General features: G+C 34.0%; 6 protein-coding genes across 6 annotated transcripts; 1 reads left to right on the top strand and 5 right to left on the bottom strand.

Annotated features, from left to right (window-relative positions):
- Positions 1-28176: 28176 nt before the first annotated feature.
- Positions 28177-28757, bottom strand: LOC108661966 (uncharacterized). The gene is made up of 2 exons (XM_018120962.2): positions 28372-28757; positions 28177-28285 (listed from the first exon to the last, which is right to left on the bottom strand). Exons 1-2 carry the CDS (start codon positions 28755-28757, stop codon positions 28177-28179), a joined length of 495 nt encoding a protein of 164 aa, XP_017976451.2.
- Positions 28758-35389: 6632 nt separating this feature from the next.
- LOC18598806 (SEC14 cytosolic factor family protein / phosphoglyceride transfer family protein) lies at positions 35390-38001 on the bottom strand. The gene is made up of 3 exons (XM_018122368.2): positions 37651-38001; positions 36089-36353; positions 35390-35808 (listed from the first exon to the last, which is right to left on the bottom strand). Exons 1-3 carry the CDS (start codon positions 37892-37894, stop codon positions 35574-35576), a joined length of 744 nt encoding a protein of 247 aa, XP_017977857.2. The 5' UTR covers positions 37895-38001; the 3' UTR covers positions 35390-35573.
- A 6179-nt stretch (positions 38002-44180) lies between these two features.
- On the top strand, positions 44181-46191 carry LYC (lycopene cyclase). Its single transcript, XM_007028495.3, has one exon. It carries the CDS (start codon positions 44580-44582, stop codon positions 46095-46097), a length of 1518 nt encoding a protein of 505 aa, XP_007028557.3. The 5' UTR covers positions 44181-44579; the 3' UTR covers positions 46098-46191.
- Positions 46192-47408: 1217 nt separating this feature from the next.
- Positions 47409-49062, bottom strand: LOC18598804 (UPF0481 protein At3g47200-like). Its single transcript, XM_007028494.3, has one exon. The coding sequence runs from the start codon at positions 48995-48997 to the stop codon at positions 47489-47491; it is 1509 nt and encodes a 502-aa protein (XP_007028556.3). The 5' UTR covers positions 48998-49062; the 3' UTR covers positions 47409-47488.
- Positions 49063-51611: 2549 nt separating this feature from the next.
- Positions 51612-53280, bottom strand: LOC18598803 (UPF0481 protein At3g47200-like). Its single transcript, XM_007028493.3, has one exon. It carries the CDS (start codon positions 53196-53198, stop codon positions 51804-51806), a length of 1395 nt encoding a protein of 464 aa, XP_007028555.3. The 5' UTR covers positions 53199-53280; the 3' UTR covers positions 51612-51803.
- A 3923-nt stretch (positions 53281-57203) lies between these two features.
- Positions 57204-64104, bottom strand: P5CR (pyrroline-5- carboxylate (P5C) reductase). The gene is made up of 7 exons (XM_007028491.3): positions 63781-64104; positions 63543-63591; positions 62894-62985; positions 60249-60321; positions 58852-58972; positions 58455-58560; positions 57204-57627 (listed from the first exon to the last, which is right to left on the bottom strand). Exons 1-7 carry the CDS (start codon positions 63979-63981, stop codon positions 57439-57441), a joined length of 831 nt encoding a protein of 276 aa, XP_007028553.1. The 5' UTR covers positions 63982-64104; the 3' UTR covers positions 57204-57438.
- Positions 64105-70882: the final 6778 nt, after the last annotated feature.

Below are 70882 nucleotides of genomic sequence, written 5' to 3'. Positions count from 1 at the left end.
CACCTATTAACCCGATTCTAATCGACGGAGTCCTAAATTAATTTTAGATCCATCGAAAGAACGAGAACTGATCCACGTTTTTTAGAGATGAGTTCGGGAGTGCGGTTACGCACGAAGAAGGGTTAGCACCTCTGTGACGCCCGTTTCGCGAACGATACCATTTAATCTTAAGTTATCCTATTATAGCCTACTTTTGATTTAATCCCTACTTATTAACTAAATTTTTTATTAAATTGATCGATTGGGTCTTTTATCTGATTTTACGTATACACATGATGCAAGCGTAAAATGATGTCATGACTTGTTTATTTTAAATAATGGGGTTGACAGTTTTTATTAAAAAATTATTCGAAAACCATCCCAACGCTTTGGTGAAGTTTCGAAATTTTCCTCACCTAGAGATATCCTCGAAAAAACTCGTCTCTACAAGTTTTTTAGGAAAATCTCATCATCGGAACTCCCGCACCATTTGCAAAATAAATGAGGCATGTTGTGACAGAATAAAATGATAATATCTACATGCACACGTTTATTAACTTAAGTGGTTCATAATTCACCCAATTATGTGTTTAATAATTTTTTTTATGGATTATTTATTTTTATTTTTTTATTTTTTCTTCTTTTATAATTTTTGTTTTCTATTTAAATCCATATCCTTTAATTAACGTTGTTGATTAATATTTTACTTGATTATATAGCTTATCGAATAAACAATTAATTAATTTTTTTAAAATGATTAAATTAACTTTATTTAGTAATATTTATTTAAGCTAATTAACTAATTATATTAATTTAAGTTCAAATGCAACATTATGTAAATTTATTTATTTTTAATATATATTATTTTTTAACAACGATTATTTGACTTAACAAGTATTGGAGTTTAGAGTTCGAAGTTATCCCGATGCTTCGGTGAAAATCCGTCTCGAACTTCACTCCCAAAAAACATCCACTCGAAAAAGGCAACTCTTTGCCCTTTTTAGATAGTAGTACTCAAATAACCGTTCCATTATATTATTATTATTTTTTATAATTTTTATATTTGTATAATGAGTTATTATTTTTATATTTGTATAATGAGTTATTATTTTTTTTTATTTTTTTATTTTGATTAAAATAAACATTCATATTATATATATAATTATATATAAATAACCTTTCCTAATATGGTTTAAATTATAACAAAAAATGTATTTATTTAACAAAATGGGTTAGACCCAAAATCAATTGAAACAAGCCCATATCAAAGAGAAAGATTATACCTTTTTGGGCTCAGTTTAGCCCAGCTCAATGGCCCACAGAAGCCCAAATCTGCTACACCCGATCTACTTCTTGAGGCCCACAAGGCAGAATTCAAAATGCACCGTTTGGTGCCTGTGACACTACTCTATACGGTGCCGTTTAGGCCTTAACCCTTGCAGATCTCCACTCCCCTAAAACGGTGCCGTGTGGTTCTCTTATACCTGGGTATAAAAACCCCTTTTTCCCTTTCTTTCACCATTTTCCTTTCTCATTTTCTCTCTCTAGCGTCGTTCCTCCCATTTCTCTCTAAAACTGTCCTTTTTTTCTCTCTTCACCAGCGCCGGCATCTTCCACTCTCTCCTCCTAAATCCTTCGCAGGCTTCCTCACACTCTCTCTAACCTCAAAACCTCCATATCACTCTCCAAACCCCACCAATCGACTCTAGATCTACTCCCCTAAATTACCTCAGATTGATTTCTCTTCACCGCTTCCTTCCCTGCGCCAACCCCACCCCTGTAACCGGACCTTTCTCTCTCTATTCAACGATGATCGGCTTTCTCTCTCTCCCTGTGCCTTTCTCCGATCGGGATACCCACAGCCCAAAACATCTCCCATAACAACCGCCCTAGAAACCCTCTCAATCTCCCTAAAAATCAGCTAAAAGTTCCCTCAAAACAAAAATCAACTACTCTCCTCCACCATTGCGCATTTTTGATGATTTTTTTTATTTTTTTGGTTGAGGATTTGTGGTTGTTTCTAGCTAGTAGACTAGTTTTTTTGGTTTTTTGATGTTGCTAGGTTTTTTAAGTTCCTAGGGATTCTGGTTGCTGAATGCTACCAAGGGGTTTTTTATTTTGTGGGTTGCTAGGGATTTTCTTAGGTTTTTTTTTTGCTGATTGTTGCCCCCCTAGATTGGTTTGAAACCCCCCTTTTAAGAACTGGATTGTCCAAAAATTTGGACAATCCAGAGGTGAAATCATGCTCTTCTGAGCATGATTTCACAAGGCTCTGGTAAACAAGAGGAGTTGGTAGCCGGAGGTGACCTCTCCTCCCCAAATCCCGCTACCTTTCAAGGGCATTAATGCCCTATAATGCTGAACTGGATGAGGGGCTGAGCACACGCTCAGTCCTTTCCTGTTCATCCATCATTTTTTTAATTTTTTTATTTATTTATTTTTTATTAATTTTTATTTTTAAGCCTTTTTTTTTAAAATAGGTGTCTATAATAAGTTCGAATAGTGAAATCACTACCTGAATCGGGTTTGAGTTGCATTCAGGTATCATTCTTTGGGTACCTGAAGTCTATACCATCTTGATAAACAATTTCTTTTGTTGAATGTTGACAAAAATATTAAAAATATAATTACTCAAATTATTAATATGATGACATTAATATATATAAATTAAAAAATTATTAGATTATTAATTATGTTTAAATAATATGAATATCATATCATATTACAAAGAAATATAATTACTATTATATACATTTTTAATATAAATGTATTTACTTTTTATTTTGTGTTAAGATTACAAAAATTATAACTTATAATATATATACTTAAAGAGAGTCTTTGAGTTTAGAATAGTTTTGGAATCTAACTATTTTTTTTAATTTCATGTAATTAAAGACAAACTTGTATAGTTAATTAAATTAATTCATTAAACTATGATTATTAATTAACTTGTAATGTTTTTAAATATATATATACATTATATATATTGAGTTCATTTATAAGAAATATAATTACTATATTATATATATACTAATACTTTTAGTATATCTATACTTCAAATATAAATATATTTATTTTTTATTTTGTGTTAACATTATAAAAATTATAACTTATAAAATTATTAATTGTAATATATATATACACACACACACTTTATAGTATGTAACTTGTAATGTCTTTTAACACATACTTTTTATATTATGTCTTTTAACACATACACTTTATATTATAACTAGTTGTTTGGATATTTATTTTAGTTATTTAAGTTTATATTGTTGTTGTTAGGATATAGGTGTTTGATTATTTAAGTTTATGTTATTTGTTTAGATCTTTGTGTTTAGTTATTTAAGTTTATGTTGTTATTTGGATATTTATGTATAGTTATTTAAGTTTATATCGTTGTATGGATATTTGTTTTTAGTTATCTACGTTTATGTTTAAGATCTTTGTTTTTTATTATTTAAATTTAAATTTTATTATTTTTATTTTTATTAATTTAATTAGTAGTTAATTTTATGAAATACGTAGAGAAATATTATTATATATGTATACGGGTTCGAGTAATTGGGTACCCATGAAGAAAATTTTAATAATTTTTTAATCTAATCGGGTTTTTAAACGAGTTAGGGTAATTATAGGATAATAAAAATGTAATAGGGTTAGAGTTCGGGTAGTAATTTTTAAAATTATTCGGGTAGTTAATAGGGTTAGGGTAGTTGATTTTTTATAGGGTTAGAGTTCGGGTATCTTGAAATTATAGGTTACTCTACCCGTTGACAACCCTATTTGGCAACCTATAATTTTCCACAACCTATGCGAAACCTAAAAACAAAACGAGCAAGTTCACAAGAAAGCTTAACCTATTCACAAGCTACCTACTATTCCAAAAACAGGAAAAACCTCCACAACAAACAAAACACGTGAGGATAGAACCAAGAACAAAAAGTCCAGAGCAATGTCATGAAGGAGGCTCCTAATCCTAGCCATGGTGGAACTTGGAACCCAAGCTCAAAACACCAATCCCTCTGAAAGGCAAAATAACATGACCTTCTCCTTTTCCCCAAAGGAAAGACCCAACGCTTTGGTCCTTAGATAGCAAGAGTCTAAAAAACAAATTCTTATACTCGAGTTAGGGTCGACTATGTTTGTTTAATTTTTCATTTCTTTAGAGCTTTCTATAACAAGGTTGATTATGGCTTTATATTTTTCAACTTTTGCACTCTTTTTACCTTTGGATCGACTTGAGCTTCTCTAAGGTTGACTACTGACTTGTGTCTTGAGATTTTTTTAGCTTTTTGGCTCCTCTCTTCAACTATTTCTTCCTTGCCTTATCTATGCAATCAAATAATAATCCAAGACATGTTTACTCTTTATTTTCTTAGTTGAATACGTATTGTTTGAAAGCTTTTATGATATTTTCTAATGATACATAGCTTTTCAAACAATTATGTGACGTTAGGGGATTAAAAATATATTTGAAACAATTTCAATGCTTCATATTAAGTTCAAGATAACATGTAATTTTTTGTCAAATCAAAACATGATGCAACTCAAGGCTAACAACTTAATCTCAAACCCAAAGCAACAAAAAATGCCCTGAACCTTTTGCAATCAGAACATATAAAATCACCTTTCGCCCCATAACAACCAAATCTTTGGGAACACAACACACAACAGACGTGTGGTTTTAAGGTTGGTACTATTGTCGGATTTACCACATAAGAGCACGTATTGTTAACAAGTAATATAATAAAAAGTAGAGTATCATTTCCCACAAGGAATTGCATCAAAATCTTTTATTAAGTATTAAAATTAACACAATTTAATCTTATTCAAACAATCAATTTAAAAAACTACTAAAAACTAAAGCAACTAAACTTAATAACAAGAGTCGCAATTTAAACTATAAAAATCAATCAAACAAAGTCTAGAACCACAATATCCCCTCAAGACTTCATTTGAATCTTTTCTACTCTCTTTTTACTTATTAGATAACTGAGTTGTTAACTTAGAGTTTTAATATATTTATAAGTCTCTTTCGATGTTCTTATAAAAATATCTCTTTTAACCAATCTACTATTGTGAGATTTGGACCTCTAGAGACCCGTAACTAGAAGTAGACGCGATAACACGGACCAAGGGTAATTTCATCATTTCTCCTGATGAGCCCCTGAAAGTAGTTTTCTAATGTTATTAAGGTCCAAGTAGGCCGAAGGAATGAATGAATGAATGAGGGTAAGATAATGAAGAAGATAGAAATAACGATAATTTTCACGGTAAGGGTAAAACGATCATTTTGCATCTCGAGTTGAAATTTTTAAGTTTTCATGAACTCGAGCATTTCTAGACCCTTATGGACCTTGTCTAAGTATCAAAGAAGTAAAAAGATTGTATAAAGGCAATGGAAAGATAAAATGACCTTGTTAAGGGCATTTTGGTAATTTCATGAGAAAATGGATAAACATAAAGCATAAATATCTAAGTTTCTAGAAGGTTCTTCAAATTTCCAACACTTCTTCTTCTTCTTCTTCTTCTTCTTCCTTTCCCACGTTTTTACACCCCCCATGGAAGCTTGCTTTGAAACTTCTATATATTTCCTCGAGTTAACCCTGATTTTCATGTTTTTGTGCACCATTTCACAAAGTTCTTTGTGCTCTTTTACTTTTTCACCATAAAACCCTCAAAAAACCTTTCCTTATTACACTCTCTCACTAGTTGGACGTTTTAGAGAAAGAGAGAGAGAGAGAGAGAGAGAGAGAGAGAAAGAGACTTTCCATATTTGTTTGGAAGCTATTGGAAAAGAATTCAGCTATAAAGAAACCCTAAGGTGAGTGATGAACTAGACTTGGTTTTAAGTTGTTGATAATGGCTAGTAATTAGGATTATGAGTTGTTTTATTATTAAGGTTGTTTATTCATTTTTAGTGTGATTAGAGTAGTGCAAGGAATAGCCATTTGATATAGTTAGAAGCCAATTAGGAATGACTGGTAGAACTTGAATTAGAAACTAGCTTTTGGAGTGATATTAATGTAAATTGGATTGGTTGTGATGTTTTTGTGCGTGATAGGTTCCAACAAGGCCCCACAACCCCATTTGAACCATTAGTGGAGGTTAGAGTCGATTAAAGGTTCAACAATACTGGGGAGTGAACTTGCATTTCAAAATTGTTTTGGAAAATAGAATTGTGTTAAGATGAATTATTTGTATGATTTTATCCAACTTTTCATTAAAAATAGGTGCTTGGGAGGAAGCCCTTGATAAATGCTTTGATGTTGTAAAAGGTGTGAAATGTGTAAAGATGATGAATTCATGTGCTCCTATATTGTGTTAGTATACATATTTGAATGTATGTTGTGTAATGATAAATAATGTTGAATGATGATAATGAGGTGTGCGAGTAGAGAGTGCACACATGATGACATTGAAATGTGCGAGTAGGGAGTGCACATATGGTGGTATTGCCTTGTGCGTGTAAGGAGTGCACAAAAGCTGAGGAAGGTGGGGTGGTGTAGGTGTTATATATGATTATATCTATAGATATGTGATAGAATGTGTGTGATTGTAAAATGTGATTATATGGCATGTTGAAATCGGCTTGATGAACCATGAGAATTTCTCATTTTCTTGCAAATTGATTTTATTGCAGCACCAAATGGATTTTTAGTGCAAAGGAGGTCTTTTTTACATTTAGGTGCCCTGCTTCTCGCTGCAGCGAGAAACATTCTATTTTGGCCACTAGCAACTCGCTATAGCAAGAATAAATCTCGCTGCAACGAGAAACTCTCGAGTTCTAATGCAGTGCTTTCACTTTGATGAAGATTTTGACCACCTTTCCGTCTGAACTGGGAAAAGTGGTAAAAATAAAAGTTGTAGCCCTGCCTCTTATCTTTCTAATGGTTCAAAAATTAGGACAATTTAACTTTTTTAGTGGGAGATATTCTAGAAAAACTAAAACATATGCAAACTAACACTATTTCTCGCTGCAGCGAGAAACTTGCTACCTTGCTTGATTTTGACATATTTTTCACCCATTTAACTTCATGAATTTATCATGGGTTTTTGCAACACTATGAGGTTATTAATCAAAGTTTGAAAGGAGGGGTTTTTAGTATGAAATTAAATCAATTGCATTGTTTTTGAAACAAGTGCATCATGATTTCCAAATTCTTCCTATCGATTGCTTGTTCCCTTCTTATGTTCACTCATTGAGTTTGTACTTACTGTTTTCAATTTCATGTTTTCAGATCAAGAGGCAGTTGGAACCTAGGTCGAGGTGTCCACGTAGTTTAGTCTCCTTGGTAGGTATTTTGGCATTCAGTAGTTGCACCTTCACTATGGTCACTCCATTGGAAGTCAAGAGTCATTTTGTTTTATGAATACGTTCATGTGATGTAAAGTACTAAGATACGTGTCTTAGACAAAATATGTATATTTTAACTATTAATGCCACCATGAGTTGAAATGTTAACATCATTTTGGGTTTATATTAATGAAATTCTTGATTGCTATAGCCTATTATTAAAGTGATTATAAGTTGGACTTATGAAAGGTGACTTGAGAATAGTTGATGGAATGTTGAGCAAGATTATATAATAGGCTTGCTTGGGCTTGGTGGGCTATGCTCATTAGGCCCATGCGCCGGTCATTGCTTGAAAATTGGGTCGTGACAACTATATTCCCATGCAAATTGCAATTAAGAAAGACTCATTAAGCTTAAACTCTAAATTGGCTACATATGACATGTAAATGTATTCCTCCCCTACTCGCAAATTAAATCAATCATCTCATGCAATTGATATTGAACATATGTTATTTCATTTAAGGCTTACACTAAAATTTCTTTTCCAAGTTTTCATTTAGGTTACCTTATCTATCTAAGTGGTGGTTAGTCAACTAGATGCATTAATTATAGGACTAAAATAAACAACTCAAACACTATCAATCATAAGTAAGAAAAAGTATTAAAAATTTAAACTACATATTGGGTTCAATTACAATTCTAGATAAGAAACTTAGTTCCTCATAACTACTAAAAATATCATCCAAAAATATTTAACCATCAATACAAAACAAGGAATGTATAAAAAAAACTAAAGAATAAAAGAAAACTAAAATTTATTAGGTTTTCAATCTTCAATCTCCAAGAGTTTTTCCTTGCTTTCTTACTTCCTTGACGAAACTTTTTCTTCAGAGAAAATCTATCTTAATTGTTGCCTTCAATTGCTTTAAAAATGCCTTTAAATAAGCTCCAAAAAGACCTAATTTGAGTCAAATCATGAATTAGAGTGCCCAAGATATCATGTTGGTGTTGCAGCCCCACTTTTTTGGCATTACGACACCCAACTATTTGGTTTTTGGGCACTGCGACCTCAATTCTTTGGCACTGTGGTGCCACACTTGCAGTCTCCCAATACTTTCTACTACACTTAATCAACTTGTGATGTAATTTTTCCCTCAATTTGGGTCGAATTGGGCAAAGTGATAAAAATGAAAGTTGTAGCCTTATCTCTTAGCTTTCCAATGGATTAACAATCACGTCAATTAAATTTCTAAAATGAGAGGTATACTCAAAATACTGAAACATATATAAGAGAAGCACATAGCCATTCATGCACTCTTCTACACCAATTGAAGCCATTTTAATTGCACACCTACAAAAGCATAAAACTAAATCAATACCAAACCAAACCTAAAAGCATTTTAAATTAAAACTAAAATAAAACAACTTAAATTAAAACAACTCAGCATAAGTTAAAGTAAACTAAGAAAAACAACTAAAAACACCTAATTGAAAACCTAAATCTCTGTTGGAAAATACCAACAGTTGCGACTATTTGAAACAAACACAAACTGTGCCTGTTGGGAACAAGCATCTAAACCTATAAAAAGACCTTCATTTACCAACAGAACGTACAACAGAAAACAATAACATCTTTCCTTCCTTTCTCAATTATTCTCCAAGTTTTCTTTTATATCATTTTGCTGTAGAAAAATTTCATAGAAGTTTGATAATCTTGTCATACTTCGATGAGTGCTCAGTGGATTGATTTCATTAGTGTAAAATGACATTAATCACTGGCCTTCATTATATTTTTTAGGTTTATAAGTCAATAACCCTTTTACACACTACAAGTGGGGGCGAATAAAACCTTAAGGATAATGGCATTGATATACGTTTTGAAGTTGATTTTTACATTTTCCAGTTCGGTGTTCTAACATACTACTTCTACAATGCTTATCAACTGACCACTTCATCCATCTATAATTAATAAAGCTCTATAATTGTGAAGTAGGTCTTAGCCTTTAAGATTATGAGAGAAAAATATGAAATCTCTATGTGGGAGATGAGTTTTTTTATGAGTATTTCACATATATAGATATGGCAGGTGACCTTGATGTTAGGAAATTTTTGTCTTCTCAACCACAAGGAGAACATATTGTTGCAAATAAAGTTGGCAAGCTGGAAAAGAAATGCACTAGATGAAAAGATTTCTTTAAGAATTGGGGTTGAAACAAGTTGTGTATGTGGTGTATTGTTACAACTAGATTGTTATTGATTTGAGAAAGAACACCAAGTATCACAATCATACAAAGCAGATTCGGGTAAGGTACCATTCAAGGGTAGACCTACATTCATAGAAATGATGTCACATGACACCACTCACTTACAAAAAAATATTTACTTGTTATACTAGGTATCAAAAATTTTGTGTAATTAATATACTAATGAAACTATTAATTTTTTTTTACAATTTTGTAGGGATTAGGGTCAAAAACTCTAAGTCAAAGTAGATTTATCAAAAGGTAATTTATATATTAATATTTAAATACTACATGGAAAGAAAAAAAAATCCTATAATTTCAAATTTTATTGAAAAAGTCAAAACCTAAACCACTCTCCCTCACAAAAAATTCAAGTTCTACCCTTGAGACCATCAATGACACTTCCTTTTCTTAGTGAGACCTGCAGTGACGCTTCCTCTTCTCTGTAATTGGTTATATTTTTTACTCTCTCAAAACAACTCACTTAGACTTCAATTGTAAGTAATTTTCAATCCAAATTAAGTTTTTAAATATTTCATTTCTAAATACTTTTTGATTAATTTGATAATTTGAGTTTATAATTATAATTTAGCTAATAGAAAATAGTATTGCATGTCAAATAATATCTTGAAATTATGAATATTTTTTTATTTATTTTATAGATATATTATTTGATTATTTGATTTTAAATACTACCGGGAAAGACAAAAAAGCTTCCTTTTATAATTTAAGATTTTATTAAAAAAGTCAAAATCTAAACTGCTCTCACTCTCAAAAAATTCAAGTCCTACTATTTAAGGCTTTCTCTTCTCAATTTTTAGCTGCATTTTTCACTCTCTCAAAACAACACATCATTTAGGCTTCAATTGTAAGTAATTTTCAATACAAATTAAGTTGTCAAATACTTCATGTCTAAATTTTTTTTGAATATTTATGACACCACTCAAAAAAAATTCTTAAATTCGCTTCTAGTAAGGGTGGACCTACCTTGAAGGAAGTGGTGTCATCACCTACCAAAAAACTTTAGTTGTTATACTACTTATTTAGAGTTTTATGTAGTTAATATACAAATAAACCCATTAATTTTTTTATAATTTTGTAGAGGGTGGGGTCAAAGACTCCAAGTCAAAGTAAATTTATCAAAAAGTAATTTATATATTAATATGTAAATACTGCATGGAAAAACAAAAAAAATTCTTCTATAATTTAAGAATTTATTAAAAAAGTCAAAACCTAAATTACTCTCCTTGTCCAAAAATTAAAGTCTTACTTTAAGACCTGTAGTGACGCTTCCTCTTCTCGGTCCTTAGCTGTTTTTTTTCACTTTCTGAAAACAACTTATCTAAACTTCAATTGTAAGTAATTTTTAATCAAAATTAAGTTTTTAAATACTTCATGTCTAAATAATTTTTGATTAATTTGCACTCGAGCATTTAGTTCATTAGTTAGTACATGTTCTTCCTCTCAAAAAGAGTAAAGTTCGAATCTTTTTTCTCCAAATATAAAAAATATATATTTTTAATTAATTTGATAGTTTGGGATCCAAACAAAATCTAACTAATAGAAAATAATATTGCATGTCAAATAATATCTTGAAATTATGAGTCTTTTTTTTAATTTATTTTATAGATATATTATTTGATAATTTGATTTTTGTATTTAGCTTTATATGGTTTGTGGATGCTTTTGATTAATGAATAAAAATTTGTCAAATTATTAATTGTTGAACTTGATAATTTGCTATGCAAGATCATATTTTATTTAATTTAATATTTTAGTTTATTCTAATGAGAAATGAGAGTAATTTTTAACAGGTTTTTGAATAAATAAGTTATAAAAAGATATTTTAAAATATAAGAAATTATCTCACAAGATTCAAGTCCAATCAATGACAACATAATTCTATTAATGATGGTACTCAACAATCTTCTAAGCAAAGTGAAGTCGTGTTAAATTTTATCTAAGTACTCACTCAGCAAATCTTGGATTATGAAAAAATTTTGGGCAAAAATTTTTTTAGCCCTCAAATATCAAGTGTTTTTGGAAATAACCATCCCCATAATTTTAACTGTTCTTAACCAAGAGATAAGATTTTCGGATAAAAATGCCCTTAATGAGAACTCCTCATTCACGCGTACTCTCATTCCCATGCATATTGGTGAAAATAAGTCTTTCCAGAATTTGTTCACTCTAATTTTGTTTAAAACATCCTCATGTTGCAAGAGATGTTTTTTTTTTTATTTTTCAAACATTGCAATAAACATAAATGACGTGCATATTACACGACCGGTCTATTATACGATCTTTTAATTCATGGTCAGAGATAGGAAAGTGTTTGAACAAGTTTACAATTATTACACAGTAAGTCAGTGAATGTCGATTTTTTTATTGTATTTTTGAATGGGTTTAGTGATTTGACTGCCATATTGATTGAGAATGTGGTTTAGTGTTTTGTTGTTCAATGATAGTTGGGTTTAGTTTGAAGCTGTTGAAACCTCTATAGCCATTTGGGTGGAATGTTGTTAGAATATGGAGAGAAAATAGGCATGGCATAACGTGTAACAATGTGGGTATTTTTATTCATGTAACAAATAAGTTATTAAACTTAACGTGTAGCAAGTAAGAACATATAGGCATGACATCTAATTAAATAACTAATTATTTTTGTAAATGTTGTGTTGTTTTTTTGGTATAACTGTTCATTGAGTATAGCTAACATATGCATTACTATATTCTATTGAAAATGGATTTCAGATAGTACGAGAAGGTTGATATTAAACCAAAGGAGGAACCGATCATGATGAATCCAAAGCGTCGAGAATGATGTGAAACCAAAAATCCCTGTCACTGTGGTGAATCGAAAGGAGGAAGATGTGAACCCAAAGGAGGAATTGGTCATGCCACAGTAGGTCATTTGTCATTTGTTACGCATGGCATGTAACAACAATATTTGACGGCATGTTTAAAAATGTCCCACATAACACGCCATGGTGAGAATATGTGACATGCCATGATGAGAATATGTGACACGCCATGGAAAAAATATGTGAGATGCCATGGAAGGAACATTTGGCATGCCATGGATGAAATATGTGACACACCATGGAGGGAATATATGACACGGGATGAAGGGAATATGTGAGATGTCATGGTGAAAATATGTGAGACTCCATGGTGAGAATATGCGACACGCCATGGAAGGAATATGTGAAACTCCATGATGAGAATATGTGACATGCCATGGAAGGAATATGTGACACACCATGGTGAGAATATGTGACACGTCATAAATTTAAATAGAAACAAAATTACAGACATAAGGAAACCTTTTTAAATTCCATGATATGCATATTAGAGTGAGGTATTTAAAATAAAACACCATCGCATTTTATTCATTATTCCCAAATGATAGGGTCAAGTAAGAATGGTTGATTCATTCGCCATTTCGAAAGGTACCAAAATGTTTGACTTAGTTCGGAGTAAAGTTTTAGATCATAGCAACAATGTTGGTATTGCCTAAAGAGATCAGTGAGTCAATGGTGAATTTTCTTTTGTTTTGTATTTTATTTGTAGGTTTTTTGTTCACTATGTTTCTTTATGAAACGTTTGGGTTTAGGATTATATAGTGATATATTTTTTCTGTTTTTTTCGTGATTTTGGGATTTTTGCCTAAATTATGGAGTGAATTATAACATTTTAACTTACATGGTTTAGATGCGTAACAACATTTTAGGGGGTTTATATAGCATGTAACAATAATAAATTTCTTCTATCTGGTGTGTTTCTTTAAGTGGGTTAACTATTTTTGGATGTAGCTTAGCATTACCTGTATGGCGTGTAGTGTGTAAAAAGCATACTCGGCATGGTGTATCGTGTAACAACGTGAGTTTAGGATTCATTCATGATGTGTAAAAATAAGTAATTATACATGGCATGTAAGAACATATAGGTATGGCGTGTAACAACATTGTACTTGGTCTGCATAGCGTGTAACAATAATACGTTTCTTTTATCTGGTGTATTGCACATTATGGGTTAACCATTTTTAGGTCTAGCTCAGCATTACATGTATGGTGTGTAGTGTATAAACCGCATACTCGGCATGGCATATCGTGTAACAACGTGGGTTTAGGATTTATTCATGGCGTGTAAGAATATATAGGCATTACGTGTAACAATGTTTTACTTGGTCTGCATAGCATGTAACAACAATAAATTTTTTCTATCTAACGTGATGCATATTATGGGTTAATTGTTTTTAGGTCTAGCTTAGCATTACATGTATGGCGTGTAATGTTAAAATCGCATACTCAACATGGCATATTGTGTAACAACGTTCCGTTTAGGATTCATTCATGGCATGTAACAAATAAGTAATTATACTTGGTGTGTAAGAATATGTATGCATGGCGTGTAACAACATTTTACTTGTTCTATATAGCATGTAAAAATAATAAATTTCACCTATCTAGTGTGTTGCACATTATGGGTTAACTATATTTAGGTTTAGCTCACATGTGCATGGGTGCTATGTTTTGCACTAGAGAATACAATAACCTAGAACATTCGCTTGTTGTGCAGAGGGAAAAGTGGCATTCAAGGTCTCTATTAACACTCATTATAAGTGGTCGCAACTGCAGGACTTAAACAAAACACTCCATCAGAAAAGGGAGTACAAAGCTGTGAGACCCTGTCAAACTCGATTAAAACACGGTATTGTACCGAGAGGTACAATTAAGTTAAATCGAGCCTTGAACTAGTTCAAATAGAAATTCTAAGAGGAAATTGAAAATTTTGAAACCCACAGAATAGCTTAGAACAGTGATTCGGAGTTCAAGGTCCAGTTTGGAGTCCATCAGGAAAATTGACCGATTATGGACAAAACGGTCATTTTACCATTTGATGATTAAATGGAGATTTCTAGCCAAAATTTGATCACATTTGACCAAGAATAATTATTTGAAATATAATATTGATTATTGGAGTATAAAATGATGTTTAGCAATGAAAATTTGTGGTTCTCGGTATTTTTGGAGCACAATGGCAAAATGGTAATTTTGCCACTAGAGGACTAAACGGGAATTTTTATAAAACATTTTTTTGTCCCATTTGGTTAATATTGATCAATATTAGCGTTATTTTAGGTTGAAAAGTAGATATAATGAGATTCCGGTACATTTCGGAGTATAAGGGCAAAATCGTAAATTTTTCATCCCGGGGCCAAATCGGTAAATTTTTCACCCCAGAACTTGTCAAGACCAAGGGATTTTAATGTGGTAGGATTGGATAAATACCAGAATATTTGTAGTGGAAAATTAAGAAGAAAAAAGTCAAAAAGTTAAAAATTGAGCCAATAAGCATGTGACACATGGCATGCTTGATTATTTTATTATTTTCTATAGAAATCAGCCCATTAAATCCCCAATTCCCTCACCATATTCGGCCTAGGCATCCAGCAACAAGAAAAGGAAGAACAAAAGGAAAAATAAGAAAACCTAGGTGAAAATTCAAAGAAAAAGTGAAGAAATCAAGGAAACAAGCTAGGTAAGTTAAAATTTCTTTAATTCTCCTTGATACCTAGCTTACCCATGCTTTTGTTCTTGATTTTCATGGTTGAATATTGAGTTATCATGATGAATTCAATTCTGAAAAATGGGTATGGAAGAATTGTTGTTGGAATAATTTGATTTTAGACTATGTTAGTGTTTAGGGATAGTTAAGCATGGTTATGAACAAAAATACAAAAGAAATATTCAATTTCTCTAGGGTTCCTTGTTGGCCGAACCATAAGGGCTGAATATCAATGGGAGATTGTTTTTATTTCAAGGAAAATGGCATGGAAAATGATAAATTAAGGTGAAATGGTTATGTAGAAAAAAATTCAATGCTAGTGCATCAAATGACCAAATTTTTCTATAAGGAACTGTGAGGATTCTAATGCTGAATTTGGCTTTATTTAAATGTATGTGGTAAATTAAGGTATTAGAGGAGAAATGAATTAATTTGGAGGTGATTTGAACACAATCGCTGATTAATCAGGTGATCGGTCGAATTTAATCGATACCGTGATTAAGCGGTAATCGAACATATTTTTGCATTTACATATCAAGCATTAGTAATTTAAATTAATTTATATCAATTTAGGGACAATATAGTAAATTTCTCGACTTTGTTATTTGTCAAGGTGGTGAGATGTCCGGAAAAGGCAAAGGAATTGCGCTTGAGGACTATTAGTCTGAGTTCACCCGGAATTCGAATTTTCGACACTTGTGAGTGGACTAGCTATCAAAATTGTTTTGGGAATATAACTGTTTTGAACAAAGTGTTTGAATGATTTTATGCAATTTTTCATGAAAATGAATGCCTTGGGAACAAGCTTTTGAGAAAAGGTTTATGTTATGAAATGTTGTTATTATGGATTTCTATGTGGCTGTTTTATGTTGATATACATATATGCTTGAATATAATGTTGTGTAATTATGTTGACTCGGCTATGTGCGAGTAGGGAGCGCGCATAAGCCGAGAATGACCCGGTCATGTGCGAGTAGGGAGTGCGCATGAGCTGGTGATGATGATGATGGGTTGGTGAGATGATGATGATGGGTATATACGTATATATATATATATATATATATATATATATATATATATACATATGTAAATATGTGTGATATAACAAATTGATGGACAATGATTTATGGTTGTAATGTACATGAAAGTTGACACATTGTACTTTGAGAATTTTCATGAATTTTAGGTTGATTTTATTAGTTTAGCAGGATGGCTTTTTGTTAAGTGAGGAAAAATGTTTCTCTTGTTGCTCTGTTTTCACTACAGTGAAATTCATGCTCGCTGTAGCGAAAAACTCTCGGGTTTGGAGGGGTTTTAAATAGGAATGAACTAAATTGCATTGTTTTGAAACAATGAACTATATTGCATAGTTTTGAAACAAGTGCTTCATGATTTTAAATTCTCCCTAATTGTTGCTTGTTCCCTTCCTTGTTCACTCACTGAGTATTGTACTCACATTTTATAAAAATTCATGTTTTCAGATCAGGTGACTGTTAGACCCTAGATCGAGGAGTCCCCGTAGTGCATCTCTTGGGTATGTGTCTGGCATTCGATAGTAATCCCTTTTATTGTAAATGTCTCTGCTGAAAGTCATGGGTTCTTTTGTATTATGAATATAATCTAACAGTGTGAATAAGTGTATGCAATGTAAATTGTTAAATACATGACTGGTATAATGCATGTATATTATTATCGATAATGCCATTGTGTTTTGGCTATGTTCACACTCAAAAAAAAATATATGTGTATGCATGATATGATAAATTTGTTAAGCAAAGGTAAATGGATAGGCTTGCTTGGGCTTAGTGAGTTATTCTCATTGAGCTCATGCGCCGATCATGGCCCGGGAAATTGGGTCGTGACAAATTTGGTATCAGAGCCCTAGGTTGTTTAGGTCCTAGGGTGTTATGGTCAGGTCCAGTGGAGAGTCGGGTTTTTATGTGCGGTTTTTAATTATGAACTATGAGCCGCGGCACATTTCATAATCGAGGAACCGCATAAATTCTCAATCTTAGAAACCACCTTATCTCTTTATCTGTGGTTAATGACAGATGTTTGCTCAGACAGACCGCCAACCTCTCGAGGGTTTTCAAGGTCGCGGAGACTTTAGCAGTGGGATTTCATTTTCTAACTGTCAAGGCCTATATGGGGAATTAAGGTTACCCCAACAAGGGAGTAACGTGATGAGTACCAATGTTGAGTCAAGGTAGGAAGCTTTTGTTGGAAGGAGGCAACAACAAGACTCAAGGCAAATTAGTCAGGCTATTCCTCCCTGTGATAATTGTGGAAGACGACACCGAGGACGATGCTATTTTCCCATGAAAACTTGTTTTGGTTGTGGCCAGCTTAGACATAGGGTGAGGAACTGTTCGATGGCCCAACAATCTCAAGGTTCTGTTCGCAGTCCTAATCAGCCATCTTTGTCTACTCCTTCGGCAACTGTTTCAATTGGCCAAGAGGTTAACAAGATAAGAGATAGAGGCGCTGGTGCTACCTCTCAGGGTAGGCTATCTAGGTCCGGACATCAGAGTTCTGTTGGTAGAGGCCAGACAAGGGTGTTTGCTTTAACACAGTAGGAAGCCCAGACATCTAATGTCGTGGTCTCAAGTATTCTTTCAATTTGTGATATAAATGCTCGGGTACTATTTGATCCTGGTGCTACTCATTCTTTTATCTCTCTATGTTTTGCATCTCGATTGGGTAGAGATCGTGTCAGGAGAGAGGAACAATTAGTAGTGTTTACTCCTTTAAAGGAGATATTTGTGGCCGAATGGGAATATGAGTCTTGTGTAGTACGAGTCAAGGACAAGGACACTTTGGTGAATTTGATGGTGTTAGAGACCTTAGACTTTGATGTGATCTTAGGAATGGATTGGTTATCACCCCGTTATGCTAGTGTGGACTGTTATCATAAATTGGTTAGATTTGATTTCCCCGGTGAATCATCATTTAGTATTCAGGGGGATAGGAGTAATGCTCCAACCAATTTGATATCGGTCATTTCTGCCAGAATGTTAATACGACAGGGTTGTATAGGTTACTTCGTTGTTGTAAGGGATACTCAGGTGAAGGTTGGAAATGTAAGTCAAGTGTCGGTGGTGAAGGAGTTCGTGGATGTACTTTTCGAGGAGCTACCAGGTTTACCTCCCGAGCGGGAGATTGAATTTTGCATAGATTTGATTCCCGACACTAGACCTATATCCATACCCCTATATAGAATGGCACCTGCAGAGCTTAAAGAGCTTAAGGATCAGTTGGAGGATTTGTTGGATAAAGGTTTCATCCGACCTAGTGTATCCCCATGGGGAGCACCAGTATTATTTGTGAAGAAGAAAGATGGGTCACTTAGGCTGTGCATTGATTATCGACAACTTAATAAAGTGACGGTGAAGAATAAGTATCCTCCCCCAAGGATAGATGATTTATTTGATCAACTACAAGGAGCACAATGTTTTTCTAAGATAGATCTGCGATCTAGGTACCATTAGTTGAGAATTCGGAACGAAAATATACCCAAGACCGCATTTCGAACAAGATATGGGCACTATGAGTTCTTAGTGATGTCATTTGGGCTCACGAATGCTCCTGCAGCCTTTATGGATTTGATGAATCGAGTGTTCAAACCTTATTTGGATAAGTTTGTGGTGGTGTTTATTGATGACATTTTGATATATTCAAAGAGTCGAGAGGAGCATGAACAACATCTTAAGATAGTGCTCCAAATTTTGAAAGAACATCAATTGTATGCTAAGTTCTCCAAGTGTGAGTTTTGGCTCGAAAGTGTTGCATTCTTGGGGCATGTGGTATCTAAGGATGGGATACAAGTTGATTCAAAGAAAATTGAAGCAGTGGAAAAATGGCCAAGGCCAACATCAATTACGGAGATTAGAAGCTTTGTGGGTTTAGCTGGCTATTATCGTCGCTTTGTGAAGGACTTCTCCAAAATAGTTTCCCCTTTGACTAAGCTGACACGTAAAGATACAAAATTTGAGTGGTCTGATGCTTGTGAGAATAGTTTTGAGAAGCTTAAGGCATGTCTCACCACAGCTACAGTGTTAAGCCTACCACAAGGCACAGGGGGGTTATACGGTGTTTTGTGATGCATCGGGGGTTGGTTTAGGATGTGTATTAATGCAGCATGGGAAGGTGATTGCGTATGCATCTAGGCAACTTAAAAGGCATGAGCAGAATTACCCCATACACGATTTGAAAATGGCAGTAATCGTGTTTGTCTTAAAGATTTGGAGACATTACTTGTATGGTGAGACTTGCGAGATATACACGGACCACAAAAGTCTGAAGTATATATTTCAGCAAAAGGATCTTATCTTACGGCAACTTAGATGGATGGAGTTGCTAAAGGATTATGATTGTACTATTCTTTATCATCCCAGTAAGGCCAATGTAGTGGCGGATGCCTTGAGTCGAAAATCAATGGGAAGCTTGGCACATATTTCCATTGGTAGGAGATCATAGGGTTAGAGATATCCATAGCTTGGGAGACATAGGTGTGCGTTTGGAAGTTGCGGAGACAAATGCTTTGCTAGCACACTTTAGAGTTAGGCCTATTTTAATGGACATGATTAAAGAAGCACAAAGTAAAGATGAGTTTGTGACTAAGGCCTTAGAGGATCCTCAGGGTAGGAAAGGAAAAATGTTTACTAAAGGCACAGATGGAGTGTTGAGGTATGAAACCAGACTTTATGTGCCTGATGGTGACGGGTTGAGGAGAGAAATATTGGAGGAAGCTCACATGGCAGCTTATGTGGTACATCCAGGGGCTACAAAGATGTATCAAGATTTGAAAGAGGTGTATTGGTGGGAAGGACTTAAGAGAGATGTAGCTGAGTTTGTCTCCAAGTGCTTGGTTTGTCAGCAGGTTAAGGCCGAGCATCAAAAGCCTGCAGGGCTACTATAGCCATTACCAGTACCCGAGTGGAAGTGGGAACATATTGCTATGGACTTTGCAACGGGTTTGCCTCGAACCAGTGGGGGATATGATTCAATTTGGATAGTAGTAGACCGGTTAACAAAGTCAGCTCATTTTCTTCCAGTTAAGACTACTTATGGGGCTACCCAATACGTTCGAGTTTATGTGGATGAGATAGTACGACTGCATGGTATTCCCATTTCTATAGTATCTGACAAAGGAGCTCGGTTTACTAGTAGGTTTTGGGGAAAGTTGTAAGAAGCATTGGGCACTAAGTTGGATTTCAGCACAGCTTTCCACCCTCAGACTGATGGACAGTCTAAATGGACCATACAGACATTGGAGGATATGTTGAGGGCTTGTGTGATAGACCTTGGTGTGAGGTGGGAGCAATATCTACCCTTAGTGGAATTTGCCTACAACAACAGTTTCCAAACTAGCATCCAAATGGCACCATTTGAGGCATTATATGGACGGAGATGTAGGTCACCCATTTGATGGCTAGAGATAGGAGAAAGGAAACTTTTGGGGCCTGAGTTAGTGCAGAATGCCACTGAGAAAATACGCATGATCCATCAGAGGATTTTAACAACACAAAGTAGACAAAAGTCATATGCTGATAACCGACGGAGAGACTTGGAGTTCCAAGTAGGAGATCATGTATTTTGAAAGTTTCACCAACTAAAGGGGTAATGAGGTTTGGCAAGAAAGGGAAGTTAAGTCCTCGGTATATAGGACCCTTTCGAGATCTTAGAAAGGGTTGGAGCAGTGGCATATCGTTTGGCATTACCGCCAGACCTTTCGAATATCCATCCCGTGTTTCATGTGTCTATGCTTAGGAAGTACAACCCAGATCCAACACATGTACTACGGTATGAAACCATTCAGTTGCAAGATGATCTAACCTATGAGGAACAATCGATAGCTATCCTTGATAGGCAAGTTAAAAAGCTTCGTTCAAAGGATGTAGCTTCAATGAAAGTGTTGTGGCGGAATCACACTAGTAAGGAGGTAACGTGGGAAGCTGTGGATGACATGCGGACAAAGCATCCACACCTCTTTGATATGTAAAGGTAACCCACTCTACATTGAGTGTAAATTCGGGGATCGAATTTTTATTAGTGGGGGAGAATGTGAGACCTTGTCAAACTCGATTAAAACACGGTATTGTACCGAGTGGTACAACTAAGTTAAATCGAGCCTTGAACTAGTTCAATAGAAATTCTAAGAGAAAATTGAAAATTTTGAAACCCACAGAATGGCTTAGAATAGTGATTCGGAGTTCAAGGTCCAGTTTGGAGTCCATCAGGAAAATTGACCGATTAGGGACAAAACGATCATTTTACCATTTGATGATTAAATGGAGATTTCTAGCCAAGATTTGATCACATTTGACCAAGAATAATTATATGAATATAATATTGATTATTAGAGTATAAAATGATGTTTAGCAATGAAAATTTGTGATTCTCGTTATTTTTAGAGCACAAGAGCAAAATGATAATTTTGCCACTAGAGGACTAAACGAGAATTTTTATAAAACATTTTTTTGCCCCATTTGGTTAATATTGATCAATATTAGTGTTATTTTAGGTTGAAAAGTAGATATAATGAGATTCCGGTACATTTCAGAGTATAAGGGCAACATCGTAAATTTTTCGTCCCAGGGGCAAATCGGTAAATTTTTACCCCAACACTTGTCAAGACCAAGGAATTTTAATTGTGGTAGGATTGGATAAATACCAGAATATTTGTGGTGGAAAATTAAGAAGAAAAAAGTCAAAAAGTTAAAAATTGGGCCAATAAGCATGTGACACATGGCATGCTTGATTATTTTATTATTTTCTATAGAAATCAGCCCATTAAATCCCCAATTCCCTCACCATATTCGGCCTAGGCATCCAGCAACAAGAAAAAAGGAAGAACAAAAGGAAAAACAAGAAAACCTAGGTGAAAATTCAAAGAAAAAGTGAAGAAATCAAGGAAACAAGTTAGGTAAGTTAAAATTTCTTTAATTCTCCTTGATACCTAGCTTACCCATGCTTTTGTTCTTGATTTCCATGGTTGAATATTGAGTTATCATGATGAATTCAATTCTGAAAAATGGGTATGGAAGAGGAATTGTTGTTGGAATAATTTGATTTTAGACTATGTTAGTGTTTAGGGATAGTTAAACATGGTTATGAACAAAAACACAAAAGAAATATTCAATTTCTCTAGGGTTCCTTGTTGGCCGAACCATGAGGGCTGAATATCAATGGGGGATTGTTTTTATTTCAAGGAAAATGGCATGGAAAATGATGAATTAAGGTGAAACGGTTATGTAGAAAAACATTTGATGCTAGTGCATCAAATGACCAAATTTTTCTATAAGGAACTGTGAGGGTTTTAATGCTAAATTTGGCTTTATTTAAATGCATGTGGTAAATTAAGGTATTAGAAGAGAAATGAATTAATTTGGAGGTGATTTGGACACAATCGCTGATTAATCGGGTGATCGATCGAATTTAATCGATATCGTGATTAAGCGATAATCGGACATATTTTTGCATTTACATATCAAGCATTAGTAATTTAAATTAATTTATATCAATTTAGGGACAATATAGTAAATTCCTCGATTTTGTTATTTGTCAAGGTGGTGAGACGTCCGAAAAAGGCAAAGGAATTGCGCTTGAGGACTATTAGTCTGAGTTCACCCGGAATCTGAATTTTCGACACCTGTGAGTGGACTGCCTATCAAAATTGTTTTGGGAATATAACTGTTTTGAACAAAGTGTTTGAATGATTTTATGCAATTTTTCATGAAAATGAATGCCTTGGGAACAAGCTTTTGAGAAAAGGTTTATGTTATGAAATGTTGTTATTATGGATTTCTATGTGGCTGCTTTATGTTGATATACATATATGCTTGAATATAATGTTGTGTAATTATGTTGACTCGGCTATGTGTGAGTAGGGAGTGCGCATAAGCAGAGAATGACCCGATTATGTGCGAGTAAGGAGTGCACATAACTCGGTGATGACCCAGCATGTGCGAGTAGGGAGTGCGCATGAACTGGTGATGATGATGATGAGCTGGTGATGATGATGATGATGGGTATATACGTATATATATATATATACATATGTAAATATGTGTGATATAACAAATTGATGGACAATGATTTATGGTTGTAATGTACATGAAAGTTGACACATTGTGCTTTGAGAATTTTCATGAATTTTAGGTTGATTTTATTAGTTTAGCAGGATGGTTTTTTGTTGAGTGAGGAAAAATATTTCTCTTGTTGCTCTGTTTTCACTGTAGTGAAATTCATGCTCGCTGTAGCGAAAAACTCTTGGGTTTGGAAGGGTTTTAAATAGGAATGAACTAAATTGCATTGTTTTGAAACAAGTGCTTCATGATTTTAAATTCTCCCTAATTGTTGCTTGTTCCCTTCCTTGTTCATTCACTGAGTATTGTACTCACATTTTATAAAAATTCATGTTTTCAGATCAGGTGACTGTTGGACCCTAGATCGAGGAGTCCCCGTAATGCATCTCCTGGGTATGTGTCTGGCATTCGATAGTAATCCTTTTTATTGTAAATGTCTCCGCTGGAAGTCATGGGTCCTTTTGTATTATGAATACAATCTAACAGTGTGAATATGTGTATGCAATGTAAATTGCTAAATACATGACTGGTATAGTGCATGTATATTATTATCGATAATGCCATTGTGTTTTGGCTATGTTCACACCCGAAAAAAAAAGTATGTGTGTATGCATGATATGATAAATTTGTTAAGCAAAGGTAAATGGATAGGCTTGCTTGGGCTTAGTGAGCTATGCTAATTGAGCTCATGCGCCGGTCATGGCCTGAGAAATTGGGTCGTGACAAAAGCAGTCAAGCGTACATGCTTCGATATGCTGCTAGACGTCTATCCACAAGGCTTTTTGGCGTTGGTCTAGTGTAGAACATCATGGTTCATCGAATCACTGATCCCAAGGCAATGGACCATGAGTTATGGTTTGCCATTGGCAAGAGCAAGGCACGTTTATCAAAGCAAGAGTTCTGCCTTATAACTGGACTGAAGTTTGGCCCATTGTCGAATATATTCCTACAACCATACGAAGTCGTTCTCGACGGAATTCATGCAAGATACTGGAACGAGCAGTAGAATGTTAGGCTACAAGAGTTACTTGATACGTTTCAAGAAGGCAAGTTTTAGCAATTAGGAGACGTAACCAAGATGACACTCGTTTTGATCGTGAATAATATTTTATTTAGACAAGACTATCGAAAACAGGCGACACCTTGGCTCTTGGCATAGTTTGAGGACATCGACGCTTGGAATGTCATCCCTTGGGGTCACTATGTTTAAAGGTTGATCGAGGCTTACCAATTAAAGGGGTTAGAAGTTTCTCCCGCAACCTTGTGAAAGGACAATCTTTTACGCTACAACCTTTACATATATACATGGGTGATATAGGTACTGTTATGTAACATTTTCCAGTTTCCTTTTGACATAAAAATTTATGGTGGTAGTTGTTTATCATTTAGGGTATTACAATTGTTACAATTGACTTGTAGTTCTGGGAATTGGAGGCAATCCCTAATTTTCGAAAATTAATTGCTCTCGTCGTTCTAAAGAACGATGTCTACCCACATATATGAAGATGGTAGTGCAATCAGAAGCCGAAGGAGTTCCATAAGGCAGTTGAAAAGTTTGAGTCCTCTTAGCAAGTAAGGCAACAACTACTAATATTTCCTGTTAATCTGTGAACTATTTATCCAAATAATAGCAATGTATGTATTTTGCAGTTGTGTGCACATGAAACCTTAGAGCCCACACCGGAGGAGGTCACATGGGAATATTTGAGGGACATAAATGTCCCTCTATCCGAGGGCACCAACACATGCCAATAGGGTAGATGGAAGATCGACTAGAATGGGGTATTGATGAAATAATAAAGAAAAGAAACCTGAAGGAGAAAAAAGTGACTGGTCGGGTTAAGCGGAGGTGCACCATTTCTTATTGAAACGAGAAGCACTCAAGCCCTGAGTTGATGGAGGAAGGGAATGACCATGGCAATTTGAGTGAACCGCATTCTTGCCACGTCGATGAGTAAACCATACATTTTCATGTGCTTAACTGTAAATAGGACATGTTGAGATGCACAGTCGTTCCAATCTGCTGATTAGTATGGTTTTATGGTTTAAACACAACAATTGTAGGTTTGACTATCAACTAACACATTAATCTCTGTGATTACAGTTAAGCGAGGTAAGGAAAATCGATAACAGTGTAGTCACAGTCCGTTAGTTGCAACAAGTTATGTAGAAGCATAGATGGGACATGTTGGAGCTGAAGGGTTCCATTCAATTATTAAAAGATGTAATGTAGACATTCAATTATCAAATTACAAGTACGTTATTCTTGCTTTGTTCATATATTGATGGTTAACGTTATGCGAGTTTACGATTACTGTTTATTTTGTGTTTAGGGTTTAACATATGTCATCAGTTAATGGGTGCTTCTGCTCAACATGATGGTTCACAGCATGATTATGCTGATCAGAATGATATGGGCAATATGATGAACCTAGTGTTGACATTCCAAACATTGACCATGACGTGGTTGGTACTGAAGGAGACAATTTACCTCATGCCAATGAGGTTGTTGATGTAGCTGTGGGAGGGGATGGGAACCTTCAAACAGTTGATGCTAAATGAGACAATGTACATCAGAACACTCTTGAAGGCATCGCGTCATGGTCATCGTCATCAGATTTATCTGATGTCTAGCATCGTGAATCGTTACTTTTAGACCTAACTGAATAGGCACGGTCACAATGGCTAGTAAATACATTGCAAGTCCGTACATCAACCCCATTGGTGTATCATCGGGATGTGAAAAACTCAATGGTGGAAGCACACGAAGCATTCAAGAAAGACGAGCGGGTGAGATAAGCTCAAAAATAACATTGCAAATATTATTCATTTTGAAACTTTAATTCACCTAACCTTTTCAATCTGGTATGTTACATGTTTAGGCGTAACGTTGAGATCTTAGAGGATCAAGGGCCTGAGTTTTTCACGTCATTAGAAGATCCTAAAAGTGAGATGACAAGTGAACAAATTGACGCATGACTTTGCGTACTGTGTAAGCACCTTACGGGGTCGAAGTCCAAGTTGTACAACACTCGTGTATGCGTGGTTGATAGATATTCTTCGTAAGTTTATTTCATATAGTTTTCAATTATGAAACTGTGTGTGTTTTGTACTGCCTGACCTGATAGATAATGTAAATATAATTGATAGGACACTATCCGTATGTCATACACTATATATCCAACTGAAGAGGAATGAGCGACTATGAAAATTTCGAATGAGTTGTTGATGTACGTGCAGGGTGATAGGCTAACATATGGAAAAAAATGGCAAGATGTCGATTTCATCTTCGCACCTTGTCATATGGATGGGCATTGGGTTGCTATAAAGACCAACCTGGTGAAGTGAAGGATAAATGTGATGGACTTCACAAGAACGTTAGCCACGAAGGAAGCCGAACTGCGTGTGACTCAGATGAAATCCCTTACTACAATGATGCCCATAATTTGTAACCAATCCAGTTATTTCAAAAAAATGCGCCATAGGAAATGAGATTTGTCGATGCCATTGGAAATTAAGCCACCAAAATCAGTAGTGCATCAACAGAATGATAGTGTCAACTGCAATATGTATACAATAGGTTACATTAATGATATTGTGCAATAAGGACTGATCAAAGTAGAGTAGAAAATGATTGCAAATATGCAGATGCAATACGCTTTTGAAATTTTTACCAATAGTTTAGATAACAAACCTTAATTGCGCTGTGAACATATGGGAAGTTGTATAAACATTTTTGGTTGATGCAAATAACTTTAATATATGTAGATTTAATACATTAATTTTTCATTTCACACATAGTGCCTATCATGATCGCATGTTCGTAAATGAATTGGGTGTTTTACCTTTCAAGTAGTGATTTTTTAGTGTTGGTGTGTTAGTCATTAGCCAAGACGTGTAACAAGAAGATGTAAATGACATCTAACAAGCTGTGGTGTGTAACAGGAAGAGTAAAACTAAATGGTGTGGAACAGGAACATGACGATGGTAACAATGTCTAACAATCCATGGCGTGTAATATTATAAGACGTTTGTGAAATGGCGTGTGACGAGAAGATGTAAACAACATCTAACAAGAATAGCATGTAACAATATACGACTTCTTTGAAATGGCGTGTGACAAGAAGATGTAAATGACATCTACAAGCGCGGTGTGTAACAATATAACAAAATGGCATGTCACAAGATTTAAACGACATCTTACAAGCTTGGCGTGTAATAATATAAGACTTTTTAAATAACGTGTAACAAGAAGATGTTAATGATATCTAACAAGTTGTGGTGTGTAACACCGTAGAGTAAAACAAAATGGCATGTTAGAAGATGTAACACTGTATGAGTAAAACAAAATGGCGCACGTAACTACATGTAAATGACATATAACAAGCCATAGCATGTAATAAAATTACAACGAAATCTACAAAATATGATAAGCAATTGAGAAACAAATATTTTCATTTTAGACCTCGTCATTTCAGACTAAATACAATGATGACATTTCTCTGAATTAACCATTACAAACTAGAATAACAAGATGTTGAAAGATCAACTCAACCAATTATTAGATAACAAACACAAAATATGATTGTAAGAAACTTTAAGAGGAAATTATGAGAAAGGTACTGGACATGGCTCACACAATTAGTTAAGCCGACCCACTTTCCTCATCTACAAGACACCCTATGTTCTCAGACATTGTCTTTTTCATTGGATAAGTGTTGTGTGTGTGACTAGTTTGTTTGCAAGTTGCACATGCCATAGGTCATCGTCCTCATTGAGGCATCGACTGACTTGGAGATGGTGCTAGATTTATGGATGGAACTGCAAATGAAGATAGCCAATTTTGTCTATTATGCCTGTACCTCTTGCATTATGAAAATCCCCATGGTCGACTACCTTCCCCAACTAATGGAATCCTTCTCCTCCTAAGTCTTCTCGCTGGACATCGCCAAGGTGGTGGCAAAACGATGATTTCTTTCAAATTAAGGGGGATGTCCTAGTCACTTGGATGCCTAACCAGTAGTATAGACCCAGCATAACCCTCCACTAAAAAGGTTGTCTTGTTGTATTCAGCGTAAAATTTAACGACTTCACATTTACACTTACTGAAAAATCCAATGAACTCAATGTTGAAGCACAATGTTAAAGTTATGTTAATTACTAATCAAATAACAAATAAAGATATCTATACCTTATTGTCATAATGGCATGGCTGCATAGCAATAGATCTGTCTGGAACTCAAAACATGAACACGTCTTCTTGGACAAGTTTACAAGTCCATCCATTTTCCTGCCTTTAACTTCAAACTCCACTCGATTGATAGGTTTAACTACAAAGTGATGTGCATCATTAAACCGTTTGCTTAACTGCTTAGCAGCCCAAAGGTTGAAGGGCGTGGTCACCATGACGGCCTCCTCGTATCGATCATGGAACCAATGCTGAAACATGTTTCTGATGAACTTGATCAGAACAGTGATTGGCATTTGTCTTGCACGCTTCAAGCAAGAGTTAACACATTCTGCAATGTTGATGTCATGAGTTGGTATCGCCTTACCGATGATCATGCACATACCCATCTCTCAAGGTCTATTCTCATAAAGTCAAAATGAGCTTTCGCGTGAATCTATTTAAGTTGATTCATATGTCTATTGAAATCGAAAACCTTATAGCAGTCTCAAGAAAAAGTGAAGATAACTGAAACATTATTGTGCTTGAACTTGTTTTTAAAGTTTCTCTTCAAGTGGTAACCACATAAATTGTGGTGCGTTTCTGGGTATGCATTTTAGATTGCTTTCTTAATGCCGAGATGCTGATTAAAAATGAACACAGTGTTTTTAGGACAACTAACCGCATGACACAAGTTGCTAAGAAACCACGTCCACGAGTCTTAGTCCTCAACATGGCTTATGCCTAATGCAATTGAATATACACACTCATTCGCATCTTTGCATATAGCGACAAATAGAACACCCTTAAACCTGCTTTTCAGATGCGTTGCATCCATTGCAACTGCAGGACACATTACATCCCTAAACCCGCGGATACAAGCCTTGTATGACCAGAAACAATATTTGAATCGTTGTGCCTCATCAATAGCCACTGTAGTGACTGTACTAGGATTTTCTTGCTCCAACATATAAAAAAACGAGGATAGTAGTTGAAATGACTCCTCCGGTGGACCAAAAACAAGTTTCTTCGCACACTCCTTCGCTTGCCAAGCCTTACCATTCAAGCATTCCAATCCCTATTAAACCTGCATCTCACCAATTATATCCTTAGGTCTTACTGCTACTCCATTAACTTAAAGCTTGTTTGACATAAGTTCACAAATTATCTTTGCACTTGTGGTTTGGAACCGCCTTGCAAACCATCGATAGTACGCGTGTGTACTTTGTGGAATGTCTGAACTTGCCAATATTCTCCTTCAAGTAACTTCATTGCACACACATCGAACTTGCATGCTTTATCCTTACAAGCAACCTAAACGAACTTGACATGACCTTTTGACTTTTATCACGAACTACTCTTTTAATGTCAACATGTTCAAAGCTCGCTCCAATTCAGCCTTGGAGGAAAACATTATTCCTTTGTATAAGCGGTCATCAGCAAATGTCGACTCCTTAGTGGTAATTGTTTGAAAAGTGAACCTTTTTGCACCCGAAATAAGCCATGTACAAGATACCCCTACATTTCCCTTTTCCTAATAACTGTCATCAGGCAACGTCTCAGGCAAACAAATCTCGTTGTTTTCAGCAATGGGGTTATTGTATATGGGGTCATTGCACTAAATATCTCCTACATCAACACCTCCAACATGTTCTGTTTCGAATTCAATATCATTGCAATTTGGAATGTCAATATCATAAAGCCAATTAATGTCTAAACTATCATCATGCCTTTCATCAATCCCGCCATCAAAATCGTCATCAAATTTATCTTCACCAGTAGGGAACCAATTCCCTTCACCCTGATCAGATGCAGTATTATCTTCGAGCATCGTAGTGTCATCCTCGAACATCATAGTGTTGTCCTCAAGTGTCGCTCTGTCATTTGAAAATGGCATTACACCCTCTATAATTTCACCCGATGGTTGCATTGGTTGGCCAGAAGCAAGTAATTGGCTCGATACACATGTTGATCGAAATTGTGCAGCCAACTGTTGTGTGAATGTCATGTGTCTACCAGGCTACACAAACTCATGTGCATACGTCGATTGCCATTATTGTGGGTTAGGGATCGAATGTTGTCGTTAATGTGAAGCACTGTAAATGCCATCGACCTATTGACCACAGTGTCTTATCATAAGTCACACAATTGGCATGCCAATGAAATTTTGAAAAAAAAAAGTCAGTCAATTTACACATTACATGCCATGTTCTAAAATGTTGCTACACGCCCTATTGAAAACATGTTGTCACACACCATGTTGAAAAATTTTTGTTTCACACCGTGTTCAAAAATATTTCTACACGTCATGTTCAATTATTTTGCTACATGCCATATCCAATGATTTTGATACCCACCATGTGCATGACAATTTTGCTACCCGCTATGTTCAAAAATAGTGTGCTACAAGCCATTTTCAAAAGAAATATCTCTACACGCCATCTTGAAAAAAAAATTTCTACATGCCATGTTCAATAATTTTGCTACATGCTATGTACTAAAACTTGCTATTAAAAGCCATGCCCTTTCAATATATTTTTTACATGCTACGTGCATTAGACATGTTACATGCATGGCGTGTAACAACTCTGACCAATGTTCTAATTTACACACAAAGTTTAAGAAATTAATGGAGTGGGTTTTAAATCAACTTTTGTGGTTCTGTGAAAAGCAGCAATGAACCCAATAAAATACCTTGATATCATCTCTGCTCTAGGGCCTATATATCAATGACGATATGGCAAGATGCTGAGAGATAAACCATAACAGGATGACGATGGTGCCTAACAGGCAACTAAATGGCAAGAGAGAGCTAACAAAGCTGAGAGAGTTAAAGGAGTTGAGATAGTTGAGCATTTAATTTTTTTGTGTGGCAGGATGGAGATATTGGGAGATTAATTTGCCAGAAATATATTTAGGAGCATTTTTGTCAACTCATGCTCACAATTGAATAAAAACAGTTTACTTTATATCTTAAGTTATTTTTGAAATCACCTTATTAAAAGGGTTATTTATCACAATTCTTTCAAAAAATTCTAATTATTATTATTATTTTACTTATGACACCACTAAAAAAATTTTCAAGCCGTGCCCCTTATGATTAGCCTCCCATTTCTTAATCCTGTTCAATCTTTCATGTGTAGAATCCATTTTTGCAACTCCTATGGGGAGACAACTGGTTCATTAAACCATTTCACAGCATTCTTAGAGTCAAACTCAATTATAAGCACATGAGTTTTGACCCATTTAAATATTGAGAAAAAAAAAAACCTTCTCTAATTGCTTTGGCTTCGACAAGACTTGTGTCATCTTGCCCAATAGTTTACGAGAAAATAACTTTGACGAGATCATTCTCATCCCTCATAACTCCCTCGTTACGTTAATTAATTGAGGGGAAAAGCCGGAGCTCTACGCTAAGCAAATCAGAGTGGACTCCAAGTGAAGAGTTTAGCAGTTAATCTCCTAGTATTAGAAGGGAAGGTTGTTATATTTATGAGAGTCCAATGGCCCACAAGGGGGCCTATCCCCATTCAACTTGGTTATTGGTTATTAAGGTCATTTGATGGATAAGGGTTTTTTTAAGAAGATAAAAAAAAACACAAGCAGTAGGTAAAGAAAAAAAAAAGTTACCTCAAGTAAGAAAGAATGGCAGGAATCTGTTGGGAGAGAGCAAGAGAGAAATAACCATAGATAACAATTAGTTTTTTTTTTTTTTTTTTTGCTTTGGTGTTTTGATAATTTTTTTTTATTTTTGAATTTAGAGAAAAGAGATTTAAACTCTGCTATTTTCAATAAGAGATTATAGATCAATTAATGAACCAAATACTCGAGTATCGGTGTTTTGACATGGTTAATTATTAGCTTTTCTTTGCATTGGTGTTTTGAGTGTCTTGATCATGAAGAACCACTATGCTTCATGGACACTTGACGAGGTAACCTGCACTAGTAGATTGTATGTTTGAACTCGTTGAAATGGGTGTATGCACCATTACAAATAGAAGGTTAGTGGCAACGATAGAGCGACAGTTGCCTGGTATTGGACTTGTTGTACCCCATATATATTCATACTAAAACAAAGACGTTTAAAAGATAATATTTTATTATTGATGAAATATTGAGAAATCCATTGGGATTTGCTTGGAATAAGGATAAACATTAGCTAGTTGGAGAGGTAGTTGCATTTGATCTATGGTTTAATGTAATAATTCTGTTTAAGAAAATTATTTTGTTAAGAGCACCCCTTCACAAGCTAGGTAGATTCAAAACAAGCCTATATCTTTATATCTTTGTTTGCGGATTTAGCATCGGTTTTTGAAGGGATTGAGAAGTAGGACAAAACTAGACAATGAGCTTGTTGACGGTCCAGGAGTTGATGATGAGTAGCACTAGATTATGTGAATAACTAATTATGTTTTTAACTTTGTCATGCTTTGCTTGTTTATTTTAAATGAAGTTATTTACTTAGGTTTAAGTTGGTTATGTTTAATTGTTGACAACTTATGTTTAATTTTTTATTTGTATGCTATCATGATGAGTACTTATTTATAGTCATTTTATTTCTCTTGGGTTTTTGAATATCGTAGAAAAATTTTATTGTGTAGGCTAGGTATTTATAATAAGCATAATAATTAAAAAATCCTAAATTATTTTGAAAAATTTAAATAAGTTCTTATATTTTTTATTACGTTTAATCAAGTTCTTATATTTTTATTTTGAACAAAATAAACTGATATAACTAATGGTTGATTAGTCAAAATATCACTCATTATTTTATACCATGTCATATTGATGTGATATGCTGACATAACATAATAGATGATGATATAACATGTTAATGTAATATGATAACATAATCATGTAGTATTTTTCACTTTTCACGTTAGCATTATGTTAGTATAAAATGATAAGTCACACCTATTGATCCAAAATAAAAATTTAAAAACTCAATTGAATACAATAGAAGAATAAAAACTTATTTAAATTTTTTTAAATAGTTCAAGAATATTTTCAAGTATTATATCTTTATAATACTTGGAAAGAAGCTAAATTATAAGTCTTGAGGTATCGTGGTGCCCACCATAAGATGTATAAGGATCCAACGGATGTAGGAAATACTTTTCTAGAGTATTGGATCTTAAATGAGACAAAACAACAGTCATCTTCAAAATATTAAAATGATATCATTAACAAATATGCAATTGATTCCTCTCATAATAAAGGACTCATTATGGGATTTGTTATTGGAGATTTTACAATTTTGATAATTTTGTATATTGGAAAATGATTCCTCCCATAACAAAGGACTAATTATGGTTGTTAATTTGCGGAATTTTTCTTGTGTAGAACAAAGCTTTGTTCTGTGTAGTTGGCTTGTTAGTGTCAAAATATGGATACTTAGTTCTTACGAACAAAATTAAGAAATGTTCAAGAATATGTAACAATGAAAGCATGTTATTTACACTACAAATGCCTCTATATATCCCTATACATATATATATATATATATATATATATACTTTGTTAATTATATGTTTTTCAATTTGCTTTATTATAATTCCAATATGTGTAATTTCAAAGAGAATTTTATTTTTAATAGGTTCATTTAATTACTTTAATATTGAAGGGTATTTTACTAAAATAATCAATAGGAATGTTAAATTCTGGGTCCACCAAGCAAGATAATATTATATTCCGAATATGATAACCAAACACAGGCTTGATATATTAGTATCAAATGACTTCAGAATAGAGGGAAGAACTAAACACTACTAGAGAGTTGGGTTCAGATTCTTTTTTTTTTTTTCAAAGCAAAAAAAGTTCTAAGCAGGAAATAACAAAAGAATTGCCTATATCATTTAAAGAATTCAGCAAAAAAGTTGGGGGCTCGAATAAAGAGGGAATGAAGCAAATTTAGAAGTTGCCATCCATGGTTAATGCACCTTAGGATTGTGATTTTCTTTCTGAGGATTAAATTCTTCATCTGCTGAATAAAAAAGGCTCATCCTCTGATTCATGCTCCTCCTCAATTGCTTCAAGCTTTTCTTTCCTTAGGTCAAGCCCATGTCCCTGTCTTTCATTGGTGACTTGCTTGACCATCTCAGCATGGCACATCTCTGTCTTCATTGCAATTTTCTTGTCATCTTTGACAGTACTCTTTCCCCTGGACTTGGTTGCAACATGACTTCCGTGCAAAACTAAATTCCATGTCGAAAAGGGGTCAGAAATACAAGATTCAAAGAGACAGAGAATGAAGTAGACATAACTCGGATGATAAACAAAGAAAACACATTTCATGGTTTAGAGAACTGACCTTGATCCTTGGACTGGCTGCACCCCATATCTCTCTCCCTCTCTCAAACAACCTTGGGAAAAATTAGTAGTACTTTTAAGTATTGGATTGTAATGTGATACTATTCTAAATATATGCTCCATATGGTAGGTTGATTTTGAGCATGATATAGAAGATTCACAGGAGTGCATGTTTAATTCTTAATGACACTGAACGATTATACCACAAAATTAATGCTGGCAGAATATATCTCAATTTGGTACAAACACTTATTGGAGTCTACCTCACAGGATCTTGCCTTTGAAGAGAATAATGTCAATTCCTTATTTTGCCTTTTAAAGTGTGTAAACGTGTGTACCACATTGCAGTTTCATTGGGATTTTGTTAAGCCAGCCTGTCCATGATTACTGCAGAGTTATGAACAGAGGGGTACAACTACCAAAATAGAATTCTAGAGGCAATACGGTTTAATTCAGTTTTCAGCCACTCTTTTTGCTTGGGACTTTGTACTTTATCATCTAACTTCCAGGAAATGCCAGATTTCTAAAGATTTCATCACTAGGCCACCAAAAACCGCTGCTCTTTCTGTAATTGGCAGAAACAATCATGCTGCAAGATGTTAGGTTCTTCCAACAAAATGCTAAAAATATCCATTTGAAAAACTAATTGTCAACTTTCTGGAATCTGTCATAAAAAGTTGTAGAAATTTTGCTATGATTACTAGCATCTAAATCAGAGATGAAACAGAATACATCCATATATAAATGTCTACCATACAACATCAAATTTTTGTAACTTAAAAGTACAGTGCAGTGACTTCTAAGCAAATAAGGCACTCGATATAAGACTATTTATGTACAATTCCGAATTCTTGTTTTTACAGGCAAAGCTTGCTAACCTTTTTGGTGGGTTTTCAGCTATCTATTTAATATCATAGCTAAGACATGAATTCCCTTGAGGCCAATCTCTCTTCATACCTCCCTAATGAGTAGGCTGCACTAGGTACCTCTGTCAAGTGAAGAGGATCTGGTTCAATGCCATAATCTGTTAGGGGTCGGTGCTCGAGAACGTTGTCGTGGTTTTGCACAAATTCAGGAATCTCAACCTCTCCCTTCTTTATGTCATCCCAAAGGTACTGTAGACGGCTTACATACTTGATCTTCCAGTATAAACTGGGGAAGAAAAAAGTAAGCAGTTAATGCAAAAATAAGGCCAAAATAATTGCAAATCTGTAACCTCTGCATTACCAAGTAGGCTGCTTAATCTATTTATTGCTTTTTACTGTTAATCTAATTGATACAATAATTGAGCATATTTTAATGAGCTGCAGGAGCTTTGATGCATAAGTTCAAGGATCAGAACAAGAAAGCATTTGCATCTGACTAAAGGTAAATTACTAGATAACCACACTGGTAAACTAGACATGGTCTAGCAACATTCAAAGCAACTCACCCTCCACTTAAGAAAAGTCGGCCAAGAGTGGCAAAGACAAGCCTTGAACAAAGCCCAGGGTGTATGAAGTAGACAACTTGCAGCCTATCCTTGATCTCAGAAGGAAGTTCTTCATAAATCCACCTCAAGATAGTAACACCAGGGGAGTTATCTTCCTTTTGCACTGTACTGTGCATATAAACTATGCAGAATGGACCTTCAGGCAACTCACTGCATATCTTGTGGAATATATATTTCTTCAGCCGCTCCCCGCTAATAACAGGAGCTGTATATCATCAAAGAAGTAAGTACTTTGTAAAAAGGCAAATTAAAATTTTCTAGATGAACAACTTAAACCTAATGAAACTCTATAAAATTTGTTCAAGATGGAATCATCTCATGTGTACAAATCAAGAAAGCATCAATTAACACAAAATGAAATCATAATCAATATGAAACTCTTCAAAGAACTGAAATGCACAACCGCAGGCACTGATCACTGAGCTGCACAGAAGTAGTGCAACTAATGGAAAGAAGAATTCAGACATTCTAAAATGCAATGCATTTGGAGCACAGTATGATAGAAAGGATAAAATGAGACAAGATAAGCAAAAGTATAGGATTAGATGGTCTTATCCTATCTCATGTTAAGTATATAAACGATTAAAAGTAGAATATCATAAATTTCATCCTAAGCCATGTTTGGTGTAGGATAGGATGATGCTTTTGTCATCAGTCATTATCATCCCTTGCTATACCATTATATACTAAATATTTGAATTTTTTTTAAAGGAAAATGAAACTTTTAGGGCCAAATGGAAAAACATAAACAATATTCATTGCTTAGTATCAAGTTCATAATCTTATGCAATAGTATCAAAACAGTATCATTTTCAACAAGATTAAGTAATTATCTTCTCAGAGGATGAGCCGTCCGATTTCTGATACTATCCTCCTTTCCAAGTAAATATCAAACCTCATATAAGGTCATTTTATCCTATCCTCTCCATCATTTTGTATACCAAACGCAGCCTTAGTTCCATAGTGGGGTTTAGGGTTGCATGATATGAGAAACGTTAGGTGAAGTTGAATAGATTAGTTTCTAGAAAAAGGTTGCAATGGTGACAAGAAAGCTGGGATGATACTTGGTAGAAATTCAAAATCATATGCCAGAAAGTCGTAGAAATTGGTAAGACAACAGGTTTCTCTATTACAACTAAATCATCAACAAGATAAAGGTTGAAGAAGGCCATGGAAATGAGTAGATAGGAAAAGAACATTACGATTAATACTTTACTATTATTGTTATTATTTGATCAAAGAAAGTAAAGAACTTCATCTTTTGACAGCTCAAATCATCGACATCTCTTCACTGTTAACGTACCAGAATCCAACGCATTTACCTAATTCATTTCAACATGTTCCTACCATTACAACCTTTCCAACTAAACTTACTGAAAAAAATGAAAACTCCAAATTCGCAAATCAAACCCAAATTACAAGCTAAAACTTCAAACGTGTAAAACCCAAAATTAAAAATTAAAAATAAAGAAAAATTGTTAATGGTAGGTTGGTGTATTTACCGGGAAAGTACTTTCCGACGATGCGGAAAATGCGATTACCAGATTTATCAGAGCCCTGGAGGCGGAAGAAGTGGAGGACATCGAGGTCGGGGAAATCTTCATCAGAGAAATCCTGAGAACAGTCATGCCAGTTATCTTGGTCTTCGATTTCTCTGTCTTGGTTTGCTAAGAAAGGACGCGCGTCAATACCCAAATCTGAAGCAAGCACCACCACCGAGAAATCATCATTTGATGAACTTCCCATTTCTCCTTCTTCGATTTCTTTTTGCTCCTCGTTACCACTTTCTCGCACTTTCTTTCACAATTATCAAATCCATCAGACCTCAAAAAACACAAAAGAAAATGACAATGATCTTGTCGGGTATCATCTCCAGTTTACAAGTTTTTGGTCCAATTGAGTTGTGGGCTGGGCTACATTTCCATCCAAAGTTTTGTTCAAATAAAGAGATTGGAAATATTCTTGAAAAACACTAAACAGGTATTATTTTTAATTATTAAAGTTAACTTTAAATAAAAATACAAATATTTATTTCTCTTTTTCCCCATTTTATACGAGACGTATTTAACAGCAAAATTATATGATTTAATTAGTTTTAAAATCATCTTTACCTATTATCAAATAAATGTTAATTATTTTATATTTTAATTAAGTTACATAGTAAATTTATTGAAGTTACCTTTAATTCAACTATATATTACTTTTGAGATGAATGTATTAAATTATCTTTAGTTAGTTAAAATAGATTAATTATAAAAAATTTGTAAAAATATGTTTTGATAAACAAATGAATTAAAAAATAAAATGAAAACTGGGGGGAAGAGTAGAGAAAGGAAAATTAAAGAAAATGAGCACAATTATAGTATTTTAAGTAAACTTTGAACAAATATTAGTTCGATTAATGGTATAATAATATACATAATTTTTGAAAAGTGATAAAAAGGGTTTTCCAAACCAATGAGTGAAACTTTATTTTCAATAAAAAAAATATCATGGATGACAATTATTATTCATGATTGAATTATATGTAATCTAATATATTTAATATGTAGTTGAATTACAATATGACCTAATTCAAATTTAATTTGATAGTAATTAAAAACGATTTTAAAACTAATTAAAATTTTCAATTGTATTCATAACTAATGCAATCTCATAATTTTGTAAATAAAAATAAAAAGTTTTGAAACAAAAAAGAAAGTTAAAAGAGAAAGCACAAAAAAAAAAGGAGAAAGAGATAAAATATAGAATGAAGAAATAAATAACAAAGAAATATACTAATCTTTTCCTTTGAAGTTATTTTAATAATTAACACTATTATTTTTTTTGAAAAATAAGTGTATTTCAACCAAACTTTATGAAATAAAATAATGTTTTCCAAATTAATAATCAGTAAATTTATTTTCAATTAAATCTCAAGAATGTCTTTGTTTTGTAACCAAAGGGATATAAACTAGTTTAAGCTTCTACTCAATTAGTATTCGAATTTAAACGACACATACTTTAGTTGACTCCATTAGAGAATCCAATAAATTAACCAATGTTTTATTTTTTTTATAATACCTAAAAAAGCTCTTAAATTATTTAAAAAAATTCAAATAAGTTTTTATATTTTATTGCTTTCAATCAAGTCATTTGATTTTTATTTTGAGTCAAATAAACCTTTATAATTTTATTTTGTGTCAAATAAACCTTTATGATTAATAATTGATTTAGTTAAAATGTCGTTTGTCATTCTATATCACATGGCGTTTATGTGACACTAACGTGGTACTAACGTAACATGTTAACATGTCATAATAGATGATGATGTTGTATACTAATGTGGCATGATAATATGACCATATCATATTTTTCAACCTCCACGTCAGTGCCACAACAACACCATATAGACATAAATTGACGATATACACTATTCAAAAAAAATGACAGTATACATTTTGGTTAATGACAATTAGTTAACCATTGGTCATAAGGACCTATTTGACTTAAAATAAAATTATAAGAGCTTGATTGAACGCAATAAAAGAATAAAGGTATATTTGAAATTTTTTGAATAGTTCAAGAGCTTTTTTGAGCATTATGTCTTTTATTTATTTATGTATTAGTCTTTGGCACATCCAGTATATGGGTGCAGTAATAAATAATTTTATTGTTTAAAGATATTAAAAGAGAAAAACAAGTTATAATTATTGAAAATATATAAAAAAAGGTAAAATACATAGACCTCTTAAGGTTTAATCCAAATTTTGTATGGGTCCATTAGTTTTCGAAATTGGCAACGAATCTCAAAAGTATAAACATTGTTAACAGAAAATATGAAAAGACTAAAATACTCTTTTTTTTTCTCTCAAACAATGTGGCCGACCAACCCCTATTGCATGTGCTCCCTTGATTTTTTTGTTTTGTAAAAAAAATTATATAATAGTAATTTTTAAAATTAATAAATGATAAAATTGTCCTTTCAATATTGTCACATCATCAAACTAACAAATACACTGACTAACAGTTAGACCTATTTATCCAGTGGAAGATTTTTTTGAGACGGAGTGTCTATTTCGAAAACTAATAGATCTACCTAAAATTTCAATTAAAACTTAAAGGGGTGTAGGTATTTTACCAAAAAAAAAAAAAAGACAAGAGAAAGGAGAGTTGATAATTGAGGCTAATTAGCAATTAAGGGAAGATTAGAGAGTGATTAGCGACAAAGTAGACTTGTCAAAGGCTATGGGAAGATAAATTTGTGATTAAAGGCACGGGGAGAAGAGGAAAGAGAGATGTTAGGGGTTTAGGGGTTTAATTTGGGATTTGGGGAAAATAGGAAGAAGCTCGATCGGGCTTCTTATCTTTTTGATTTACTAATGAAATTTTTGTTTAAAAAATCTAACCAATGCATCTGATGGATTGCTCCATTAGCAATTCGATTGAAAAACCAATTTATCGACAGAAAATTACATTGATAATTTTCTTGCCATATGCTATTATTTCATACCAAAAAGCATTCCGACCAATATCTAACTACCTACATTTTGTCGATAATAATGACCTTCTCAATCTATTGACATTTGATCGCAATTCCATCAAGTATTATCAACGAAATACTTTCTGTCAATAAAAACTTTAAGTTTAGCAATGAAAAGGAAAAGAAAAAAATTACAATGGCAAAGCCAAGGCAATGAAGGCAAAATACGGAGAGACCGAGACAAAGTGAAAAATGATTCAAGTCTAGGGTTTTTCTTAAGGAAAAGAGATGATTTTAAAAGAAATAATCGAGGAAAAGAAAAAAGGGAGATGAAAAAAAAATTAAGGTCGATAATAGTTTAAAATCCTAATGTCAATTGCTAGAATTATATTTTTTTTTCAAAGGAAAAAAGAGAAAAAAGGAATAAAAAGAAAAGATTCTAAAAAAAACTAAACCAATTAAAAAGTAAAATAGGTTGAGAAAAAGCACCTGAGCATATAACTCATTGGTTAGTGTATGATTTCCTACCTAAAGAGTACGGTTTGAATCCCCCATTCCCCAATTATAAAAATAAAATAAGTTGAGAAAAAGGAGGAAAACTTATTTTTTATGTGCCAATGGTCGATAGTGGATGACAATCCCATGCCAAATTTTGGGTTTAAAGAGAAGGTGAGGCAACCAAGTCTAGTGAAAGGAGAAGAATGAGAAAATTAGGGAAAAAGTTTATATAGTTAGGATTTAGGAATAATTTGGGTATAATATTAAAAAAAGCTCCTAAACTATTTAGAAAAAATTCAAATAAACTTTTATACTTTTATTATGTTCAATCAACCCTTATATTTTTATTTTGAGTTAAATACGTCTTTTATTTTTTATTTTGAGTCAAATAAGTCTTTATAACTAATAATTGACTTAGTCAAAAAACCATTTGTCATTCAATGTTGAATGATGCTGACATAACATGTTAATATATTATAATTAATGATGATATTGTATATTGACATGTTATAATTGATTATGACATGACATGTTAATTTAACATAACAATATAACCATGTAGTATTTTTCACCTTCTTTATTAATGTTATATCATTGTCATGTGAATATAAAATGACAAATGGTATTTTAACTAATGATAATTAGTCAATTATTAATCAAGGGTTTATTTAATTCAAAATAAAAATATAAGGGGCTTGATTGAATGCAATAAAAGTAAAATAGCTTATTTTAATTTTTTTTGAATAGTTTAGGGGTATATTTGAGTATTGTGCCACTAATTTATATATGTTTTCCAAAACTGCGTCATTTTAACAATAAGAAAGCAAAAGAATGGAATTTCAACAAAAATTTTCATTGGTAATATTTTAATTATTTTAATTAAAATATCATTACCAATAGAAATTTTTATTGATAATAACTCAATTCCAATGAAAAGTTTCGTTGGAATCATTCATATCAAAATCATTATTTCGCGTCAAATCATTAGTGACAGAATTTTGACAGGATAAATTTCATTGAAAATAGTCTCATAATCTATCAAATTTGTTCCATTGGTAATTGACCAAAAATTCATCAAAAATAAGTAGTATTATCAATAAAATTTTTTCAATCAAAATTTTTTTGTAATAAAGACTTCGTTTTTCTTGTATAACGTGTTTGGTTGGGAAATGGAATAGTCATTTCCCCTATTCCTAAACCCCCTTTAATAATTTATTTACTTCACAAGAATTGTCATTGCTTAGAATGATCATTTCTAAAGAAACTTAAATAGCTATTACTAAGGAAACCTCAATAATAGTTATTCTAAAGAAGGGGAAATGAGTCAAAAATTTTGTAAGGGCAAAATTGCCCTTAAATTAACTTAAAAATGACCATCATTATATAGATTTTTAAAATTTTTCCATCTTTTCCTTTCTCTGCCCATCTTCTACCTCTTTCCCTTTCTCTCTAAAGTCCTTCGAGAGTGACGATGGCACCATGCTAGTTGTGAGAAATGTTGATTGGCGTTCCCTCACCATATCCAGTCGTAAGAAGTGTCGAATTAGTACTCTTGGCTAGATCTAGCTGCGAGAACCATCGATCTAGAGCTTTAGTAACTAGATCGACACTCCATTAGGTTAGCCACATCTTTGGTGACCAACCAATGAAAAGAAAGAAAAAAACGAAAATACTAGAATGAAAAAAACAAAAAAAAAAGAAAAGCTAAAAATTAATACTTTTTAAAATTAAATTAAAATTTTAATTATAAAAAATAATGTTTAAAATTTCAATTATAAATTTTTAATATTTTAAAAATAAAAATAAAGATTAAAAATAAAATAATTATATATTATAATAAAAAAATATATTTTTATCATTTATCACTTATTCCTTGATTATTTCTAAAATTATTCCAACCAACCAATTATTAAAAATAAGTTGTAATAACAATGACTATTCTGTTCCATCTTTATGAATCAAACTATATAATAACTATTCTGCTCTTATTCTATTCTCACGCAGCGATTATTCTATTTTCACCTTATTTCATTCTGCAAATCAAACTTACTCGTAATGTTTTAGTACATTGGAAGTTAAAATATGCGAGTGATTATAGGCACTAGCTAAAGACAGTTAAAATATTTCTTTAGAAAAATTAAATGGACACAATTTTCATCAAATTTGAGAGAAAACAATACATTAATTATATATGTTTTTAAATATATATTATCTTAATCATATCAATAAGCACCAATTAATATTTTCTATTAAATAAACAAAAATAATAGACAAAAAGTTCTATTAAAAAATAACAATTAATCATTTACCCTTAGCAATTTATCATTTATCATGAAAAAATATAAGGTAAAATATCCTAACTCCTTAAGTTTTAATTGAAATTAAATTGAGGTTCATTAATTTTTGAAATAGGCACTTCGTCTCAAGATAAGAAACACGGTTAACAGAAATAATAAAAAAATTAAAATATTCTTTTTTTTATTAATTTAAAATTAATATTATATTTAAAAAATAAAAAAGTATGGAACACTGATCACTCCCCAAGAAAGGGGAGCATCGGGCTTCCAATGGGGAGTTTTTTTTTAAATGAATAAATAAATAATAAAATTATATAATTATAATTATAAAAATTATATAAAAATAAAATTATTTTTTTATTTTGACCACGTCAACAAGTTAACGAAAATATTAATAATTGGTTAACGGTTGAATCTAAATATCTAACAAAAAATATTTTTTTGAGATAAAATATTTATTTTAAAAATTAATAAAATTTTTATATAATTTTGATCAAAATTTGAAGGGTTAGATTGTTTTATCAAAAAATATATGATTTTCGAAAATTTTGTTAGTGATCCACTTCCAATTGTTGTCCTTTTCTTTGCCATAATGCGATAATCGTCCCCGAAAGCATGATTATGGGCGGTTGTCTAGGACTGAAGTGGAGACGTGGATAGCCATCCACCCATAAAAGTAAATTACTAAATAGATGTCTTCGTCTACAATTTCAGAAATGATTTATTGTTTGAAAATGAAAAAAAAAAACATAAAAAAGCTAAAAATACGGAATTCCCTCTTCCCTTTGTCGTGGACGACAGACCACACAAGCTTTACCTGTTGCCACATATATCTCTTCGAGACAGCTCCCAAAAAGAGCCACAACCCATTTTTCTCTCCATTTCTCATGTCCATTTCCATGTTTCGGTGAGTCTTTTGTTTCTTTTCTGCTCACTCTTCAATCTCTTTTCAGATTCAGTTAATAGATTCCATGCTTTCGCAACAACTTCTAGTAGTAATGGCGTAGAAGTGTTCATGGCTTGGTTAGTCTCAAAACCTTGTATCCAGTTGATTTTCTGAGTTAGGAATTTATTAAAAGACAAATTTCTTCTTAGAAAGAGTGTTATTTGAAGAATTTTTGGTGACCCAGGTTTGTATTTTGAGTAGATATTAAGAGACCCTTTGTTCCAATCCATGGATACTTTACTTAGAACACATAACAAGCTTGAACTTTTGCCTCAACTCCATGGGTTTTCTGAGAAAGCTTGTAACCTGAGTTCAGTCAGGGTTCAGAACCAGGAGCCTAAGTTTGGTCCCAAGAAGTCATATTTTAAAAGAGGTAGGGGTAATACTTGTGTTAAGGCAAGTAGTACTGCTCTTTTAGAGATGGTACCGGAAACTAAGAAGGAAAATTTAGAGTTTGAGCTTCCTATATATGATCCATCAAAAGGCACTGTGGTGGATTTAGCTGTTGTGGGAGGTGGCCCTGCAGGTCTGGCTGTTGCCCAGCGGGTTTCACAGGCAGGGCTTTCAGTCTGCTCAATTGACCCATCTCCCAAATTGATTTGGCCTAATAATTATGGTGTTTGGGTGGATGAATTTGAGGCTATGGATCTGCTTGATTGCCTTGATACAACCTGGTCTGGTGCTGTTGTGTATATTGATGACCAAAAAAAGAAAGATCTTGGTAGACCGTATGGAAGGGTTAATAGGAAGCAGCTGAAGTCAAAAATGTTGCAAAAGTGCATATCTAATGGTGTCAAATTTCACCAGGCAAAGGTTATAAAGGTTATCCACGAGGAGTCAAAATCTCTACTGATTTGCAATGATGGTGTCACAGTTCAGGCTACTGTCGTTCTTGATGCAACTGGATTTTCTAGGTGCCTTGTTCAGTATGATAAGCCCTATAATCCTGGCTATCAAATGGCCTATGGGATTTTGGCGGAGGTGGAAGAACACCCATTTGATGTAGATAAGATGGTTTTTATGGATTGGAGAGACTCACATCTTATCAACAATAAGGAGTTGAGAGAGAGAAATAGTAAAATCCCCACATTTCTATATGCAATGCCCTTCTCGTCAGACAGAATATTTCTGGAGGAAACTTCTCTAGTTGCTCGACCTGGAGTGCCTATGAATGATATCAAGGAGAGAATGGTGGCCAGGTTAAGGCACCTAGGCATAAAAGTGAAGAGTATCGAAGAGGATGAACATTGTGTTATTCCAATGGGTGGGCCCCTTCCAGTGCTACCCCAAAGAGTTGTGGGAATTGGTGGCACAGCTGGGATGGTGCACCCTTCAACAGGGTATATGGTAGCAAGAACTCTTGCAGCAGCTCCAATTGTTGCAGAGTCCATAGTTCGGTGCCTTGATCCAGGAAAAAGCTTTTTGGGAAACAAATTGTCTGCAGAAGTGTGGAGAGATTTATGGCCCATAGAAAGAAGGAGACAAAGGGAATTCTTCTGTTTTGGCATGGATATTCTGCTTAAGCTAGACTTACCAGCTACAAGAAGGTTTTTTGATGCATTTTTTGATCTGGAACCCCATTATTGGCATGGATTCTTGTCATCTCGGTTGTTTCTTCCCGAGCTCATAGTTTTTGGGCTTTCTCTGTTCTCTCATGCCTCTACTACTTCTAGGTTAGAGATTATGGCTAAGGGAACTCTGCCTTTGGTCAACATGATTAATAATTTAGTGCAGGATAGAGAATAAGATGATCAGGATATCCATATGTCATGTGCTTAAGTCTATTGATGCGTTGCATTCTACTCATTTTTCCCCATAAATGTTGATAATATTCTATGAATTTGTTGTTTTATAGTCATGTTAGTACAGTTTTCGCACAGAACACTCAATTTCTTGTAGAGCAGAATATTCCTTTGATTCAATGATTTCTTCATTCATGTAGCAAGCATGTTCTATCAGGCCACTTGTGGACATCCTGCATTTTACTATTAGTCTCATCCAATTTGTTGGCAATGGCTGTTCGTTAATTTAGGATTTCTCTCTCGGTGATTAGCTAGTAGCTGCAAGAAGCAAAAAGGATAGGCGAATGATGTGTCATATGTTGTGATTGGAGTTGTTAGATGCATCAGTATAGGGTTGATACTGTCAATAGCTTACATGGTTAATCAGTATTATCACTGCCCAACTTTGAGAAAGATACGAAGGCATGGTGTATGATAACTAAGTAATGCTGTTGTTGGAAACTACAGCCTGGAAATAGGGGAAATTACTTGTTGAATTGCCTTGCTTTCATTTAGAATAGGTAGTTGTGATAATTGCAGTTAAGTTCGCTTGTCCTGTCTTCAACACAGATGTGCAAAGTTTAAAGCTTGTTAAATACGAAACAAGGATTGATGTACTATGAATATGCTGATGTCTTCAGTGATTGTGTTTGATAGATTGTGAGATATTTTACTATGATGGCAAATAATTGACAGAGTGCGGTGTTGTATATGGTTGCTCATAAGGTCATTTGAAAATATACTTAGGGGACAAACAGTGATAGGAAATCTGGTTTTGGTGCTATCTCTTAAGTGATATTAGTAGGTTTTCTGGCATTCTGCAACTGCATGGGAAAGCAGTTTTTCTGCTCTCTGCTTAGTCGTGATCTTGCTCTGGGAAAGGGGAAGAATATACGAATGCTTTAGATATAGACTGAAATGGAATAAGCATAAGTCTCCAGATCCAAGGGCTGGGACCCTTGCATTGTACGTTGTCAAGCAGCCTTCGTGTTTTGAGCATAGCTCATTATTTTCTGCCACAAACGTAGTACAAAATTATAAAACAAAGCTAGGGCACCTGTAAATTTACAATTCTGGAAACGTTACAGAAGAACTAAGAAACATAAGAAACAAGAAGCTTCAGCAACACGTTCATTAGTCAATGCTAAGTGGAACTGACACATCGGTATTCCCTGCCCATGGCAGGAGAGAAATTTGTGTATTCAATTGTTGAAATTGATGCTTTTGCCCATGGATAAGAACCAGCCAAAATTTTATGGCTTTTCTGTATATATGTATAGGGGAAATGAAAATCACAAGGTTGCAAGCAAGTAATTAAGCTTATTAAATTAAAATAAATAGGCAGATAATTATGTCTCAATTTTTTGGATGGATGGTGTAGTAAGTCTGAAGAGCACTAAGACAAAGTGCTGCGATGGCGCCCACAAATGCTAGGAAAGTCCAAGGGCTTCTAAAATGGGTATGATAGGCTTGAGCTGCATAGGTGATCCACATGTTTCTGCAATGATTCTGGATTTGTGTCTTCAGTTTAGAATAAATTTCTGGACTGGGCACCAAGTCCGTGTTCATCTTGTTGAAAAGCTTAGCCACCTCTTCATCACTTCCCAGCCCATTGTAGAGTATGCCTGCGTCTCTCAACGCCTTAACATCTTCTGCTTCATCAATCAGAGAATCAAGAAAGCATATGTAAGAGGTGACAGCGAAGTCATTGTCGAAATCTGGGCACATTTCATAAGCTATCAAGTTCATGAACTTGGGCCCTGTTGAGTCGTCCACTGTGATAGGTGGGAGCATTAGTTTCCCCACACAGCATACGCGATTGAAACTAATGTCCTTGAGGCAGCTGGTTTCACTAGGTCTCAACCAAATCCCCGCTTCTCTAAGCTCCTTGACGTTACGAAATGTATGCGAATGATGACTTGTCTTACCTTTTTGGTAAGATGATTCTATATGTTTGAACAGCCGATTGCACCAATTGCTTAGGACTGGGCTTTCCTTCTCTTCTGTTTTGGCTAGCAGTCTTGCTCGCAGAAGCTCCAGAAGATGAGCAGGCTCTCGTTCCTGTTGTTGTTTCTGCTGCTTTCCTTGCTTTTGTTGTTGCTGCTGCCGCTGCTGCTCTTTCTTCATCTCTGCTGTAGTCATAACATTATCGTCAATGAAGCTTTTGATTGATTCCTTAAACCTTTGGCCATTGTTGCTTGAGCTTGTCAACAATTCAAGAACGCGGTAAGGTAGCTGGTTTTCCAACAAGAACAAATCTAGGTACACAAATGTCAGCAAATCATTTTTAATATTCAATTCATTCGAGGCACCCTTTTCGTCCTTCTGTTGAGGATCATGGCGTAGATAAATTGCTTGTAGAACTGCACAACCATCCAGAACGAACATCCAAGTGAGCTTCTCATCATCATCGTAATATTGCTCTATTTCCTTGGGATCGTAGGATTTCTTCAAGTTGGCTATGTCCATCTTAATCTTGCTGTATAAGATTTCCTTTCGGGAAACATGATTCTTGAGGAAATGTGCTGCCAGTTTAAGCTTGAGCTTCTCTGCTCCCCGGAGACTGGGATCATCGTGGTGGAGGGGACCGATGGCAATCACCCTTGGCTTGAAATACTTGAGGAATTGTTTGTTCCCGCTTAGCATGGATGGAACCCTTTGTATTAAAGGTGGGGCAGGTGTTTCAATTTGAGCAGCTTTGAAGGCTTCATCTAATGACCTGAGATTCTCTAAATCACCAATGCTCAAACGGAAGCCCTGATCTTGTACGGAAATGATTGTCTCCTGGGGATTGCAGTTGTATCTACTTATTTGATCAGTGGAAACTTCCTCTGCGACGACGTCCCTCGTTGAGGGCGACGACATTTTTCAGCTTGACTGAAATTGTTTTGGCAAATTCGGCTATCTACTGTTTAGCTGAGTAATGTTGATAAATCTTGGAACAGTGAGGTGGAAACTGTTACTATGACAAATTAGGGAAATCAAGCTGCAGTTTTAGCTTTAGAAGGCATGACAAGTTTTAGGCAGAAAAAGAATAATCTTTGTACTTGACCAAGTTATCAAGTTTGGTATTTGATCTTTTTTCTTTCTTTTTTTGTTATGACTCTACCGAAGGAATTACTTATCCGACTGGTTGCTTCTAGCTTTAGTTACTTTTAATCTTTGGATCGTCGTCCTTTTTCTTTGGTAAAGGATAAGGATGAATGTTTGGTACTGCCCTTGGAAGCAAACCATAGATGAAATCTTCAGCCAAAATTAACAAATGATGTCTCCTTAGTTATATAACGACTAGAATTTGCCTTTTTGTATGCTTTGCTTTTACTTTTATCCATTAATTTGTTGAGAGCGAAGTTGCATGCTGTTGCATTTAACTACAACTTCATAGGACATTAAGCAAATGAGACAACTACTTTATTAGGGTAATGGCGGCAAAGATTCCAATTAATTAACAAAGATATTTAAGTAGAAAAAACAACAACTCAATTGTGAAGTTTGTAGACAATAGCTCAGGGATTACTTTTTCTTGTCAACTTTATTTAATTTGGCACAAACAAAGATTGTTGTGCTTAAACGAAAATCTCGTGCCCCAACTTCTTGCCCTAAAATTTATATCAAAAGCTTTCCCATTGACAGCCTATTGTACAAGGGGTAGTAAAGAAGGCATCGATTTGCATTCTTCTCACATACGCAAAATTGTTAAGTGCAAAGTTATGTATTCCCTTACCCATACTCATAAATTGATCAAAGTTCCTTATAAAACCTGTACCTACAAATTGGTTGAGGGAAACATAGAAGATAGACATGGTAATTTATGTATATGTGTTTTAACAGTATCGTGTAAATATAAGATATTAACAGTCATACCAATAAACATAAACATGACACGATTAATTAATCATATCAAGATCTTAAACATATATACGACGTGGTTAACACGCTTTTTAAACATGTCGGGGTTAAATTTTGTATGACATGACACGATTAACATAATTAAAATTTATATAATTTATGACTTATTTATGCGATTGATACGATTAACACGATAAAAATTGAAATATGTACAAGTAAAACATGATATTAAAATTTACAATAAAAAATTATAAATATCATAATAGTTTTTAACCGTGTAATAAACGTGTCGACACGTCATGTGAACACGATTAAATAAATTGGTAACAAATAAGTCACAGGTTATACGAGTACATGATAACACGATTAACTAATGGTATCTTAGACATGATTTAGACGGGTTAAACGGGTTTGACATGATTAAGACACGATTTATTTATGTTTTAACCGTGTCTACACGATTAAAACATGAAACATGATTAACTTAAATCCAAATTTATTTAAACTCGTTTTCTGTTCGTATTTTTTTTATTTTTTTCTTTCTTTCTTTTGGGAAGAGAGAATCAGGAAGGGGAAGGAAATTCTAACCTCTTTTTCTCTCTCTATTTTCTGTTTTTGATATCAAACACAAGGAAAGAAAAATAACTTTTTTTGCTCTCCATTTTTTTCTTTCTTCACCTTTTTCCCTTTCCTCTATGTTCCTTCTTTTCTACCAAACATTACGGCGAAGAGAATGCTAAAGATTCCAAAGTACCATATCATGGTATGCTTTTGCAAGGTGAATATAACCCAGAAACCTTGTAATTGTTTCTACTGCAGAAGTAAGAAGGTATATGCAAGAGAAGAGTTTAAGATTGAAAAATACTCAAAAGTGCAAGTGTGTAGTATGATTGATAAAAAGAAATAATAATAATAAATTACTAAATAAATTAAAAATAAATTAGGATAAGATCTAAATTTTACCACCCATTTTTTAAGGAACACAATTTTTAATTTGTACTTTGGATTTGATTAAATAATGCTCAAAACTTTATTGTAAAAAGAATTTTCGTTTAGAGAAGTAAAGGAATATTTTATCGAGTATTTTACGAATAATATATATTCTATTATAAAAGTACAAATATTGAAAAAAATTTAATTGACGAAAAGGAATATTTTTACTCATTATATTTCTAAATTGTCATTATCTATTTTAAATAATTTTTAGAAGTATGCACAGTTATTACATGAAATAAAATCTAAACATATATATAAATTTTCATTTTAAAATTGTTGTTATAAATATTAATAAAAAAATTTATGCGAATTGTAAATATGAATTTTAATTGCATTTAATTACTTCAATTAAAAATGTTTTCTTAAATATAATAGTATTGAATAGTTAATAGATTAATATTACAAAATTTGAATTTACATATACTTTAAATATATTTGTGTGTATATATATAAGAATTATTAAAATAGAGATAAAATGATGTTGGACATGTTTTGTTGGCCTGACGCACCATGCAACGCAAGTGACAACAAATATTAGTATATGTATACTTTTAAATTATAAAGAGCTTATAGATTATAGAGATAAATATATAAAATTTGAAATGCTTTAAAACAAAAAGATGCACACAACACCATCTTTATTCCCTTTGAAAATTTTATTTGTTTCCCACAACTTGAAATCAAATCAGTGAACAAAATGAACAATTAGAGAATCAAAGGCAAGCACCCATCTTCACGCTCACACTCACATAGTATAGCAGGAAAAAAATGAAGGTAAAAAACACACTTGGGCCGCTTGCAAATGGGAAACATGTTCACTTTGGTCCTAACCTTTTCTTCTCATTGAGTAATATGCTTGAATGGCAGTAAAAATAAGACCCAATACGGCTCCCAAAAAGGCCAGGATACTCCAGGGAGTGCTGAAATGAGTGTAATAGGCCTTTGCTATGCAGGTCGTCCATGGATTGTCGCAATACTTACGGATGTCCTCGGTTACTCCTCGGTACATCCCGAGATCAGGCACCAAATCGGTGGTTATGTTATTGAAAAGATGAGCTACTTCTTCATCACTGCCCATGTAATTCAGTAGCATTCCTGCATGTCTCAACTCCTTCACGTCTTGTGCTGTGTCGATGAGGGAATCAAGGAAGCACAAGTAAGAAGTGACCCCAAAGTCATTCTCAAAATCTGGACACATTTCATAAGCTACCAGGTTCATGAACTTGGAACCCGTCGAGTCGTCCGCCACGATGCGAGGAATCGTCAGAGTTCCCAAAAACCCAACGGAGAAATTAACATCTCGGAGGCTGCTTGTCTCGCTGCGACTCACGCGAATCCCTGCTTCTTTCAGCTCATTGATACTCCGAAACGTTTTATCAGCTTCTGTTGGTCCAAGAGACCTAAGTACCTGACCAATCAAGGTATTTTTAGGCTTCTTGGTTTGTTTGGGGTTGGCCAATAGCCTTTCCCGCAAAAGCCCAAGGAGATGAGTGTGTTCTTGGTCGCCTGCCTCTAGTGGCGGTTGCTCCGTCCCTGCTGCCAATGTTTTCTTAATCTTATCATCAATGAACAAGTTGATCGATTCTCTCAAATGCTTTCCATTTTTGACTGAGCTCATCAGTAACTCGAGGACTCGAAAAGGGAGTTGATTCTCCAGCATGAACAAATCTAGTTGGGCAAATGCAAGAAGATCAACTTTGATATTCAAATCTTTCTGTTTTTCTAGCCTAGTGTAGTGCATGGCATGCAACGCTGCACACCCGTCCACAAAGAACATCCAAGCGAGCTCCTCATCGTCATAATCTTCTATATCCTTTGGCCTATAACACTTCTTCAGATCTCTCATCTCCTTCTTAATCTTTTTGTATAACTCTTGTTCCGAAACATCACGTTCGTTTGTGAATTGCACTGCAAGGTCAAGCTTGGCCTTCTCTGCTGGCTGGAGCCTGGAGTTCTTATGGTGGAGGGGGCCAATTGCAACCACCCTTGGTTCAAAATATTTCTTGTAATCCTTCCTTTCACTTAAAGTGGATGGAACCCTTTGTATTAATGGTTTGGATTTGGAAGATTGAGCTGGGACGCTCTTGTCTTTCGACGATTCCTTCAAAGCTCTGAAACAACTGAAATTCTCTACCTCACGGCTGCTGAATTGCGATTCCTCTTGATCACATTGATATACTGGAAGTTGGATTTTCCATGATGGCTCTCCCTTTCTGAACATTTTCAGCTTTTGAGTTTAAACAAGGTGATTCCAGGCAAATTAGAAGAGTAAGTTTTGCTAAAGCAGAGGACACAAAAAATCGAGTTTGATAAAATGACAACGGTTGGAAGGTGAAGCATCTTTGCACTTTACTAAGACATCAAGTTTAGCATTCTATATGCATTCTTTTCACGTTGGTCCTTTTTCCAGCTCTTACAGAGGAAAAAAATTTATTGCTATACATATGTTGTCTTTCCTCATTAAGATATCAAGCTTACTGCTTACTTTTTTTCTTGATGAAGCTAAAATCATTTTATCAGCAAACGTAATACACGACATAAGAAAGGAAACACATGGTGCCCAGCCATGGCCCATTCACCGTTTCTGCTTTCCTTTGCTCGCCCAAACAAGGCACTATTTTATGCCAAGTAAAAGTTGAATGCAGCAATGAGTGACCTTAAAGGATATCTGAAATGCAAAAGCCTACCTTAAAGATAGAAAGAACCTGAACATTTGACTCATTAGTTAGTGCATAATCCCTACCTAAAGAGTAGGATTCAAATCTCTTTTTTTCTAATTATAAAAAAAAAACCTTAAAAGATAGAAGAACAAACAAAAATGTTTAAGCAATTTCATCCTCTAATGAAAATTACCCAAAATTACAAAAAGTCAAAAAAATCAAAAAAATACAAAAATACAAAAATTTACTTCTTTAGCCTTTTTCCTATGTACATGGTGTGCAACCATTCTTCTACTTTTGAGAAAATAAACACAAAAAAAATTGTCTCAGTAATAGTTTCCCAAGCCAATCCAAAAACCTCTTGTGCATCTCTCAATATTAGCTCCATTTAAAGTAAAAAACAATACTATAAGATGTTCCCACTCTAGAGCTCTCAAAAGTATTTTTGTCTTCTAAAGATTACAACAGATCCATTTTTATAATACAAAAGTTCAAAGTAAAATGTGTGAAACTAAACGTTTAAAATTCTACAATTACGTCTTAATTTTATGTACAAACTAAAATTTTAGTCAAATAAAATTTTAAATTCTAAGACATTCAAAACTCAACAGATCCATTAATTGAATTTCATATATAACAGAAAAACAATCTTTTTTTGTACCTTTACTTGGCTTCATTTCTTATCTATACACTTGAATCTAAAACCTGACAAGTGAGTCTGTCTATGATGTGACTTTGATCACCGATGGATGAGTCTTTGTAAGTTTAGCACCTTAACTTAGCTTTAAAACCTACCACAATAACATTAAATCAATCCAAACATCAGGTATTTAGTTTAATGGTTAGCACATAGATAGGTTGCCCCAATGTTGGCACAGTGAAGGATTGGTGTAGAGGACAGTGAAATTTTCAGTTCAGACAAGATTTTAGAGCTAAAGTAATTCAGAGATTGTATTGACAATGGCTTTGTATTCAGCCTCTGTTGATGATCTAGAAACAATTCTTTGTTTGGAAGACCTCCAAGATATAGGATTACGAACAAGGTAAATTATGTAGAAAGAGATTGAGCTTTTGCCATCCAAATTTCCTTCCCAATCTGCATCGTTAAACGCTGCCAGTTGAAGAGAGGATGATTTCTTCAGAAATAGACCATGGTATAAGGTGTGTTTAAGATATCTTAGAACTCTTTTTAAGCAGGACCAATGTACTTGGCTGAGGCTTGTTGATTGTGTGTGGTATGTCAAGCTGGTGAGTGAGAGAGATTGTAACGAACTAATGAGCTGACTGTAAAGTGTTCAGTCAGCAAGTCCTAAGCCATCTTTGAGTTGAAGCTTAACAGTGATGCCCATTGGTGTTATAACTGATTTATCATTGGACATGTCAAACTTTTAAGACGTCTTGAATGTATTTCTGTTGAGATAAGAATAATCCTTTAGAAGTTTGAATCGCTTCAACGCCAAGAAAGTTATGGAGGTTGACACGATCCTTCAAGGAAAATCTACTAGCAAGCTGTTAGATGAAGATGGTTAAGGCTACAGTGTTGTTCCCTATAACAAGAAGATCATCTACATATACAAGGAAGTAAATTATGACTTAATCTTTGGCATAAATGAAGAGAGAGGCATCTTATACTGAATTTTGAAAACCATATGAAGTGAGGAAGGACTTCAGTTCTTGATGCCATGCTCTAGGAGCTTCTTTTAATCTATAAATGGCCTTGTTTAGTTTGCAGACGTGAGAAGGCTTTCCTTGTCCACAAATCCAGAGTGTTGAGCCATGAAAACTTTATCAGGTAATGTCCCTTGAAGAAAGGCATTGTTTACATCAAGTTGTTTTATTTGCTAACTGGAATCTAGGGCAATACAAATGACTATCCTCTTAGCTGTAGGCTTGAAAACATCAATTTCAAGCCTCTGATGGAAGCTTTTAGCTACCAGTCGAGCCTTATACTTACCAATGGAACCATCTGACCTCCTTTTTACCATGAAGACCCACTTACAGCCTACTATGTTCCTATTAAGGTAAATGGTACTAGTGTCCACATATTGTTTTTAACAGGAGCATTAAACTCAGTTGTCATTGCACTTCTGCTGTGAACACATCATTCAAGGCCTGTTTGATAGTGTTTGGTTCAAGACAGAGGGTGTTTGATTGCGGATAAAGCTTTGTTGGGTTTGAAGATGTTGTCTAGTGATCCTGTGATCACTGGATGAGTTCTTTAGTCTCAGGTTTTGGTGTGTGGAGGTGAATTGAATTAGGGACAATAGTTTCAAAAGAGTTACTTGATAAAGAATATGAGCAGGTGACGGTAGGTTGAATAGTCTGAGTTGGGCTTGAACATACGAGGACATCGGACGAAGCTTCTGAAGTTGAGCATGATGATGGTTCTGTTGATGAGGCCATTGAGATACGTGTAATCGTGCAAGCTATCAAGCTTTTTGAGGCTGTAACTAATACCATATAAGAGCATGATTAAATTGTTATATGATTGATGAAAACTGATCACTTAGTTCATTTGGTATTGAATCTACATATTTATACAGATTGTATCAGGAAGTAGATAAGCTTATCTACATTTGCAAAATATCCGCTAAGATGCAAATCGACTTAAAATTAACGACTAGATAAGTTTTAATCTTTAATCTTTTGCAACTTGTAGGTTGATCAGGATAGAGTTATTTGATTCGATTTGTAGCTGCTAAAAGGATGTGTTGCTGATTTGCGATGTTGCTTTTGTGCTGTCGTCTTAAGATGACTTGCTTGACTTGTCTTAGGTTTAATACATCATGGTAACCTTGCGCCACCTTGAATCCCATACGCACTGTTCTCATCTCTTCGAGATCTCACTTCCAGATGATATAAACCACCCTTTTAGCCACTCCGAATCATGGTGGAGAGGGCCAATTGCTACCATCCTTGGTTCGAAGAATTTCTTCAAATCCAGGATGGGTGAATGAAACCCTTTGAATTTTGGGTAGGGGAAGTTGAGTTGATACTATCAAGTGATGAGGAATCCCTTAAGGTCGGGAACTTATCTACGTTATCTTCATTTCCAGGATGTTTAATCCCAGCCATTTTCAGGTTTAACTGTGGAAGGAAGATGAAGCTAAAATAGCTCAGGCAGATTTGGTTATCTAGTTTTTGGGTGAGTTGACCAGAACCAGATAAGCACGAGTTGGTGCACTAGCTGCTTAAAATCTATGCCTGAGGCTGCATGGAAAGCGCTCTAAGTTACAGCTAGCATTATATAGGGAATCATTTATGCTTTACTGAAAACTTCAAGCTAACTATAAAATGCATAACTTCGCTGGAATACCAATCTTTTAATGTTATTAGCTTGAGAAGCTCTTCTTTTGCTCTGATTCCATGTGCTAAAAATAATTATCCTTTTATCTTATAATGCATTACTTCTGCACGTGCTACATCATATAGTTATCATTTTTTGGCCTAATATGTCTAGCAAATTGCTTGCAAAGTCTTTAAGCTAGGTTTTTCTATACTAAGGTGGCAATATGACATGCATGCTTATCCGGCATCACCATGAAGGATGCCATGCCAGGTAAAACTAGTGTATAACTCCCCCCGGAACTGCCTCATAAAAATGGAAGTGAATAAAGAAACATGTATAAAAATCTATAATCCTGCAAATAAAGAAAAAAAAGCAAAAAATCTGTAATCCTGCAAACAAAGAAAAAAAAGCAAAGCCAAACCGCTCGCTCGCTCTCTCTTGTTGTTTAGGCAATAAAATGATTGTCCGTCCTTCATCTATACTAAGATTTCAAAATGTAGAACCAGATTGACTTAACTCTTTGAAAGCTCTTGGCTGCGCTTAGTAGCAGCCACAACAGCGTTCATCAACGTCCCCCGAAATCCACTCTTCTCTAACTCATGAATGCCAGCGATTGTAGTCCCACCAGGTGATGTGACTTCGTCTTTGAGCTGACCAGGGTGCTTCCCAGAATTAATGGCCATAGAAGCTGCTCCTAAAACCTACAAAAGAATGAACCTGATTGTCTTTAAAAAGGAAAAAAAAAATGAAAATGAAGAAAAGAGGTATACAGCAGGCAACTAAATGAGCACTGTGAGAAAGATGCCAGCAACTAATTTGAACTATTACATCCCAGCAATTGGTGATTGTTAGTCATGATGAATAATAAATACGTACAGTTAAGGTATTTGAACTATTACACCCTAATTTGGAAAAATTTCAGAATTAAGCTAATGCTAAATATTGGAGAATTGAATAATCACTTCAACTTTCTACATTCATGGGAGAGTACACTATAGTTGCTTGCACCAACTCACCACATTACCTAGACTCCTCTTTTTCCCCTTTCTTCTTTCCCCTATGAATCTAGAACTACAACTTTCGTAAAACTGAAATTGTACAGGAACATAGTGTTATGCTTTCAAAGCAAAGCAATTCAAGACTACAACATGCACAATGCACTTAAATCATGTATCAATTAAAAATCTGTTTCAGCTAAGCCCACACAATGGATGTTTTTTTCCCTGCTTCTTCTTAGTGATTGTCTGTGTTGGAAGGGGAGGGACATCACAAGCAAGATGCATGACACAAGTAAATATAAATCTTGAAACCATGTTAAACACCACCAAAGTAATGAATCAGCAACTTTTTATTTTTGTAGCCAAATGGAAAATTCACACCTTTTAGCCTCAGGAGGAAATTCAGGGCTAAAATCATGCCAAGAGTTATGAGGAGGCCAAGGATTATTCTAAGGCTATAAGAAAAGCACTAGTTACATATTTAATTTGTAGTAAACATGACATGATGAAATAGAGTATAACTGACTTACAGTCTGAGAAGCTAGTCCCAATGCTAGTTCTCGTGGAAGACCTGCAGCCACTCCTCCATCAGCCAAAGCTTCAATAGCTAAATATATGTATGCTGGACCACTGCCACTGAGTATTTTCAAGAACATATATCTTGTTAATCAAACTTTTGTTCAATAATTGAAAAAATACATACTACTGCATTTTCATCCTCATTCAATGGATCAGAAAACTTTTAAAAGAGAATGAACTCAATCCAGCCAAACCCGTATGCCCACCCCTGGTGCAAAGAAAAAAAAAGGAAGGAAAAGAAGCAAAAGCAGAAGGCAATAGAAAGTAAGTTCCCATTCAGCCGATAGGGTGCACGGTCCATACTGCAGTAATCAGTCTGTTTAAGCTACTATTACAACAGCATGATACCTGAGGCCAGTGATTGCATCAAACAATTTCTCATCAGCTCGCCATATCTTGCCAACTGATCCAAATAATTTAGCAACTAATTCCCCATCCTCTTCTGTTGCAGCTCCTCCCATGCTCATAACTATTCATAAGGAACTAGATTAAAGATTTGCATAGCCATGCATTACTCACAAACATGATATTACAAATCAGAGATTGCGAAATGAGCTTAAGGGACCTGAAGAATCAAATTTTTCATAAAATGTGAGCAACAGATGAAGGTTTCTTTGATGTATATTTTGAATTGTAATATTACATTAATTCTCTGCTACATATTTTAGAGATGATTATGATGCATAACGTTAAGATCTTCATTGCTGAGACCATTTGTCAACCCAACATGATTTAGAATCCAAAGATTATAGAATATCCCAGTTGTCACACCACAATTCTCCAAAAACTACATACAACTTTTATTACTATCTTGCACAATAACAAGCTAATATGAAAATGCCCACAAGATCAATCTCCAGGAGAATGAGGAAAGAGCAAGAGAAGGAAGGAATAGAAGTTAAGATGAGAATATTTTGGAATACAAATGAAAATAAATTACAAAAGCATGAAAAGCACAGAAGAAGAAAAGAGAATGGATGAAGAGGATGGTGGAAGGGCAGTGTTACTCTAAATGATGTTTGATATATAAATCTAGATTTTACAACTTTGATTTACCACAAAGGTAGAATATAAGTGCTTTTATAAAACAATAAAAATAAGACCATAGATTTCATTGCCATCCATCTTCTAGACCAAACCTAAAGTAAACATCCACTACAACCTCTATAGTAGATGCTAAATCTGACATTATTTTGGATTACAGATCAACTGCCAAAAAATCCTGACCACATTCATTTATCACTCCAGAGTATGGCTACCTCATCAGCTTATCAAAAGCACACACTATATACTCTGTTATCCCAGAAAAAGTCAAAGTCAAACAAATGATTGTGTTCCTGAAGGATAACAGCTTAATGAAAAGCTCTCAAACTGAACACCAAGAAATCCTTTCGTATAAAGTCAGATTGCCCTTTTATATAAGCTTGATAAATAAATCAGCCGAAAGTAGAAACAAAAACCAGCACATAAGCTGTTCATGTCCATATCATGCTGCAAATGCCATGTTAAATACATAATTTCTGCAATGTGGCTTTGCTTGTTCCACAAAAATGTGCTTCTCGAAAATAATTTCTAAAAATTTTGATATTTTAGAAGTCAGCAAAATGCTACATCAAACATGATAACTTTAGAAGTCAACAACAATAGATGAGACGTCAGCAAAATGCTACATTGAACATGATAACTTTAAATATTGCCTCATGCGTGAGGAAGTATATCTACATTGAATGGGGAAAATAGTATACCTGATGCTGCCTCACCAACAGCAGATGGTGTGTTTGGCATCACCCGGATAAATCGACCATGGCCTGCCCATTCCTAAACAGAACAAAACTATTACTTTTACGAAACAAATACTAAACCAGAAACTACAATTGCACATTAAGACAATAAGTATCTCAAACCAATGATAGAGGAACAGATGATCAGAAAAAGGTTGCCAGTCATAGCAGTTGGTTGTGACATATGAATAAGGTTGGTTATGTATACAATGTGGTCTAGTTTGGCCCTTTGGTTAAATCTTATTGCTAAACATAAGAAAAAGGAGATAAGGTCTTACACAGTTATTTAGGCAGTTCTTTCATCGTCCAGCAAGGAGTAACTCATAGAGCTTCTATTTTGCATCCGTTTTGCTTTAAGAAAGAAAATACAAGATTGGCTAAAAAGAATTCACTGATGCTTAATCTGGAAACTTTAGTTTGGGATAGTAAATTTGGATTTTGTTTGTTGTACAAATTGTGAGGATGAATGGACACACTGTATAAATTAGAAAAGATTTAATATACCCGGGTACTTGAGAAAGCATGAGGGATGAATTTAAATTTCACTTTGTCATCCAAGTATTATAATTCACTAATTTATTGAGATGTAAGAAATTCATGGATTTAAGTGTAATCATGAATATATATTTTCATGAGTCCTATTTCAGAATTTTATACTGAATTTAAATCCAAATCTTTTATTTCAAATTTAAGTTCCCAACAAAACCTGAGGTTTTAATCTGGTCAGGGATGGCACTAGAATTTGTTCTAAGTTAAACTCCCAGTAGGCCTTAGCAAGATATTAGGGCTTTCTATCATTTAATCCCTTCGTTCCTCAATTTTCTTTGTGGAAACACTCTGCATACTATTCAGCCACAACCATCCTGCTCTTTTCAGACGGATCCTATCCATAGGGATGTCAACAGGTACCCAACCCGGTTAAACCGGATTAGGGTACCCAATAAACCGGTTCGGGTAGGGTTCGGGTATCACTCTTAGGGTACCCGTTACCCGAACCCGATTATGTTATATTCGGGTTTGGTGGGTACCCACCCCGAACCCGTTTACAACTCTCCATTTATATATTTTTTTATTATTTAAATAATTGAATAAAACTGATGCTGATTGGATTCGAACCCAAGTAAGGAAAGAAGACAACTAAAGTCTATACCATCTTGACCAACAATTTCTTTTGTTAAATGTTAACGAAAATATTAAAAATATAGTTAGTTAAATTATTAATGTGATGACATTAATATATATAAATAAAAAAAATTATTAGATTACCCAGGAAGAAGATTTTAACAATTTTTTAATTTAATCGGGTTTTTAAACGGATTAGAGTAATTATAGGGTAGTAAAAATGTAATAGGGTTAGGGTTAGGGTAGTAATTTTAAAATTATTCGAGTAATTAATAGGGTTAGGGTAGTTGATTTTTTATAAGATTAGGGTTCGAGTACCTCAAACTTATAGGGTACCTGACCCGTTGACATACCTACCCATCCATAAATCTTAAAGACTTGAACAAATATCCTCATCATAAAACCAATGTTTTAAACCCTTACTCCAGAATCAACAATCATGAAACCTGAATGCTTAACTTTCCAAGAATATATGATAACAGGTAAGTTTATACTTTGAAAAAAGGTTTTCAGCTTGAACTGCATGACAATGGATGCACCAAACTGCTAGACAGAAATAGCTCCATACGGAAATCAGCTACTATTACCGATTCACTAGGAACAAAAAGCTATAACAACTTTATGTTTTTCTTTTTCTCTCTACTTACTTTTAATTAAGAACCTTAAAAGTTTAGAAACTAAACGTACTCAAGAAAAAAAATTAAGATGAATAAATTAATAACTATGAACCACCAATATTATTAATAGAGAGAATAAGAAAAAAAATGATTATGTTTTTGTGTTTATTACCACCTTCAAAACAGCATCTTTTATTTTGAAACCAACTAAGACAGCCTAATCATCTTCCCTTATCCAATAAAACACTAAAGTCAAAAACTTTTGTCCACCATATCCCCAGATTTTTCTAATTTTGAGCCAACACCACTTCTTGTTAAACATCAACTTCAAGGAGCTTAATATCTTATAGGGATGTCAACTGAATAACTCTTTGTAAATCCTTAGGTTCTTGAAAGAACTTGCAAAACTAAATGTAATTTATCAATAATCAGACTCTAGAAGTCTATTACAATTTTCTCATGCATGCTATTATATGTATAAAACCCTTAAAATAAGAAGAAAAATTCTACTTATAATTAGATCCTAGCCCATAAAGAGTTAATCTAATCTCTCAACAATTCAAAGGAACATTACGAGGGAAAAGAGAAAGAACTCAAAAGACATACGCTCCAAATTGGCATTCTGCTACAGTGAAATCTGCAATACTCTAAACTTGGTACTGTATTGGGTAACTTGCATCTCTCTTTTTTTTTTTTTTTTTCTTTTTTACTTCCAACTTACAATGCCCTAAAACTATTGTGCAATGAAAAGGGAATTCTTTTAAATCATAATATCTTACTCTTCATGTTAATATCGCGGTAATGCATGATTTATACCGTCACTGTATCTTTTAGGCTTTTGTATAAGGCAAATAGCTTAAAATTACATACTTGCAAATCCTTCAATTTTACTCCTGCAGCAATTGAAACCAAAAGCTTCTTCTTTGAAAGTAACGGCCTCAGCTGCAGGACCACATTTTTAACTGCAAACCACCAAAGTAGAGTTTAAGACTAAAAGCAAACGTTCAAAACTGAATCTGAAGATGTTCTGCAACCATACTTTCTTTCCTCTTTCTCTTATCTCTCTTTTCACGAATGTTTAGCATCATGACTGAATTAATAAATGCAAACATTCAAAATCATAGTGCTCTAAGTGTGATGTCTTTACATGAAATTAAGTGGTGTTTGTACAAAAGAATTTGAGATCAAAACAAAACAGACAAGTGACCACCTTTCACCACTATAGTCAAACAACCAAACTCCATTTTCTTTTCTATAATAAAATGAAAGAAACAGAGACAAGAGAGCCTCATTCACAGTTTATTTTCTAAACTTTTTAAAAATTTGCAATCTCATAATATCCCCTGACATAGTTTTCAAAATACACTTAAGAAGGAGAAAAACATCTATTACAAAGTTTCAGTGTTTCATCAAAAAATATTAAGAAAATAACTATTGCAGGGACGGTATTGAAAGATCTAGAGCTTCAAAAACAAAAAGGGAAGAGCATGCAGGCAACGAAAAAGGATGAAGACATTACCTACTTGGGGTTTCACAGAGAAAATGACTATGTCACTGTCCTCCACAACCTGCTTTCATATATTCCTAACTTGGATCACATTTCATTTTTAGGATTAAAGAAATAAAATAGAAGAAAAGGATCAAGAGAAACCGCATTAAAACTTAAGAGCACATAGACCTTTTCCTTTTCCATTATTCTAGAAGAAAAAACACAAGAAATAGTAAATGTAACGATAGGGAGTGAGAGAGTATTATACATCGGAGTTGTGAGGAAGAAGAGAGACGCCGATTGATTGGAAGGCAATGCCACGGTTGGGATTGGAGTTGATTGCCGTAGAGATACGATTGGGAGGCAACACACCAGATTGCACCACACCTCTGGCTATGCTCTCTGCCATTTTCCCTGCTCCGATGAACCCTAGCTTGAAGCTTTCACTCTGGATAGGCGCTGCCTCCATGGCTACGGCGTTGTTGCCTGGAGCGGCAGCTGGGCTTGGCGCTTTTGTGTTTTGGACTTGTTACACCAGGCTTACGCCGGATACAAATCGTCTGCCCCCTAATCGTGCCCCCATCCGTGCTTTCTCTTTATTTTTTCGACATTTGTCCTTTCTCTTTGATGAGATGGTAAAAAGCAGTAGAGTTAAATTTAACTAACGCCGGTATATTATTTTTTCAACTGTTAACCTAACTTTAAACAATAAAATAAAATTTCTAGTTAGGTTTTCTTTCTTATTGACAGTCCACTTCTCTTTTCCTGTTGCTTTGCTATTTCATAAGACACTTTCAACTTTGTAAGTGTTTTCTTTTAAAGTTGTTTTCCTGTTGCTTTTCTATTCCTTTACATCCTTAACCTCCTCAATATTTTTTTACAGAGATCTCAATTCTTTGAAAAATTCCCTACAAACTTAAAAGAAAGAATTAACCAAACAAAGGTAATAACCTACACAATTATAACAAGAGGCATCAACAAGTTGCAAGTGGTTCTCTTTTCATTGACTTTTTTATTTTAGTTTTTCTATTTTTTTGTTTTTTTAACTTTATATGTATTTATATGTGTATAATTTAGTTCAAATTTGATGTATTTTAATCATTGATTGTGTTTAATTAATCAATTTTGAACATATATAATGAAATAGTATAAATAGAAGGTATGATCCTTCTATTAATTTAAAAGATAATTAAATTTGTTTATTTTTTATTTTTAGGTTATGGATAAAGAAACTGCAAATACAATGAATAAAGATCGATTGTGTCGAAGATTGAAATTTACTGAAGATGATATCCCCCATGAGTTGGACTAATGGAAAAGTAGAATCTAGAGTAAGATAAGTGTTCAAACATGATTGATTCTAATACTAATATTACGATTTTAGCTCATGTAAATATGTCAAAAGAAATTATTCCAAAAGTTGGAATGGATTTTGAAATGAAACAAGATATTTATGATTTTTACAATAGGTATGCCAAAGAAGTTGGATTTAGTATTCGAAGATCTAAAGGACAAAAGGATAAGTCTGGTAATTGGGTAGATAGAGTTTTTTGTTGTTCTTGTGAAGGAACTCAAACAAATGATAAAATAGATGATGATGTCAAAAGTCACCGTCCAAAAACAAGATTTTGGTGCTTAGCTGTATTAAAAGTTTCACAATATTACAGTAAATTACGTGTTACAAAATTTATTGCAGAACATACACATGCATTAGCTTCCCTATGTAAGTGTATGTTTTTAAGATCTCAAAGGGTGATTAATCTTCCTCAAGCTGCTGAACTTAAAATCGTTGATTGCTCCGAAATAGCACCAAAGGAGAGTGTTAGGTTTTTGGCAAAAAAAGTTGGTGGACTTGAGAATTTTGGTTTTATTCTTGAGGATTACAATAATTACTTGCATTCTAAGAGAACATAAGCAATGAAAGTTGGAGATACTAGTGGAGTCTTATAATATCTACAAAATATACAACATGATGATTCTAATTTTTCTTAAGCTATATAAGTTGATCTCGATGATCTCATCACAAACATTTTCTAGACAGATGGTAGGATGAAATTAGATTACGAATCTTTTGAAGATGTGGTATGTTTTGATACAACATATAGATTAGGTATATCTTTGAATTTTTGCAAACATTTTTTAATATGATATCAAATTTTCTATTATTTTTGATTGATTATTTTTCGACACATAAGCATTTATATCACTCATTAAAGTTTTAAGATCATACAACAAGATAAAAAGTATTGAACTGTAAAATGGATGACTCTAGACTTATTTCCCAATCCCTTGTGAAATCTATATAATGACCTTCATTACATGGAAGAAAGGTGAATATCTGTTGGAACTCAGGGAAACTTTTCTGGCTTGTATTCTACTTAATATCACCAATACACAATTCACTTGAAAGGAAGTTGAAATACAAGTATACACAATGATTGCTATGTCAACATGATCTCCCTTGCTCATATGTTGTGCACAAATTTGTATCATGAATTTTTTTTTTTGTAGTAGATTTTTGTAAGATGTAGGTTTTTTTTCTTAATTGATGGCATTGGCCCAAAGTAGAAAAAGAACAAAATTTTAGCTTCCAAATTAAATATAATTAAGATTTTTTTTTAAAAAAAAGTATACACATTTGCCTGTACAGAACTTCAAAAAATTGAACCATAAATCTTAAACCAAATAATGAAAAAAAAATTACAAAAATAAAATCGAACCTTTTGTTCCTAGAAACTTTGTCTTCCAAGCAAATCATCACAACATTTGTTGGTCCCAAATAAATGTGTTAGAGAGGGGGGGTGAATATCACTTTTTGGCTTTTGGCAAGATAAGAAACTAATTTGAAAAACAATGAAAATAAAACAGAGTAGACAATACGCAGGAATTTAGAGTGGTTTGGTCCAAGACCTACATCCACTACCTTGATTATTCAACTAATGATTTTTCAAACTAATCCACTATCAATGATGAAATTCACAAGCTTTCACCAAGCTTTACAATGGCTTTTACCAAGCTTAGTCAAAACCTTTCACAATAGTTTTTACCGGGATCAACTAAAACCCAACACCTAACTTTTCAAGGCTAAGTTAGAACCTATACCCAATCAAGCAATCCTAACTTGAATCAATTCCTTAGAGTGACTCGCTCACTCTAAGAATACAAAGAGAGAAGTAGTGAAAGTGTACCTATGATCACAAGATTGATCTAAGTGGTACAAATGAAGCGCAGATCACAATTACAAAGATGAGAGTTGAGTGCAATAAATGAGCAGTAAGTATTCTCTGGATTTTCAACTCTTTTTTGGTGTTTTTGGAAGCCTTCAATGCATTTCTAGCCGTTGGTACCCTCATTTATACTTGGAAAATCAGCTCTGAAGTGTGTTAGACAATTTTTGACCGTTGAAAACAGTTTTGTTGTAGTTCTGGCCGTTAATCTGTCTTCTAGTGCACAATTCAAAATTTCTGGCAGAATGCTCTTAGTTGACTAGCCGATATCTTAGTCGACTGAGTCGTCTCTGTCTTCTGATCCTAGTTTCTGGCAATGTGCATTTAGTTGACTAACTAATTTCTTGGTCGACTAAGTTGGTTCTGTTTCTCAATACTCTTCATCCTGCTAACTTCTAATTTAAATCTTAGCTGACTAACTTTTCATTAATCAACTAAGGGGCTTTTGTCTTGTTGATCAATTGTGACTTCTTTATTCCTATGCTCTTTGATGTGTGCATTTGAATGATTGATTAATTATTACATACAATATTTATCCTGCACACTCAAGTAGAGATATTAGATACAAAAGAATGGGAATGTTTTATTATCATCAAAAACTAATGGAGCCAACAATCTCCCATTTTTTTGATGATGACAAAACATTCCTTGATTGATAGCACAATGTCTTTTTATTTTTTTCAGTTTTGCACAAAAATGAGGATTTCTCCCTCTATGTGCATGCTCCCCTTTAGTGTGTGCTTATTTAACTTGTTTATTCTAGCAAATTTTAATTCTTATCCTTTAGAAAATGACATTATTCATTTCAGCATGTTTTTGTTCTTTTCATATAGAAAATGATATGTAAGAGTTTAAATTTTTGACAGAATATATTTACACAGGCTTATGGAATAATAAGTAGCAAGTGACAGGATGATAGAACATTATTACTACTTCAGCTGCCTGTCATATTGTTTCCGGACTTAATTCATTCCAAAGCTAAATGCCATAAACCATCCAGTCAAAATATCAACATTCATATTTATTTTCATCCAAATTTCACTCACAATATCATATCAACAATTAATTATCAGTTTATTAGCTCAATGTTAGCACCAAAGCATTAACAAAAACTCAATAACGTCTTTAAATATTCAATCATTAGCTTATTAGCATTGCATTCAATCACAATCCAACCAAAATATCATAAGTTTTCAGTACATTATCAAAATAAGTTCTCATCACACTTTTAGTATTAGTTATCAGCAACATAACAAAACAAACAAACAGAACAAAATACATAAACAATATTTCAGCACAATGATCAGTATCCAATTTTCAGCAAGTTATCATGTCCTAGTCAGATTCAACATCCTTGACTTCACCTAAATTTCTGGTACCTCTACCTTAGCATTTTTTTAATTTATTTTCCTTTTCCCGTAGCTTTCTACTTTTTCATTTTTTTGTCATCATCAAATCTCAAAGATGTTTAATCATCTTCTGAGGAGGATGAGGAAGAGGATTCATCATTAGTAAAATATTTGACATTGAGAGGTTCAAAATAAGGTTCTGGTGGTGATTTTTGTGGTGAAGGTTCAGGTGAGGATTTGTCAGAAACTTTCAGCGGTTCTTGAGGAGAAGAGACAAGTGCTAGTCTAGCCTTTTCAACAATTTTGGAGGATTTTCTTCTTTTGAGGAATTTTGTCCTGGTTGCCATTCTCTTGATGTTCAAAAACAGAGTCAAAGTCAAGTTTGATCTTTTCCAAATCTGATTCTAGAGATGCAGATTTTTTTTTTAAGTTTTGTATTCTAAAACAAGTTTCTCAAATTCATCATATAAATATTTATATTCTTCCTAAAGTTCATCAACAGAAATATTGTAAGGGGATGAGGATACCTCAAATTCATCATCCCGTGCCATCAAACATAGGTTTGCTCTTTCCTCAGCTATTTCTTCCACATCTTCAAAACTTGAAGTGTCACTGTTGACTAAGTGGCTGCCACCATTGCCTTCTTTGATTTCTTGTTTCTCTTTGGAGTTTTTTCTTTCAGCATAGGGCATTCGGACTTGAAATGTCCAGGCTTCTTGCATTCGAAGCAGGTTAGTTCTTCCTTTTTGTTGGAGTCATTTTTGTTTCTGGTTTTCCATGATGAACCTTGATCTTTTCTAAACCCTCTTCTAGCTAGTTTTCGATTTCTTTTACTCATCAGTTTTCTGAATCTCCTAGCAACCAAAGCTAGTTCTTCATCATCATCGCAAGATAGCTCATCTAGTTCTTCTTCAAAGATGCTAGCTTTGAGGGCAATGCTCTTCTTCTTTTCTTTAGCTTCCCTCCTATCTTCTTCTTTCTCTTCCTTGAGTTTTAGCTCATGAGTAAGGAGAGAACCATAAATTTCATCCAAAGTTATGACATTTAGATCCTTTGCTTCTCGAATTGTTGTCACCTTAGACTTCTAATTCTTGGGTAGACTTCGAAGAAGTCTTTTAACAGCTTCATGCTCAGGAATTGGTTTGCTTTGTTGACTTAATTTGTTTGTGATGTTTGTGAATCTATCTAACATGCTGGTGATATCTTCACCAGGCTCCATCTTAAACATTTCATAATTGTGGGTTAAGAGGGTTATCTTGGACTCCTTGACTTAAGAAGTCCTTTCGTGGATAATCTTAAGTTTATCCTACACTTGTTTTGTAGTGGTATAACTTGATACTTTATTATATTCGATGGGAGTTAAGGCACAATGCAATGTGTTAATTGCCTTAAAATTGGTCTGGACTCTTTTAGTTTCAGCTTCGGTCCATTCAGACCTTGGCTGAAGGATCATCTTATTTGTCACTACATTTAGAGTTGAAGGAATGAATGATCCATCAGTTATGATATCCCACATCTCATAATCAATTGCCCTAATATATATTGACATCCTAGTACTCCAATAAGGATAGTTAGAGCCATCAAACAGAGGTGTTCTGTTTGTTAATTGTCTCTCAGCAACCATTGATTTTTGTAGAGCCATTTGGATCTTCCCAAGGGTGTTAGACCTTAATAATAGGGGTTAGGCTCTGATACCACTTGTTGATCCCAAATAAATGTGCTAGAGGGGGGGTGAATAACACTTTTTGGCTCTTGGCAAGATGACAAATTAATTTGAAAGGCAATGAAACTAAAAACAAAGTAGACAATACGCAGAAATTTAGAATGGTTCGGTCCAAAACCTACATCCACTACCTTGATTATTCAACCAAGGATTTTTCAAACTAATCTACTATTAATGGAGTGAAATTCATAACTAAAACCCAACACCTAACTTTTCAAGGCTAAGTTAGAACCTATACCCAATCAAACAATCCTAGCTTGTATCAATTCCTTAGAGTGACTCTCACTCTAAGAATACAAAGAGAGAAGTAATGAGAGTGTACCTATAATCACAAGGTTGATATAAGTGGTACAAATGAAGTGTAGATCACAATTACAAATATTGGAGTTGAGTGCAGTAAATGAGCAGTAAGTATTCTCTGGTTTTTCAGCTTTTTTTTTGTGTTCTTGAAAGCCTTCAATGCATTTTTAGCCGTTAGAATCCTTTTTTATACTTGAAAAATAAGCTCTGAAGTGTGTTAGATAGTTTTTGACAGTTGGAAACAATTTTGTTGCAGTTCTGGCTGTTAATCTATCTTCTAGTGCACAATTCAAAATTTCTAGCAGAATGCTCTTAGTCGACTAACTGATATCTTAGTCGACTAAGTTGTCTCTATCTTCTGATCCTAGTTTCTGGCAGTGTGCACTTAGTCGACTAACTAATTTCTTGGTCGATTAAGTTGGTTCTGTTTTTCAATACTCTTCAGCCCACCAACTTCTGATTTAAATCTTAGCTAACTAACTTTTCATTAATTGACTAAGGGGCTTTTGTTTTGTTGATCAATTGTGACTTCTTTATTCCTATGATCTTTGATGTGTGCATTTGAATTATTGATTAATTATTGCATACAATATTTATCTTGCACACTGAAGTAGAGATATTAGACATAAAAGAATAGGAATATTTTATTATCATCAAAAACTAATGGAGCCAACAACATTTCCAAAATTAAGGAATCCACCACCTCAAGAGTATAATAGTCTTCCAAAACAAGTCCCTCTTTAGCTTCAGGACACTATCAAAAATCAACGA

Source organism: Theobroma cacao, chromosome 5, assembly GCF_053813885.1.
Source record: "Theobroma cacao isolate CCN51 chromosome 5, ASM5381388v1, whole genome shotgun sequence".
NCBI classification, from domain to species: Eukaryota; Viridiplantae; Streptophyta; class Magnoliopsida; order Malvales; family Malvaceae; genus Theobroma; species Theobroma cacao.
This window is presented reverse-complemented; position numbering and strand designations above follow the sequence as displayed.

Bases quoted from the DNA above. Each gene is read 5' to 3' on its own strand.
- LOC108661966 (XM_018120962.2), bottom strand. From the start codon at position 28,757: ATGGGTATGTGCATGATCATCGGTAAGGCGATACCAACTCATGACATC. The intron at 28,286-28,371 runs GTATAGATATCT...TGGATTTTTCAG, and splicing joins CATGCCATTATGACAATAAG to TAAGTGTAAATGTGAAGTCG.
- LOC18598806 (XM_018122368.2), bottom strand. From the start codon at position 37,894: ATGGGAAGTTCATCAAATGATGATTTCTCGGTGGTGGTGCTTGCTTCA. The intron at 36,354-37,650 runs GTAAATACACCA...GATGATATACAG, and splicing joins CGTCGGAAAGTACTTTCCCG to CTCCTGTTATTAGCGGGGAG. The intron at 35,809-36,088 runs GTGAGTTGCTTT...TTTCTTCCCCAG, and splicing joins CGACTTTTCTTAAGTGGAGG to TTTATACTGGAAGATCAAGT.
- LYC (XM_007028495.3), top strand. From the start codon at position 44,580: ATGGATACTTTACTTAGAACACATAACAAGCTTGAACTTTTGCCTCAA.
- LOC18598804 (XM_007028494.3), bottom strand. From the start codon at position 48,997: ATGTCGTCGCCCTCAACGAGGGACGTCGTCGCAGAGGAAGTTTCCACT.
- LOC18598803 (XM_007028493.3), bottom strand. From the start codon at position 53,198: ATGTTCAGAAAGGGAGAGCCATCATGGAAAATCCAACTTCCAGTATAT.
- P5CR (XM_007028491.3), bottom strand. From the start codon at position 63,981: ATGGAGGCAGCGCCTATCCAGAGTGAAAGCTTCAAGCTAGGGTTCATC. The intron at 58,561-58,851 runs GTATCATGCTGT...GAAAATACTCAG, and splicing joins GATGCAATCACTGGCCTCAG to TGGCAGTGGTCCAGCATACA. The intron at 57,628-58,454 runs GTAAGTCAGTTA...ATTCTTTTGTAG, and splicing joins TGGGACTAGCTTCTCAGACT to GTTTTAGGAGCAGCTTCTAT.